Raw genomic sequence first — 69,662 nt, 5'->3', positions numbered from 1 at the left:
TCGTAGTCATCGTAGTCATCTGCTCTCGACATTCTCGTGCAAATATGCGTGAAGCAAAGATTGAAAAGATCTTAAAGAAAAAATAAACTACAAAAAGACCAGCTGCACAAAAGTCAATTTAAATGTGCAAAAGCATCGCACTGACATTAAAAGTCTGATGTTTCTGCTGCACCACAAAACAAACAATTCAAATTGGCGCTCATACATTTCACACGAGTGGCGTGGCATGAGCACTTGAATGAGAGGATGAATTTCTCTCGCAAGCAATAGACTCGAGGAAGACCAGATAGATGGCTGCTGCTGCATGAAGAGGACCTTTAGGGCGGCCACCAGTGTGCACACGGTGTGTTTTTAAAAAGTCACTTAGCCAGGAGGAGAGTCCAAAAAGAAGACAAGAGCAGAAGGAAAAGGAAGGAGGAGGAGGAGGAGGGGAATCAGCCGGTCTCTGGCAAGCCGAGGGAGCCGGGCTGCTCCTCGCTGACCCCGACCCGGCCGGTAGCGCTTTGAGTTTGGACCTGCTCAGAGACCGTCTCTACGGCAGGAGCACCTGTGGCGGCTGGAAGGAAAGGAAACACAGCGAGGAAGAAGGAGAGAGGAGAGGAAGTTTACTTATACGAGAGCAGAACAATTGAAAACCAAGTGCAGCGAGTTTTTGTGAGGTGACAAGAAGAAGGCAATAAAACATGTAAGGAAATGACTCTGCCTTAGGAAGGATGTTATGTAAAAAGACAGCTGTCCTCGTAACCACGACTGACCGGCCATCTGGCGGACCGGGCACTTTCCCAGCATGCCTTGTGGGCCGTAAAACACGTCGGTCGGCCTCTCGCTTTCGACACCGGAGACGATTAAAGAGAAACATATAACCAATATCCGTCTGCATTAGCCCCGCCCCCCACATGCTCTATGAATATGTGCTCTCCCTCAGCGGAGAGGTCGAGTCCTGCCGAGTCGTCGTCTCCAGTGTTTGGCAAATATTAGCATAAATTAGCTTAAATATTAAATAAATATTAGCTTTTTAATGCTCAGTGAGCATTAAAAAGAGCTGCACGCCACACAGATGTTTATTATAGGCTTTATGAATCAATGAGTTATGTTTATTTACACTAACCATCATAGGGGAACCCCCAAAGAATGACTGGGCCCATTTATTTTGTCCCAGTCCAGCCCTGCTGGTATCCTTAATCACATAGTGGGACTACAACAGCAACCGGTCTTGTAAGACCTTGTGTGTAAAGCAATCACAGATGGGGCCTCGAGGGATGTATTGTACGCTATGAGTGGTTTATTGTTGTCACAAGACTTCACATTCCCTCATTCAGAGCTACTGTGAGAAGCTTTAAAAAGTATTAAAAGAAGAAGAAACCTCTGCGTATTACTAGATAAATAATAACTATATCAGAGAGAGGTACTTACATCCCGGGATCTCCGTCAGCTCATTCAGAGGTGGCACCGTCTCTAACGTGTTGGCGTATATTTTGGCGGCCAGTCTCTGCGCGTGCCGTGCCTCTATTTCCTTTTTGGTTCTCGGGATTCGACATTTGAATATACAACATAGGGTGATAACTGAAGGAGAAGGAGCACATGACAGTAATTGCAACATGGTATTAAGGCCTATACGCAATTAGCACACTAATTATCAAGCATGCTAACAGGATAGTGATGTCATGCATTTATTAATAAGGCACCTTAGCGTGGCTGCAGACTTGTTAAGACGCATGCATTGGTGTCGATTAACCAGAAAATTCAACAGATACACACAATCTGCACAAAGTGAAAGTTTGTCTTGTGTCATTTTACAGTTGTATGACTCGCGGATGAGATCTCTGCCTTTCCTGAAATAATATTAGTGTATGTGGCAGTGGGGTGTGGTTAGACTCAGCTGTAGAGTGGGTGGAGCAGGGGTGTGGCTCGGGGAACAGTGCCGGAATGATGTCTAATCAGTCTCAGCTGGGGCTGAGGGTTAATCAGCCTCAGCTGGGGTTAATCGGGTTGTCTTTTCTCAATAAAGAGCAGGAGGGACTGAGAGGCGAGAGAGAGGAGCGAGGAGCGTCACCGAGCGTGCGTGCGTGCGTGCGTGCGTGCGTGCGTGCGTGCGTGCGTGCGTGCGTGCGTGCGTGCGTGCGTGCGTGCGTGCGTGCGTGCGTGCGTGCGTGCGTGCGTGCGTGCGTGCGTGCGTGCGTGCGTGCGTGCGTGCGTGCGTGCGTGCGTGCGTGCGTGCGTGCGTGCGTGCTGGTATTAATAGCATTTTGGAACTACCTCAAGCTGTGTGCTGCCTCTGTGCAAGTCCGAGACTCACCGGGTAACAGGCAAACAGTGTAATTATTGCTAATCACATCGTGCTTCATAATCACACCGTGCATAATTGCACGCTTCGACCTCCTTTGGCCTGCAGTTATTTCTCAAGATTGAAGTCTATTTGAAGAACGGGTTTCGTGAAGGCAGCGCGTCCACACAAAGTGATTTCATACTTACTGATTGCTAAAACAAACATGGAAAAGATGGCGATGACCTGCCATAAGCGCAGCCCCCAGAAGACAACGGACTCGGAGGTGATGGGGTCCGGCTTCTTTGGGGGATCTGTGGGCAAAAGCTGCAGAGGGAGGAAAAAAAAATAATAAGAAGAAGAAACAACGTTGATTGTTTCAGTCTCTCAAATATAAAACCATAAAATCAGAGAGTAAAATATGATCTTGGAGTAACTCGAGCTTCACCCTCAGGCGAAGTAATGTGTCAGAATCTGTGGAAGACTTTTCAGTCACTTCTCCGTCTTAATGACTTTACGAAAACATGTATTAATTATGAACTCTGTTGGAATCTGATATACATATTAAAATATAGATATAATAGAAGCATGTGAAGTCATCTAAAGAGGCACTCATTCCTTTAATTGCTTAATTGCATAGACAATCAATTCTTCTTGATGCTTCATCATCTTACTTTATTGGTACGGTTAACGTATACATTTAACTTACTGTCCATTTAATTATTTAGACGTATGAAAGTTAACTGAACTGACACACATTTTTTATTTTATTTTTTCATGGCATTGGCGAAATGTAAAAAAAAGCGTATTGTTTCTTCCACAAAGAAAACAAAAACAACAACAACGCCATAATCTGTGGGTTTGTGTGCGTCTCTCTCCCCCTGGATCTATAAACATAAATAGAGGGAATCCTCCCTTTCTACTGGGCATCGATTGCTTTTTGGAAACTCTACACTATCGTCCATAAACCAATAAGTGATGCATTAGAAAATGGACCCTTATTACGTCTTGAAATGTAACAGTTTTTTACCCCAGAACGAGCTGAGGAGGTGAATGTAAACACTACAGGCTCTGGAGGAGATGAGACCACGTAAATGAATCAACAACGTTTCTTGAGTTTGTGCGAAAGTCAAAAAATAATCGTCAGATGTTGCGATGAGCTTCGAAACTTTGCGCCTTTTTCCCATCTTTTTTCCCATATTTTTCCATCTTTTTCCCATCTTTTTTCCCATCTTTTTTCCCATATTTGTTCCCATCTTCACGTGCGACGCGTGACCTTAAAGACAAGCTGTCTTCAGAACTCGAACAAGGAAGCTGGCAGCAAAGAAACATGTGTTTTGTGCAAACTCCCACGGACGGATTAGCTATGATGGGGATATTTAGCATCCGCTCTTAAAGAATTGTGTTGCGTTCAAGAGCGATTATGTAACGCTGAGTACTTTCCTCTGGGGCTAATTTCACAGGGGGGCCAGGATTAGTGGCTTTGAGCCTCTGGTTTTCTTTTTGGTTGGAAACAAAACAAGATTACTGACCTCAAGTTACCTCACGTTAATCCTCACGTACCCACATTTATGACATATTTTATGTTTGGTTGGTTTGATATTCAAGTAAGTTTTCTAAGAAGGTCCTTACGGGACTAATCAAGGGAGATTATTACAAGGCGATGGAGGATAAACATCTAAAAATAGGAGAAATCTGCATTGGGATGCAGGTCTTAGTTATGCAACGTGTATTAGCAAAAGACCAATTACAATTCACAAAAGGATATCACGTACAAAGGATATATGCAATTGTATATGCCTAGTATTTAGACATTTTTTAATGTGTAGTTGTAATATACCATCACTACTGATTCATTTTAATATGACAAAATATTGTTTTTATAGGTTGTCCTTTCAGTGTTGTTCTACACAATGTATTGGAGGGGGAACAAAGATTTATTAGAAACATTATTTTAATAGAAAACATGGATTTCAGCTGCTTTTATTTTGTAGTCCGACCCCCTTCTCTTCAGCCAGAGGCATAAAAACAACTCGACGTACCGGGACGTCATCCTCCTCCTGCACCGATGGAAACACGTGTGCTCAGCTATTCACGGAGGACATCATACATCTAGGTCTCTACATAATGTCCTCTCAGCTCCTCGTTATTAAGTAACACAAGAAAAAAACACTTTGGCGTCTAAACAATAACAACGAAGCACATAAAACCCTCATGATATTCATGAGGAGGGAGAGGGGGGGGGGGCCTGTGGAGGACATGGTGGTGGTGGTGGTGTCGGGCTCTTACCTCGGGATCCGGGACCTGGGAGGACGCGTAGGACAAGCACTGGGACAGCAGCAGCGCTCCCCAGCCCTGCAGCAGGAGCCGAGGTGGACATACAGGCTGATGCCCAACCATCCTCTCCTCCTCCTTCTGCCTGCAGCCCCCCTGGCCTCCCCCTTTATCTCCCTCTTCCTCTCTTCCTGCCTGGCGCCGTATATAGAGGACAGGACCACAATGCCCCCCCCCCCCCCCCCCCGGGGTGATTAATGGTGACTGCGTGGCTGTCGGCTTCCTCTCATATTCAGTCGTGTGCTCCTCTGCTGCCGTCGACCCACCAAAGAGCACACCGGCTGTCACCGCTCGCATGCAGCCCGAAGCTGCAGAGAGCCACACCTGCAGTTACAGGGCGCATTAATTAATCAATAGACCTGGTGTGGTTTACAGCCAGCTCATCCTGCTGGGGACAGGCAGTTAACACAGTGTGTGTGTGTGTGTGTGTGTGTGTGTGTGTGTGTGTGTGTGTGTGTGTGCGTGTGTGTGTGTGTGTGTGTGTGCGTGTGTGGTGTGTGCGTGTGTGTGGGGGGGGGGGGGGGCACGAGGTTGTGCGCAGGACCGTTAAGTTAATGGCTGTGAGCGTCATCGAGTTTATGGCCTCAGCATCTGTGAGTGTACAAAATGCTCTCTCTCTCTCTCTCTCTCTCTCTCTCTCTCTCTCTCACACTCCCTCTCTCACTCTCTCTCACTCTCTCTCTCCCTCTCTCTCACTCTCTCTCTCTCTCTCACTCTCACTCTCACCTCTCTCTCATCCCCTCTCTCTCTCTCTCCCTCTCTCCTCTCTCTCGCTCACTCTCACTCTCTCTCCCTCTCTCTCTCCCTCTCTCTCTCTCTCTCTCTCTACTCTCCACTCTCTCTCTCTCACTCTCACTCTCTCTCCCTCTCTCTCTCCCTCTCTCTCTCTCCCTCTCTCTCTCTCCCCCTCTCTCTCTCCCTCTCTCCCTCTCTCACTCTCTCTTTCTCACTCACTCTCTCACTCTCTCACTCTCTCTCTCTCTCTCTCTCTCTCTCTCTCTCTCTCTCTCTCACTTGTGTGTGGCAGAACGTGGAGAGCCGAAAAGGTGTCATGGGATCCAACGTTTTCAATGTGCATCCAACCCCAAGAAGGAAAGAGCAAAAAAAAAAAAACGTAGTAGAGTCAGATTTGATGTTTTAGAATGATTCAGAAATAAAAGTGAATGGTTGAAGGTGTTTTTAGTTTGTTGTCACGTTGGCGGTACGAGGCTGCTTTCACTGGAGAGCTCGGACAAAAACAAGCTAGATAGAAGAAGAACGTTAGTATCACTTAAATGGCATTTACTTCTAGCACTTTGTAGCTTGGCTTTCTTGAATAAATTGTACTTTCTTGTTGTGAGTTTTTATTCTCGTGGTTGAATGCACTTAACTTGTCACTTTGGATAAAATAAAAAAAAACAAGCCTGACGTTCTTTCTGAATGAAGTAGCTAGTAGCTACAAAAGTGGTTAAATCTAGCGAGAAAGGTGGCGAGTAGGCGACACTGACAGCACTTCCCTTCAGGGCCTCCCCCCCCCCCCCTAAGTATCCACACGAAGTTCACAACTAACACAGCCATTGTTTGTACTTACGCTCACAGTTTGTGGAAGATCCCTGTGACATGCAATTACTGCGTGGGGCAGAGTGTGCAATTTAAAAATAATTAGAATAATTAGTCAAAACATCTGATTTACTCATTTCCATTACACAGTTAAATAAATATTACAAAAATCAATGTAAGAAGCCATACCACATTGGATGGATGGCTTCATTGCTAGCTCATGTTTAAACTTGAGGGAAAAGCATTGGACTAAGTCCAGTTTATGTTGTTCATGTCTTTGTTATGTTTAAACTATGCTTTCCTTGTTAAATCTTAATTCATAAACCACCCAGCGGAGCAGCCGTCAGGCACAACATTGCATAATCTTATTTCAAACTACCATTATTCACAACATTGTCAGTAGTTGTTTGTTTTTTGGCCACTTGAGGGCAGTAGAAACAAGCTATGATCCCAACATTTACACATCCAGCGTGTTTGCAAAAACTGGAAACACTAAAGTTTCGGGCTGAAAAACATCAAATATTCAGAATCAGGTTTATTGGCCAGGTACACACACCACAAATCTAAAACAAGGACACCAAAGCTGCACAAGAGTAAACACAAACATTTAGCTATTATGTACAAGTAGATGAAAGTGGTACGCGTATGTTTGCCGACTGAGAGGGTGAAGGACGCATGGACCGAGCCTTTCATGTCCAGCCTCTCAGGTAGACATGAAAGGCTATTCACCTTCAGCTTTTGTTGCCTCCTCCTCCTCCTCCTCCTCCTCCTCCTCCTCCTCCTCCTCCTCCTCCTCCTCCTCCTCCTCAGAAAGCTCCTAATTCCGTGGCTCATCCAAGGTCGATGTTCACAGCCAGCATCATTTCATTTGAGAGATTTGCTCCTGACTTAAATGACACCCTGCGGACCGATGATTTTTTTTCGGGGTACGACGCTTGAACGACACAGTTCCATTTTTGCCCCCAAAACCATTCTTTAAATATTTGCTCTCCAAATAAAAGACAACCACGACTGTCCCCGGTAATAATGACACGTATTGACCGAGGTGAACACACTTTACATGCATTAGCATTCTTGAATCCGACTTCCCTGATGGGTGATTTTTATACAAATGTTCAGGTTTATTTCGGTGGTACTGAGAACCCTTGCCCTCGGCCTTAGTCCGTATTAGCCCCCGGTGATTGGCTTTTGTCAGAGGTGTTGGATGCAATCACGACACCAGCACGACATCGGCGGAATACAAAAGAGCCCGCTGTGTTGCACAAAGCTTCGGGTTTTTGCTTTGTTGTCGTCAAATCTCCTTGAGAAATGCTCTGCTCCTATTTATACCCTGGCTTTCAATTTTTAAGCAATGCAACACGGAGAAGTGTCAGGAAACAACGATTGGTAATAATGTTTTCTCATGACATTTATTTGTAATTTTTAATACAGCAGGGCATCCAATTCACCCCCCCACCCCCCGCCCCTTAATAATAACTATTACTTGTATTTCAGCACGTAGCCGCTGCAGAACGCTGCGCAGGTTAATGCGAGAGCGTAGCGGGTATAGCGCGAGGCGCGTCACAGCCGAGGGTCGTTGCAGACACACCTGACCTGAGATCTGCTCTCTACCGAATGTCTTCTTCGTGGGGTCTGATAAATATATGATTGCTCATCGCCTTATTAATTAGCGCTCTGCATGAAGACGTATATGAGCCCGTGCAGACATAATATACATAGATTAAGTATGAGATTGTGCCGTCAGACAACGTAAATATTCATAAAGCGTGAAACAGACATTTCTCTGTCGGCCTCCTGGGGGGGCGTCGAGGTGGCTTCAGGTGGCATGTGTCATTCCCTTTTCCGTCTCTCCCAATTATTTCCGTCTCTCTGTACTGTGAACTATCAGATTGAGTAAAGACTACAAAGCCCCCCCCCCCCCCCCCCCCCCCCCCCCCAAAAAAAAAAAAAAAACAGCAGCCATCTCTACAAGGAAGGAGATTCCAGAGGCGGTGATCCTATTTGTGTCAGAAGGCATTATGGGACTTCAAAAGACACGGTGTTCTTCGAGGGACCTGCACACAAAAAAAGGATCTCCACAACTAATGATTCAGACATCCAGCTCTGGAATAGTGTTTATTGAATTCAAAATAAAGCATCCTCTTCTTCTTCTCTTTCACTGCAAGGACTGTCATCAGATGTGAGATGGAGGGTTTTCTACAGAAGCTGATGTTGTTTACAACGTCTCTCACAGCGAGAATATTCTAGCAATGTCACCAACCACGATACATCCTTGTATTCTTTTGTCTAGTGTCTGATTCAAATACATGCAGAACACTGCTACTCGGTCATTATTGCATTTGCCACATGCATTTCAGAAGCAGGAAGATCACGTTTTCTTTCGTAGTCAATTGATTTATACACGCAACGTCATCATAATGGCATTTTAAAATGGACTCTGTTGAATAGAGAGATACAGCATCCACAGCATTGCTTTGTACAACATGTTAAGCCTACACTAAAAACACTATTGCGTAACAATAACCGCATTGTTGCAGGACAATAACAGGAAAACACATCAGATGTTGTGGCTCGACTAACCGCACTGCCATCTAGTGACGCCATGTTGCTGAAATAAACAAAAAAAGCATCCAGTATTGACACTGGACCAGGCAAAAAAAAAAAAACTGCAAGCAAAGACGACGTTTGATACCCATTATTGGATATTATTGTCAGCAACAATTTGTGCACTCATTGATCAACATTTCAATTGTAAAAAGAAAAGAAGGCTTCGCAGCTGTCTGAGCGAAGATAACGGCTCATTACTCTATTTCTACTTACTGTAAATGAGCACATTAGGACACCGCTGTTTATTTTCTTTCCATTACATGTAAATGAGAGGCGCTGGGAGATGAATGGACTCATAGAGGCACAAACCGTTTTCTGGCCTGGAGTTTAAGTTCACAGATCCCTCATATACCGATGGCTAACTTTAACCTCTGCGTTCACAGCTCCGCTATTGACTTTAAGTTTTCTGGATGCAGTCAATGGTCTGCAGGAAGCATTGGTCCAGAACGAGGGAATACCTCTGAGGAGAAGGATGGAGAAAGGAGTCATTCAAACCTGGAATGACAAATAGGTGAGGCTGTTTACGTACGCTGTGTTTACATAAGTTTGTGTTTGGTTTGGTGGGTTATTGGGCATTTTGGAATAAATCTACACCTTTTTCTGCGTAATACAGCTACATAAAACCATATTAAAATTGTTTGGTGGAGCGTAATTTACCTGAAAGTGATGACACTCTTTAATGACCGAAGTCAACAAGCAAGGGGGCGACGTTGCTTTTTTTTTCTTCTTCACTGAAACCGCGCAGAAAAATGAGCGCTGGACATGCAGCGGTTGATCTTGAATTAACATCTAATAGCTGGCGATATAACACCCAGAATAAAAGCTTCAGATCGCACTTTATTGTACAAAAAAAACAAGGTTGTGTTATGACAGATATATCTTTTTTAATCAAATAACATGACATTCAATTACATATTTGCACTGGAATTGGATGCCGTTAGGGACCACGACGAGCATTTGCTCCATCATCACCCTTTCTGACGCACATTGCTACATTTTATTCATATATATATATGTATATAGATATACACATATTTATCTATATATCTGGCGGCCGTGCATGTGTGACATATGACATCTCATCTGTTCCTCCAATGACACATCTCACTCTACAACATAAGGGTGCCTCACCTTCTATCCATGGAGGTATTCAACACAGGCTGTTTTTTGTTACTCGGAGCATAAAGGCTTTCTTCATCACTCCCAAACTCTGATATTTTTGTCTTGTGGCACTTTTCTCGCTCGGTCCAATGGGGACCTGCCAATCTCCCACAGGGTACTGGAAGAAATAGTGCGGTATTTTGAAGCAGCACACTAACTCAGCCATGCTTTTTTAAATTAAGCGTGATGTGGAGCGGGAGGAGGGGGAGGGAGAAAATAACTCGGACGTTAGTATGAATGTAGAAGACTGCGTATTATCCAGGAACAACCTTTTTGGATTAAGGAGCTGCGATGGCCGCGCTGTACATACGTGTGTTATAGGGGCGAGAGAGCGTGTGCAGGAGTTTGTGCAGCTTGAGTCAGAAATGATTAGCGGTAATATTTGAAAGGAAGGTTATATTTTTTGGGGGGAACATGACTGTTTGGCTTGGCCTGTCACACATTTGTGTAACCGTCTGGGGTCCAAACACAACTCCAAAACTCCCAAGAAAAGAAGGTCACGGCGGTGAATGTAAACAATACATTACAAACATGTGGTGGAGACGTGGTTTCCCTTTTCATTGATTGAATTGGATGTTCCGTTAGCTTACGAAAACATTTGTTTTCGCTCTCTTTTACCTGTGATGCACGTGAGGTCACCGGCAGAGGGGGGGAAAATACATAGATTTAATCAAACGTGACGCTGACATTTATAAAAACAGCAAGCAAGACAAAAAAAATCAGCGTCGCACATTTCTGTCGTCGGTAGGAACGCTTGTCTGATGCCATCAGGCTGAAGCTGAGGAGCTCCGCGCTCGAAGGGGTTCCACCGAGGAACCGACGCGATCTGTCATTGAAGGTTAAATGGGGGGTGGGGGGGGGGGGGGGGGGGGGGGTGAGATCAGTAAGATGTCTCTGTGTGGAGGAGGAGGAGGACCCGCCTCCTGCAGGCTGCTGTTTGTCACATGTGACAGGAGAAGGTATAGGGCTCAGCTGGATGTGAGGCTGAGCAGGAACCAGCCTGGTTCCCCTGGTTAGTGTCTAGTCCGCGCTGTCAGAGAGCCTGCAGGTCTCATCAGGGGGGGCGGGGTGGGGGGTGGACCGGCCAGGTCCCAGAACATACATGAGCATCATAAACATAAGGCAACACGACGTTGGAATGGGCAAAAGCAGCATTACTTCTGTTCGTCGGCTGAATATTAAATAATGCTTGAGACGTCCGTACAGCGGCAGCGTTTTTTTATTTATTTTAGTTTGTCTATTCCGTTGCTCGGCAACTCCCGGCCACCCTGAGGGACACTGCTCATGCACAGGGGGTCGTGACAGCCAGCAGCGAGCGAGAAAGAGAGAGAGAGAGAGAGAGATGGGTGACATCGAGTCCTTGAATTGCAAAGAAATAATAAAGGTTTGAAACCTGCTCGGCATCGTCACGTCACGCTGTCACTGACCTCGGGAGCCGCAGGTTTCCCCTCCTTTGATACACGTGCACAGTCCTTATACTCTGGGATCAAACGTTGTCTCCTCCAGCTCCGTCACCACTCCTCCCGGTTCTTCTGTTTCCGCCTCCCATAAAACCTCCTGTTCAGTTAGAATTGAGCTGAAGAACAATACGACTCCTCTGGATGCTGACGGCACGACGTGACTACGGAGACAAAGGAAAAGATACTTACTCACTTACATGGAATAACATTTGGTAAAGTGAACGTTTGACGTGACACAATCACATTTTACATAATAATGTGATTGAAATGAAGAAGAGTTTCCGCTCCCAAGTGAGTTTATAACTACCGTACTGAGTTGGCCTGAGGGCTGTCAAAGACACCCTTGGATTCCATGCGCCGGGATTTTAACTTTTTAAATAATGACTGAAAATAACTTTCGTAGAACCAAACCTGCTAATGCTCAGAAAGCAAAAACGCGGCCTTGAACTGAGATTTCACAATGGACTACAAATTAATAGAATATTTGAACGGCGCAGCATTCCCTCAGTCCTAATTAGAAAGGCCATGTGACACACACACACACACACACACACAGACATCTCAAAAATAACCAAATGGAAATAATTGCCACGTGAATCTCAAGAGTTCAGGGTTCAGACCTGCTAACACCGTCCCGGTCTCACGCACGGTGACACTTCCAGGGTTAGGGTTCTGACGGCTGACATCTTTGATGCCAAGACAAGAACCAGCTGCAACACGCGAACTGTTACCTAAGTTAAAGTCTGACGACCTGCATGTCAACGAACCCGCTGTCCCGCGGACGGTTTAATACATGGGAGTGCATATTACTTTGTCTCTTAGGGTCGTGGACCACCTCAAGGAGCCGGTCCTTCTCCACGCCGCCTCACATCCGCTGAAGAGTGTGGACATCCTGGAGAGCTCGGGCCCCTTGGAACCAAACGACGCAACATCTCAACGTCACATTTGCGGTACGTGAAATTGATGTGCGCACCAGGAATAGTACACGTGGAGCAGCTTGATGTGCACTTACTTGAATTCGATGCCGCTTCCCACGGCGGGCAGCACCAGTTTATGGCCAAATTTAGAAATTGAACTGAAACGAGTTGAACAGACAGTCACATCATAGGAAATGCGATCTCGGGGAGGGAAACTGCGAAGGCATCGACCAAATTCAATAACCTAAAATTCACAGAATAGCCAGAGTGGATTTTTAACCCTGATGTTGCCATACAGGATGTATTACTGTAACAGGTAAGCAGAGGAGATACGTTTAAGATGTACACACGATGGCATTGAGTTACATCATATCGATTGACTGAAAAAATTCACTTTTTTGAGAATACAAAAAATAAAATGTGCAGTTTTCTTGCAGAATGCTATTTGTTAAGGATATCCAATACATACTAAAACAATTAAACATTCAAAAAGTGCAGATAGCAGGTTTTTCCCTCCACGTTTCCCGGATCGTTCTGCAGATAAAATGTTTTGCACTTTGATTTGCATTCATACAGAATCGCCATGATATCCCACATACCCTGAAGATGTTATTCCCTTGTTAATGTCTCCCTCTTCTGGCGTGAATCCTGAACTGCACGTAGCCGCCTTGAGGCTGGACTTCCTCTCCGCGCCTTCTTCCTGCAACGGACACTGATGCTGAAAAGTTTGATTGGACAATAAAATATAAACTGTATTATCTCTGAGGTCACCTCCGTGATTGTATTGAACGTGTTCACCTTGACACGGAGCCGCCGGGTCTCCTCCTCCAGCTCCCTGACCCTGGCCTCTCGCTCAGCAACCACGTGCTGCAGCTTCTGGATGGCGGCGGCGTGCGCTGGAGGCTCGCGGCCCAGCTGCTGCTGCTGCTGCTGCTGCTGCTGCTGCTGCTGCTGCTGCTGCCGGGCCTCCTCGCCCGGCGCGTTCTGCTGCCGGCCGAGCCGACTCAGCACCTCCTGCATCCGAGTCTGCTGCTTCTGAGAGGCGGTTATTGCAGAGGGCCTTTTTTTTAAGTCTTCTTATTTGGTCTGCGTAACAAGAACTGAATTATGTCGTTAATATACCATATATCTACCTCACTAAGAAAGCTTCAATATGAAATATACATAAAACCTGTCTGTGGTTGATAAAAATCCATTAATTTTGGCTCCACAAAAAAGGCTGCCAAAGCCTTTTAAAAAGTGCATAATCCCATAATAAGCATGCTCTAGACATCTCTGTATAAATGTACACACAATAGAAGGTGCACCGAGTATATGACGTCTCTCTCTTTACCAGCAGAGCATCCACGAGCTCATCGTCGTGGCGACCCTTCTCCAGGAGGGTAGAGATCTGGGCCTTCAGAGATTTCGTCTCGGCGGACAGAGATTTGCTCCGGGCTCTCGACGCGTCTAGCTTTTTCCTCGCGTCCTCGTGGTCCTTCAGGAGGGCCTCGTAGTCCACCGAGATCCTCTGTTTCGGGGGTCGTGGGAGCGAGCCAAAAAAATTAAATAACAAAAGCAGGGCCTTCGTCAGCAAAATGAATTTCCTTCAATCCATCTACAATCATTTTGTGTACCTCAAACGCCTCCCTCTTCTCCTTCTCGATGGTGCGGATGTAGCTGAGGTTCCGGTCTTGCGGAGGGGTCTTCTGGAGGGCCCCGATGCCCAGGAACTCGTCCTCTCCGCTGGGGACGCTCGGCTGCCTTCGCTGGGTCGACATGTTCAGCTGCTGCTCCAGATCCCGCACCTGTTGCACAATACCCCGGCATCTTACATTAATAACTCGATAACCCTATTTTTGGGAAAGCACTTTGTGACTTTTAAGTTACCGTTTTGAGCTTACCCTCATCTGAAGAGCCAGTATCTGCTGCGCGCGACCTCTGAAGCTCCCCGGGCAGCTCAGTAGTTGCTGAAAGCTGACCTCCTCTCCGAGCTCACAGGTCAAAACCTATACGACCACAATGCAATGCGGCGCGTCATGTTTTGGATTCGCAAATGTCGCGGTGACGATTTCTTGAGGCAGAAGAAGAAGAAGAAGAAGAAGAAAGAAAAGGTCCCGTACCTTTTGAGCCACTTTCAAGTCCTGTTTGACGGACTGAACCTGGTTCCGGTACTCGGACACTTTCAGCTGGGCGGCGGCTAATTTGTCCTGCAGAGATTTCACCGCCGGATTTTCCTGCTTTTTGTGAAACAGGCGGAAATGCAGTCGGCATCCCAAAAAATTATCAAAAGTAATGAATTTTATTCAAAAATAATATATTAAAAAATACATTAAAATATATATTAAAAAATATATTAAAATATATATTAAAAAATATATTAAAATATCTTCAAAAAATATTTAAAGTAATGAATTTTATTTAAAAATATATATATATCAAAAATATATTTAAATATATTTTAAAAAGTAATGAATTTTCACATTGTGTGTTATACCTCGCAATCTTCAGACGACCCCTTAACCTTTGACCCGGGCGGACAGTGCACCGACGCCACCTGCAGCTGCAGAACAACACGCCTCTGGTTATTAAATTGTTACGTGTGCAGTTTTTAAAAAACCAAAGCGTGAACCTCCCGTTACCTCTTTCTCGAGCTCTTTGACTCTGTTGACGTTCTGCTTGGATTTCATCTTTTCTCGCTCGGTTTCGGCCGTTAGCTCTCGGTTCTTCTTGGACAGCTCAACGATCTTGGTGGCAGCGATGTCACCGGCCAGGCCTGACGTGCCTAAGAATGGGAGAGTGGATGGATCTATATATACATATATATATATATATATATATATATATATATATATATATATATATGTATATATACACTGTGGTGCAAAGGTGTGGTGTATACCTGTTAAAACCAGTCGCTCTTCTTCTCTCTTCCTCTTCAGGTGTTTTAATTCAAAGTCCTTCTCGCTCAGAAGTTTGAAGAGACGACCGTTCTCATCCTTCAGCTCCCTCAGCCGGTCCAGCAGATTCTCATTTTCGTCCTGTAGCAGTCTATATATATATATATATATATATATATATATATATATATATATATATATATATATATATATATATATGGAGATGGTACAAAATGAGTGATTCATTACTTAAAAAAAAAAAAAGATTATTAACATCATATCTTAATAAAAAGATGGATTACATGTATATATATTTGAGCCCTTTTCGTGACACTCACCTGTGTTGGAGATCGTCTCCCTGAACACCTTGATGAGAGAGGTCCAAATCATCCGGCCCGCCTGCTTCTTCTTCTTCTTTCTTCTTTTTCCTGCCCGCTCTTCTTTTCTCCTGCTGGTCCTGCAGCGCCTTGAACTGAAGCCGCAGGTCGTTCAGTTCACCGTCGGGCTCCATCGTCTATATATATAGATATATAGATATATATTTATATATATATATATGCATATATATATATGATTCATAAGCACAAATCAACTTGTAAAAGTGGGTGACAATGACAGAGGAAATCCATATTGCGAATACATACACTGTGTCTTATCAATCTTATCTCCATATAACTTATATTTCTTTAAGCAGAAGTCTAAAAACCTGCATGAATATAATATCTTCCTGGATACCATGGCTGTAAAGCAGAAGGGTTAATTAGTCGTGATGCAACATGTTAGTTGTTCCTTATAATTTGATTGACAGCCATACTTCCCAGTGCTCCCACTCCGTCCCCAGTACAGCACACATTAAGGTCGCATTAAGAGAAACCAGCTCACCGGTCACGTGTCCTGTAAACTCGTTCATTAAGAGGTTGTTTGTTTTTTTTTTTTGCACCGGAGGTTGAAAGAGACCGTGCGGCAGCTTTCTCGCTGATTGCGTCGCCACCGTTTCCATAACAACGGCACTTTCGGGACGCTTGGAAAACGAGATCTCGCGAGAGTAGGAATGCAGCCTTTTCGGGAAGTAACGGGGGACACCCGTCAGCTCTCGGGGTAATAAAGTTGTTTATTAATGGTGAGAATAGTTTTTAATAAATTAAATGAGGAGAATATAGGCAATCAATTAAGGTGAAATACGTGGATGATTGGAGAATCATGCTGAATTTAAAGTTACATTTAAATATATATAGAGATATTTAATCAGTAAGATGTCTCTGTGTATATGTGTATATATAATATTAAACTTGTTTCGCCCAAGGAAACCTCAGCAAAGGAGAGATTTGTTTAAAGAAATTCACCTTGAGGCAAAAGAAAATCTTATAAAACTTGAAAGCTTAGACCCATTCGTAGTGTGAGTATAATATGTATAATTTATTATTGAGCAGCGTCCAATATTACAACAACAGAGGTTCTCACTCAAACACAGAACACTCATTTTGTTTTATCAATTTTTCTATCAAAATACCAGACTGCTGGATCCCATCGGTCCAGTTCTGAGGTCTTGGCTCTGGCTTCCTGTCCAACATAAAGCACCCAATGGTTCAGGGCCTAAACACATGTGTGACCCGCTGCGACCTTAAGAACCATCCCGACCCCTCAAGGTCGTCTGGGACTGGTCTACTTCCTGTTCCAACAGCCAGAACTAAACACGGAGTAGCAGCGTTCCGTTTTCCTGCTCCACTTATATCTGGAACGCGGTCCCTGAAAGCTGCAGGTCTGCTGAGACCCCCAAGAGACCCTCAGCTCCTTTAAATCCAGATTGAAGACTTTTCTGATTGTCGCCTTTAATTGAACCAGATTCAAGGATATCAATCAATTATCTGCATCTCACTACTGCATTTTATTTATTTATTGCTTTTTTTTTCTTGTTTTCTTTTGCATTATGTTTTAATGCTTTCATGTGAAGCACTTTGAATTAATTGCCCTGTTGTCCAACTGTGCTCTACAAATAAACTTGCCTTGCCTTTAATTGGTAAAGGTGTGTACGTGCAACACCTAAATATAGATTTGCTGAATATCAGGATGGGAGTGGCCAAGACTCAGAACAATAGAAACAGGCAAACAATAGTGAAATCTGATAAATAGCATTCTGAGCATGAGCCCTCACAGGAAGTCCAAAGTCACAGTGACTCAGCGTTGTGGAGCATCTTCAGTGGATGAGACCTTAGAGCGAGACACCACGCAAAGAAAAGTATTCTAAAGCGTAAAACACAAACATACGCGTAGTTTTGTTTGATGGCAGAGATAAAAAAATGTTTAATAAACCATTAAATGCATGAAACAAATTGCGACGAATTGCTTGACAAGCAATTCTTCCAATATTATAAAATGTGTTATGGTTTTATTGTTTGGAATTTCTGGACATACAAGAAAAATAATTGATAATAAACTCTACACTTAAGTACACTTTAGTATTTAAATAATTTAAAACCGTAATAGAGTAATGTTTTTATGTTTACCCGTTTCAAGTGATTATGGAGGCTTTAGTTTTGGACTGTATTAGTTTTAAGCTATGTGTACAAACACATACACATATATATGTATATATATTTATATACACACATAATAAACTGTCACCATTGCTTCAACAGTCAAAACACATATTTGTAGTGCAATTCGGGGAAGTTTCAAAAAACACACACAACAAAATTCAAAATTACGACACGAAGAAAAAGAAAACAATACAAAGAAATTTTCAAAAATGAACATGTCCTGTATTTTGCACACAACAACAGTAATTTGTGAATAACTTAACAAGGCATATTTTCTTAAGCATTTCATAAAGTAAGCTATATGATATTAAGGTTATTGCACAGTCTACAGGTCTACCTGGGTGCATCTCATACGTGTCATGGAGACTTGTATTGGACCCATGTGTGCCACAAGATAAATTATACAAATATGAGGAGAAAAGAAGAAGTGTAAAGGCTATAAAAAGGAAATCGCAAATGTATTTATTACGTGTTGTCAGAGCCTTTCATATCTTCATCCTCAAACCACTGGGATGCCCTTTGCAAGTCTTTTCCATGTTGGCAAAACATCTTTACATTAAATAATATATCGCTGTGACACAAAATAAAAACCGGCCACTGGTGGATATTTTTAAAAACCTGGTCTTAGGCGAGTCAAACTGTTTTCAAAATGACGTGCTACATGTTCTAGTTTTTGATATCTTACTCAAATAGGCACCAACAAACCAATCAGTCACACCACCTGGCTCACAGCAACACACACACACACACACACACACACACACACACACACACCTCTGGTATAGTACCTAAAGGATAAGAAGTGTAACCAATAAGTTATACCAAGCTGCTTAGGGGACGTGTGCAGACACAAAGTATCTAAAAAAATAGATCCTTTTTAATATTAAGATGCATAAGGGTCCATGTTCACTTGTCTGCCACTGCTTTCTGTTGTTCTCTGGGCTTTAAGATATAGTCGTTGTACATTGAATACAGGACCCCTGAAAACAAATGGGAAAAAAAGGGTTAAGTTACACAATGACGCATCATTGAGAAGTAAAAATGCTCATAATGTATCCAGACAAAATAAAAATTTGAAAGCATCTCACTATAAAATGATGCAACTATAAGATCGAATAAGAAACGTACCAACAGTAATGGCTCCCACCACAAAGCCTTGAGCGCCTACACGCATGTGGATCAGGTGAACGGACATTTTTGTGTCCCCCCGACTTTTCATTTTCATGAGTCTGTACGCCACAATGGCAAAGAAGCCGGCCATTCCTGCAGGGAGCAACAACAACAACAACAACAACAACAACAACAACAACAACGTCAGATCAATTTACATGGATGATTTACTAAAAGTGGAACGGCTTCACACCAGTTACCTAAAATGTGACTTTGTTTTTCCATGAGGTCACAAGGTGTACTCACCTATTGGGACGAATGGATTCTCCTTTGCTTTTTGCATGAACTTGGACTCATTCTCCTCGTACGAAGAAGACGACATCTCGACTAAAGAAAGAAAGAAAAGGAAAGGCAAGTTAGGCAAGTTATAGGTGCGACTTCCCTCGATTGCGAAATCCTAGCTGTACGTTTTAAAAATCACATACTGTATGAATATACTCACTTAGTATTTACTAAATATTAAGTAGATTAATTGAGCAAATCAAGGGGGGGGGGGGGGGGGGGGGGGTTGGGGGGTAATACAGATTTAACAAATAATTAAATTTAAATGTTTTCTCTATGATCAGTCACAAGTGTAACATGTGTGGCCCGACAACATAAAACATTGTTTAAATTCGTGCTCCAAGCTGATTTTGTATTATATTATTATTATTATTATATGTATATATATTTGTATATTTGTTTTATCTAACTACCACGTTAACCGCTCAGAGGTCATGGAGGAGGGGGGGGGGGGGACACACGTCCCATTATGGGCCTAAATAACTCTGAATATTGTGAGGCACATACACTTTTGATCAATGCCGACTCTGCTGATTTCTAAATGATATAAATCCCCCCCCCACACACACACACACACACACACACACACATAGACATTACATAATACAACATCCGCGAGTGAATACTCGTTTCAACAGCCCATAAAAACCTCCATTTCTCCGCATAAGTCTTACTTGTTGAAGTGGAGCGTCGCTGTGTAAATCGCCAGCAGGGAGGTGGTCCAGAGAGGGTTTTTTGGGGGGGTCTTCAGAGCCTCCGGTCGGGTGTAAGTTGGGAGGAAGTAGTGAGCCGGCTTCCTCTGTAACGACCGGCGTACGCAGGTCTTACGTCAGCAGCGGTTATCGCGATTGTGATGTGTTCAGGTGTGCGGAGAAAATCGTAAAAATAGTTATATCCGGCTTTGTAGCTAAATGTTGTCAAATTGTAAACTGGTAAAAAACATATTCCGCACTGTTGACGTCAGCCGGACATCCCATAACATAATGTAACACGGGCACTGTTATCGTTAAGCGCCGGGATTGATTTACAGTGCGACCGGAGAGTTTGGTTGTAATAAATCCGATGTGTCATGAACGCAGCATCCGTTTTAAGATGTGCTTACAAAATCAAAGACGAAAACAAATGTGCGATAAATCGGCCGATCGGACGGGCGCGTCGTCTGTTTCGCAATGAAACAAAGAAATCCTCTCACACCGCTAAGCTAAATATAACAATATTAGGTGTTATAAAGAAACGAACATATCCTCAATGGTCAAGCAACATATTCGTATACTGCCGCGCTGTTTACGTGTTTATATGATCTCTCCTTATGCTACTGTCCGCTTTACTGGTATTTAAACGACGGTGGATGGAGGTGACAGTGAGTCCTCTTGCTTCCTGTGTGGCTCTCTGGGATGACGTGACGGTCCGGATCACGAGTGCTCGTGGAGACGTCTGCGGCTGCACGTTTCAGCAACGTGCAGCATCCGGTTCAGTACATCGTCACAAGAAACGATCCCATTCTGATCATCTGTATTGATGGGACACGTTTTAAAAATTAATGACCCACTTTTAAATTACTTGAAGTAATTCATATGGCATCTGGTTTGCACCCAATGTTTTATTATTTTTTTGTAATACAAAATGCATTGAAATATATATGATAGTAATGATAATATGTCATTGCTTTTATACAATCAAAGAGATAGTATCCATATACAGTTTGAATTATGGTAGCATCAGTCTGCCAGTCTGTATGTAATAACAATCTTAATAATAGCAACTTGCCATGTGTTTTTTTAGAACGTCTGCATTGTGTTCCCTCTTTTGATGCCCTAATGAGCATGTGACATTTCATTTATTCAGTTATGGACTATCAGGTCCCACTGATCATGTCCCAGGCCCCCGATGTGATGCAAACCACCACCACTGATCTTCCAGACGACCTTTTAACAAACGTAATTGAATAAACTCATTTAATATTTCTTTTCCTTTTGTTTGAGAGTGTTTTGTACAGTGTCATACCTCATACTGTATTTTCGACACTGAAATAAGAGAACTGCTCTAAAGGAAAAGGCCCAGAGCCATGCTGTCATTGTTTTAAATAAAGAAAACATCTCCACCCTGTGGTGAATTAGCTCACCAGTAGCGAAGGTGAGAGTGCTCAGTTTTCCATTTACTGCAAGTGCCAAAGTAGAGTGCAAAAAAACAACGAATCACTCAATTATCTTTACACTTAAACAGTAAGCTAATATTTATTTTGCCAACACATATTCATATTTTCATACGAGTGTATTATCATATAATTACCATTATTAGAAACTGGTGGCAGGCTCAGTGCAACAGCATATGTATAATATTACCTGTGTGCAACCTACAACATCACACATATGAAGTTATCAGGCTTTAACATGTGTGAAATAAATGAAAGATTTGTCATAGTTTCAGATCCAACAACTCTTTGTATAATATCCTTTATTCATGCTTTTCATTCACAGACTTTAAAAGTATGTCCATTGCATGTTATTATGGCCTTTATTTATTTATGAGTTTAAAACGAGTCTCCTGACTTTAGAGAAACAGTTATAATGATCAAAGTGATGGTTACTTATCAGCTGAGTAGTTAAAACACACTCAGGGAGTTCCAGCTCAGCGGGTCGGACCTGGTCGTATCAGTTTGTTCTGCTTGGTGATTTATTGACCTTTGCACTGACCTTTTGTTCTCCTTTTGTGGCCCGTGATGAGATTCAGCTCCACTTAACAACAACACCCATTTCTCCACCTTTACCAATGATTTAAGTACATCACGTAGCTTCCATACCGAATAAATGAATGTGGGTAAATATATAAATTGCTATAACACAATAGATAATAATGGTAATAATAATGGATAATAATTCACACTAAATTGGATCCATTGATATATCTTTCAAACCTGACACACATGGACAATTTGTACTCTATAATGTGCAATGCTTATGAATCACGATCAACATCTGTATACGTTTAGCCTCATTACAAACAATAATTTAATATCTCTATGAATCTCATAGGTCATAGGTTTCACACAGTCTGGACGGTATGACACCCCGTTTCTTTTTCTCCTTCTAACAACATACACGTCCCAGCAGGTGGCGCTACGCGTCCACTACATTCTCTGAGCAACACATAACAGACTTTGGAGATCAGACATTATGTTGAAATACAATTTGTGAAGTGGGCATTTTGTCTTCTTTTTTTTAAAAAATGTTCTACTTTTCAAAAAGTGAGTGAATTCGATCTAAAAAGCAATTTATTTCCACAATGTGTGGAAAATCAGAATAAAGAAAATGATGCAGTTGACATTTTATTACGAGGTCATTGTGATGGTGGGACATCTATTCCCCTTTTGTGTAATCAATATATCATTTATAATATGTCAATGGGCAAAGGTCAGATCTGGTTGTGTGTAGATTGTGCATAGATTGTGTTCATATAACTCATGTTATATAATTAATGTTCTTATAGTTCAATAAGTTTCCGATTTTTTTATGACCACATAATATTGTTTTATGAAGCCGGGGTCATTAAGGATCTCATGAGATGGCTTTGAAAGACATGAACTGTTGCCGGGGTCAAGGTTAGTGTGATGTGATCGTTTTACATTACAAAATCCAAAATGAAGGTTAGATAAGATAAACTCTATTTCTTAAAGGTGTGTGTGTGCCATTTCAGGAGATATATTGCCAGAAATTAATGTTTGTTATTGTCATGTCCAGGAAACTGTGATGTTAAATTAATCAGTTTCGTGTCTTGTGTCCATGTTGTCTCGTGATTTCCTGTTTTATTTTGAAAGGCAACTCTCCTCTTGTTTCAGGCAACTTGTTCCTTCCCCTGTGTGTTTCTCCTCTGGTCTGATTGTCTGCCTCCTGATTGTTTCCACCTGTGCCCTCACCCTGTGTATATATTGTCTGTGTCGCTCCTGATTGTTTCCACCTGTGCCCTCACCCTGTGTATATATTGTCTGCCTCCTGATTGTTTCCACCTGTGCCCTCACCCTGTGTATATATTGTCTGTGTCGCTCCTGATTGTTTCCACCTGTGCCCTCACCCTGTGTATATATTGTCTGCGTCGCTCCTGATTGTTTCCACCTGTGCCCTCACCCTGTGTATATATTGTCTGTGTCGCTCCTGATTGTTTCCACCTGTGCCCTCACCCTGTGTATATATTGTCTGTGTCGCTCCTGATTGTTTCCACCTGTGCCCTCACCCTGTGTATATATTGTCTGTGTCGCTCCTGATTGTTTCCACCTGTGCTGTCACCCTGTGTATATATTGTCTGCGTCGCTCCTGATTGTTTCCACCTGTGCCCTCACCCTGTGTATATATTGTCTGTGTCGCTCCTGATTGTTTCCACCTGTGCCCTCACCCTGTGTATATATTGTCTGTGTCGCTCCTGATTGTTTCCAGCTGTGCCCTCACCCTGTGTATATATTGTCTGTGTCGCTCCTGATTGTTTCCAGCTGTGCCCTCACCCTGTGTATATATTGTCTGCGTCGCTCCTGATTGTTTCCACCTGTGCCCTCACCCTGTGTATATATTGTCTGTGTCGCTCCTGATTGTTTCCAGCTGTGCCCTCACCCTGTGTATATATTGTCTGTGTCGCTCCTGATTGTTTCCAGCTGTGCCCTCACCCTGTGTATATATTGTCTGCGTCGCTCCTGATTGTTTCCACCTGTGCCCTCACCCTGTGTATATATTGTCTGTGTCGCTCCTGATTGTTTCCACCTGTGCCGTCACCCTGTGTATATATTGTCTGCGTCGCTCCTGATTGTTTCCACCTGTGCCCTCACCCTGTGTATATATTGTCTGTGTCGCTCCTGATTGTTTCCACCTGTGCCCTCACCCTGTGTATATATTGTCTGTGTCGCTCCTGATTGTTTCCACCTGTGCCCTCACCCTGTGTATATATTGTCTGCGTCGCTCCTGATTGTTTCCACCTGTGCCCTCACCCTGTGTATATATTGTCTGCGTCGCTCCTGATTGTTTCCACCTGTGCCCTCACCCTGTGTATATATTGTCTGCCTCCTGATTGTTTCCACCTGTGCCCTCACCCTGTGTATATATTGTCTGCGTCGCTCCTGATTGTTTCCACCTGTGCCCTCACCCTGTGTCTATATTGTCTGCGTCTCCCTTTGTCCTGGGCCAGTTCGTCTTGTTTCTTGTGCCAGAGAACCAGCCATTTCCATGAAATTCACCACTCACCAGGTTATGACATTTTGTTACTTTGTTCATGTAGATTTTCTGTTTGTTTGTTCCAGTTAATTAATTAAATTTGTTGTTGTTACTTTGCCTTGAGTCGTGCGTATGGGTTCTAGTCTTTGTTCGGTCATGACAGTTATTATAATCAGAATCAGAAACTTTTAATAGCCATGTAGGTTTACACCTACAAGGAACTTAGCGTGGTGGACTGGAGGTGCAGTTGTTGGCATACAGGGAGAAGGGCCTGTTTTTTTGGGGGGACGGGGATGCTGGTGGAGGCCTTGAAGCAGGCTGTTAGCGTCGTTCAAAATCGTCTGCATGGGAAGAGCCTTTGGAAGAATTCAGCCAACAACTTCTCTCGTTCTGGTAGATTTATTTCTCTGATCGCACTCAAAGTACAAGCTGTGATTGCAATCACCATGGAGTCTCGACAACTCCCCTTCTCACCAGGAAGTCCGGCCTTTACATACACAGATTTCATCACAGGTTTGTATGCCATCATCTTGGTTAGACTATTCAATGACATATGGGTGTGTTGCGATAAGGCGCTATCTATTCTCGAGAAGCAGACATTCCCAGACACAAATCTCATCTTCTATTTGTTATTCTGAACTGGAGTAGCCTGACAAAAGCATAACAATATATAAGCATTTATATTATCAAGGCTGGAATGTGGCATGTCTCCAGGGAGGTGTTGAAGATGTCTGTGAACACCGGAGACAGCTGGTAAGCACAATGCCTCAAAGTGGAGGGGGAGACAGAGTCCGGACGGGCTCTGTTTTTGTAGCTTCTCAGAGTACAGGCGTTTAGCATCTCTCACCTAGCTAAGCCTGTACTTGGACTCTTTATACAAGTCCTTGTCCCCACTCCTGAATGCTCCTTTCTCATGCAGTCGTGTGCAATCATCTGAAACTGTGTTCCCATGGATTTGCATTACCCCAGTCTCATCAGGGCTGCAGATGGTTGCAATCTGAAACCACAGTGCCAGATGCCAACAAAAATCCTACACACTGTCCTTTTAACACTGAAATATGGATGTAAGGCCTTTCCAATAATTTGAAACAACACGTGAGGAAACAATGCATTGCTGGCCCCCCTCGAATATGTTTTTAATGCATTTAAAGAAAAAACAGACAAAAAAAAAAAAAAGTTATTTTACTTCTCAATGTCAGTATTATAATTTGGGGGTTTTCAACATTGTACATTAGCACCACAAAAGGAACACGCTGTTTCTTTCTCAGTTAGGGATTTTAGGAACGTTCCACTTCACTCAGCCATGTTCTTTCTTTCTTTTTAAACAAGCTTATTTATATTTGGCAGAGTTATGCATTACTTTTTCCAGGCGTACTGCATCTTCACCTTTCATCTTATATAGAGTTATATTGTTAACGTGGTTTGTAAAATACCTGTAATTCAATTTGGTTTCGTGCAGAAACTTTGTTACTCGTGTTTCCTCCTCTTACTCTCATTTCACTCTTTTCTGCTTCTAATAAAAGGCATTGAGTAAGAGGTTCCGGGAAAGCTGCAACCAATCACACATGCGAAGGGAGGAGCAAAGGTCTGTTTAAGTATCGAGCTGCATCTGAACCTTGACTCAGAATCACTGTGTGGCTTGTCAGAGAAATCAGACATGGGACTGCTGCTCGCGATCATTCTGGGCTTTCTCGCCGCTCTGATTGGAGGACTTTACCTTCTCGGGGTGTTTCGACAGCGGCGACCTGGGGAACCCCCTTTGGACAAGGGGCTCATTCCTTGGATGGGTCACGTCTTGGAGTTTCGCAGAAACACGCTGAAGTTCTTGGAGAGGATGAAGCGAAAGCACGGCGACGTGTTCACGATACAGCTGGGAGGCTTTTACATCACTTTCCTCCAGGACCCGCTATCCTTTGGCTCCATCGTGAAGGAGAGTCGAGAGAGACTGGACTTCAACAAGTTCGCCGTGCAATTGGTGCGCAAGGTGTTCGGTTATGTGGCGATTGAGGGCGAACACAACATTCTCCATGTTGCCAGCAGCAAGCACCTGAAAGGGGATGGCCTGGAGGTGATGACGCAATCCATGATGGGTAATCTGCAGAACCTCATGCTGCACGACATCGGCTCCTCCGGGGACCAAAACTCAGACCGGAGAGCCTGGATCGAGGACGGACTGTTCAAATACAGCTACAACATCGTTTTCAGGGCGGGCTACTTATCTCTGTACGGCAACGAGCCGCACAAGCCAGACGGAAGTGAGGAGAAAGCCAAAGAGAAGGACCGGGCTGAGTCGGAAGCCTTATTTGACGAGTTTCGTAAATATGATCAACTCTTCCCCAACCTGGCTTACGGTGTCCTGACACCGAGGAAAAGGTTGGAAGCGGAGAGGCTCATGGGATTCTTCTGGAACAGTCTGTCGGTGCAGAAGATGAAGACCAAAGACAACATCAGTCGCTGGATTTGGGACATCCAGCAGGCCAAAGAGGAGGTGGGGATCAAGGAGTCGATGATAAACAGGTACATGTTTGTGCTTCTTTGGGCCTCTCAGGGCAACACGGGGCCCTCGTCCTTCTGGCTGCTCCTCTTCCTCATGAAACACCCCGAGGCCATGGAAGCGGTGAAGGAGGAGGTCGTCAAAGTCCTGAATGAGTTCGGACAAGAGGTGCAACCGGGGGGCCCTTTGATCAACCTGACCCGCGACATGCTGTCGAAAACGCCGGTCCTGGACAGCGTCGTCGAGGAGACCCTCCGCCTCACCGCCGCGCCGCTCCTCACCCGGGCGGTGCTTCAGGACATGACGCTGAAGATGGCGGACGGGCGTCAATACCCCATACGCCAGGGCGACAGAATAGCCGTCTTTCCTTACATCGCCGTTCACATCGACCCGGAGATCCACCCCGACCCGCTGTCGTTCAAATACGACCGCTTCCTCAACCCGGACGGGAGCAAGAAAACAGATTTTTACAAAGCGGGGAAGAAGGTGAAGTACTACAACATGCCGTGGGGTGCCGGGGTGTCCATGTGCCCGGGGCGATTCTTTGCCACCAACGAGCTGAAACAATTCGTTTTCCTCATGTTGGTTTATTTCGAGTTCGAGCTGAAGAATCCCGACGAGGAGATACCTGAAATTGACTTCAGGCGGTGGGGGTTCGGATCGATGCAACCCCAGAGAGACGTTCAGTTCCGATACAGACTCAGATATTAAACACCGAATCGGTCGTCGCGGTTTTCAATCGTCACATTAATGATGCGACGAGCATCGACAAAAAAAATGTTTTTTCCAGCATTATATCATTTTCAATGAAACCACTGGTGAGTGTCTAGTTATTAATTAAAGGAAAAACCATAAACAATGTATTAGTCAAAGATGAACAGCTTCAGATGTTAAAATTCATCTCATTACATGAGAACTACACAAATATAAAAATAAAAAGCATAGATGCCATTCCTTTGGTACTATTCAACATGTATTTCTGTTAGATGGTCATCACGTTGCTAGTTGGGTGTCTTTATTTCAATTCCTCTCTGTTTGTGTAACCTTAAAACCAGAGTCACCTAGCTTTGCTTGGGATATTAAATGCGTCAATCAAGTGAGCGAATCTGGTGTTTGGGGAATACAACCCATGGAACGTCACTGGACCGGTTCCACCACAAGGTCATGGTTGGGTACGATGTTTAGCTTGTTAACATGATTGCGCAATAATGCTTGTTTTTAAAGTTTTTTTTTTTTTTTTTTTTTTCAAGCTGCAATAAAACTTTATTCTACCAAAATGAGACCTGGAGTAGAGACAAAGTACATTTTTATCTTTACCGGGGATGAACCGGAACACACTGCGGTCTAGTTATAGGGGGTTCATTTGATAACATTGTTTTGAGAAAGAGGGGGAGGGAGGGAGTTGAGGTGGACGGGGCAGTCAGTCAATGAAAGTCAACCATGACTTTAAAACAAACATACTCTATGTAAAACAAACAATGATGTTTTCAGGTATCTATCCCAATAGAGTTGTTCCCAAAACATAACCAATTAGTTTTGTTGCATTTTTTATTTTTTTGAATATACAAATGTAATTCACGTGTTTAAAAACCACGAACATAATCCGGGAAAAAATAAATTTCCCTCATGACTTAATTGAGAATATACCCGGACAGAGCCGGGTATTGTAGTTCAATTCATCTGGGTCAAACTCCTGTAAACTTAGCGAAGTTTAAATGACGGTTTAGTAAAACATCTAATTATGGAAGTCTGTAACATGTAACATTACCTCTTAATTCTTCTTTCGCTGCAGAGGCCATGTTCTCACACTCACACTCTGTTGTTGTTATATTATTTATTCCTCTTATATTATATAATGGTAGACAGAACTACACGCTTTAAAAGGATACTTTCAAAAACGCACTTAACTTAAAAAAAAAAAAAAAAAGCCCAAAATAATCTTGACTGATTGGAGAAATAAGATTTTCATTAATATGTTAAATAAAGCAACAGCTTTGATGTGGGTGAAAAAAAAAAAAAAAAAAAAAGGGCATTCACCGCCGGGCCATTAATGTGTGTGGCATGCTCACACACACACAGAAACATACGTGCACACACATCTGGTACTCATTCATGTCACGTGCTGTACTAGAGGAAAACTTCAGAAAAACAACATGGTGGGTTAAGTTGTTTACCGGATGTTTAGCAGCTGCCCCAAAACCAGGCTCACACATCTGAATCTGAGAACACGGAACAAGTGGCCTTATAACTTTGTGATAAGCCTGCAGTGAATACAACCTTTAGTCATCCTACGATAATTACTGCCGTTTTTTAAAATGTGCAACGCGAGACTGGGTCAGAGGGGCGTTCTCTAAGCCCTGGTGGTGTTTATGGACTCCTATTAGATTACGTTATTTTTAAAATGTGTGTCACACAGTTTCACCTCCATTCCACCTTTCATGTTCAATACATTGCAACATGGAGACCAGACGAGTTAAAAGCAATAAATAGGCATTTATTTAAAGAACAACCACAATTAATTTAAACAAACGAAGCACATGAGCCGCAGTGTCAGCCACAGGGGAGCAGCCTGCCAGGCAACTGGGGGCGACCGGCCTCCATTGGGGGGTGTTGCGTGTTGCCTACGCACAAGTTAAACAAGGGGGGGTTAAAGGAACCTGTCAATAAGGTGTGTTAAAGGAACCTGCCAATATGGAGGGTGACCGGCCTCCATTGGGGGGTGTTGCGTGTTGCCTACGCACAAGTTAAACTTCAACAAATCAAGGCGAGAGAGGACAGGACATGTGTGGTCGTGCCAAACAAATATAAATAATCAATATCACAAAACTAGGCCTGGTGTGTTAAAGGAACCTGTTAACAAGGGGGGGTTAAAGGAACCTGCCAATATGAGGGGTTAAAGGAACCTGCCAATATGAGGGGTTAAAGGAACCTGTCAACAAGGGGGGGGTTAAAGGAACCTGCCAATATGGAGGGTTAAAGGAACCTGCCAATATGGGGGGTTTAAAGGAACCTGTCAATATGAGGGTTTAAAGGAACCTGCCAATATAGGGGGTTAAAAGAACCTGCCAATATGGAGGGTTAAAGGAACCTGCCAATATGGAGGGTTAAAGGAACCTGTCAATAAGGGGGGGTTAAGAGAACCTGCCAATAAGGTGTGTTAAAGGAACCTGCCAATATGGGGGTTTTAAAGGAACCTGTCAACAAGGGGGGGTTAAAGGAACCTGTCAATAAGGTGTGTTAAAGGAACCTGCCAATATGAAGGGTGACCGGCCTCCATTGGGGGGTGTTGCGTGTTGCCTACACACAAGTTAAACTTCAACAAATCAAGGTGAGAGAGGACAGGACATGTGTGGTCGTGCCAAACAAATATAAATAATCAATATCACAAAACTAGGCCTGGTGTGTTAAAGGAACCTGTCAATATGATGGTTTAAAGGAACCTGTCAACAAGAGGGGGTTAAAGGAACCTGCCAATATGGAGGGTTAAAGGAACCTGCCAATAAGGGGGGGTTAAAGGGACCTGCCAATATGGGGGGTTAAAGGAACCTGCCAATATGGAGGGTTAAAGGAACCTGCCAATAAGGGGGGGTTAAAGGAACCTGTCAATATGGGGGGTTAAAGGAACCTGCAAATATGAGGGGTTAAAGGAACCTGTCAACAAGGGGGGGTTAAAAGAACCTGTCAATATGGGGGGTTAAAGGAACCTGTCAACAAGGGGGGGTTAAAGGAACCTGCCAATATGGGGGGTTAAAGGAACCTGCAAATATGAGGGGTTAAAGGAACCTGTCAACAAGGGGGGGTTAAAAGAACCTGTCAATATGGGGGGTTAAAGGAACCTGTCAACAAGGGGGGGTTAAAGGAACCTGCCAATATGGGGGGTTAAAGGAACCTGCCAATATGAGGGGTTAAAGGAACCTGTCAACAAGGGGGGGTTAAAGGAATCTGTCAACAAGGGGGGGTTAAAGGAACCTGCCAATATGAGAGGTTAAAGGAACCTGCCAATAAGGGGGGGGGGGGGGTTAAAGGAACCTGCCAATATGAGGGGTTAAAGGAACCTGCCAATATGGAGGGTTAAAGGAACCTGCCAATAAGGGGGGGTTAAAGGAACCTGCCAATATGGGGGGTTAAAGGAACCTGCCAATATGGAGGGTTAAAGGGACCTGCCAATAAGGGGGGGTTAAAGGAACCTGCCAATATGGGGGGTTAAAGGAACCTGCCAATATGAGGGGTTAAAGGAACCTGTCAACAAGGGGGGGTTAAAGGAACCTGCCAATATGGGGGGTTAAAGGAACCTGCCAATATGAGGGGTTAAAGGAACCTGTCAACAAGGGGGAGTTAAAGGAACCTGTCAACATGGGGGGGTTAAAGGAACCTGCCAATATGGGGGGTTAAAGGAACCTGCCAATATAAGGGGTTAAAGGAACCTGTCAATAAGGGGGGGTTAAAGGAACCTGTCAACATGGGGGGGTTAAAGGAACCTGTCAACATGGGCAGTATAATCTCACATGTCATGCAGACATGCAGATATCGTGAAAAGCAACGTTTTGGAGGTCCAGAGCTCCACGTCTCGTCATCTCTGGGTGGATGAACAGGGTTCGTCGTATCGGAGCCATCCTGAATTAAATAAACAAACAGTCACTGGTCATGGCAATGGAGGAACAATGGGGGCCTTTGGCAGGATGCTGGTCCCCCGAGTGTCCTCCCTGTACTTGGTGGTGAAGGGTGTTTTTGAAGGAAAATGGCCCATTGTGTCTCTCTCATCCGGTTCCTGAGCCTGAGCAGTGAAACGATGCCTCTGGACGCCTGCCCGAGATGACCCACCGCAAAGCGTAGAATAAGCTCCTGCTTTATCCGCATGGACTGGCAGGTACAGCCTTCATTATTCTTTCTTTTCTTCTTCTCTCTCTCTCGCTGTGGTGCTGTGGATTTTTGGTGTTCATATCATGCAAATGTTTTTACCGAACCATTTGAATTCAACCGGAGTAATAGAAGTTTGTGTGACTCGAAGTGGGCGGAAAATAAGTAGGTTTGCTTGTTACCCTTTTTTTGCCTCAACATCAGCTTCTTTTCCGGTTGCATTCAATCTTAATTTAAGGAGGATACAGTTGGGTTTAACACCATTGCTGAGAGGTTGAATTTTACTGCCATTGTCTCCCGTTTTTGAATTGTTGTCTCCCTTTTGTCATTCGTATTTTACTTAAAAATCCAGAGGACTTCTGAGCAATAGGCTCAAATATTTTTGTTTTAAAACTTGATTTACGACATAAATGTATATAAAATAAAAGCGTGCCAAAAACAGACAAGGGACAATTAAAAAAAGAGCATGTAATAAAACCGACAACGGACGACTGATGAAAAACACTAAATGGTTGATCTCTGCCCGGGTTTAAGCTGCAGCGGTATCCAACCAACAAAAGGAACATATCCCCTTCCAGTAAAACAGGAAAGCGAAGCTGGTAAACACTGAGCCCGGCTCATTAAACAACCCTTCCTGTTTTTGATAAAGCCTCCATGAGAACTGCCGCATAGATGTCGGGTATTTTTACACTCATTTTACGTTCATCATGAAAATGCCCCGTAAACTCGACCCTTAAAAGTATGAGCCGTGATGTATATGTCACGAGGGTCTCGCCCAGGTTTTTTTGTGTTTTTGACTCCGTGTCAACCGGGGTGTCATTGCTCCCAATATAAGAAAATGTCATCGCCATGGCAGCTCAGTGTAATCACTACGGGCAGGTCATTGACACGAGGGAGCGACTTAGAAAGTTGAATTCTTCTCCAAAGATGTTCATGAATATTCTCGCGATTGCCATCTAGTGGACACGAACTTCCACTGACAACATTTTTTTTTTTTCTTCATTAAAATGAACATATAAACTATATTCAGGTGTTCCTTCTTTTATTTAGTGAAAGGATCGATTCCCCGCAACACGTAATCATTAACCTCCAAGGTGAGCGTGCCGGTGCCTTTTGCTCCATAGATTGCCCTTTTTTTTTTTTATTATCGCTGAGTCACATATTCCCTCGTGCATCCATACAGGATGTGCACACACAAAGAGAGAGAGAGAGGGGGAGAGAGAGAGAGAGAGAGAGTTGCCACTGTTATCAGTGGAGTCCTGCAGCGTGGCTACCAGGAGTTCACTGAGTTGGAGAAGGGCAACGGGCACGAAGGCATCTGGAAGGAAGGACTTGCAGTGCACACACACACACACACACACACACACACACACACACACACACACACACACACACATGTATATCTCTGGTAGTCCAAATGACCCTGACTAGGTCTGCTGCTCCTTTGGGCTGGCCCCAGATCAGCCCACATGACATGGCCAGTTAAGACAAGATAATGTCAAAGATTAACCCCCCTCCGGCTCTGCAGGCAAAAAGTGTTTTTTGTTTGTTTGGATGGGTGAGCTGTGTGTACTGTTTGAAATAATAATAACAAGGGGGATAAAAACAATTAATAAATACTCACATCATCTCTTCGGCCTCTAAATCAGCGCTCTGCTCACGATCTTCTTTGATATCAGTGCAAACGTGTAAACATGCAGGATTTTTTGACGTTTGCTCCAATTAATCACTTTTTTTTCCTCTTCTTCAATTAATTCATAACCGAACGTGACGTGGCAGCACCGTCTCGTGTGGCCTGAAGTCAATCTGCGGCTACTGGTTTCTCATATTTCCAGTGTTCCACAAGTTGGTAAAAGAACTGGTGCCCAGTTTGCATTAAACTGGGGAAAAGAAACTCATATCGGATTGTGAATTATTACAAAAAGGTCAAATGGGTGAGGCAACACTTTATCACTTCCCACTATATGAACATGAATGAGACTCTTTTTTTTTTTATAAAGCTTTACTACCAGAATGATTGGACTTTGTCAGGGAAGTAAAAATGAATGTAACCTTCTTCCGTAAGTCCAATTCCACTGGAACATAATCTATACTTCTCATCCAATATAGATAATATTGCAATACATCGTCGTTTTCTCCAGCGCTTTAAATAGTTTGACGGGTTTTTTTTGAGTCCAGATGTGTAGTATATAGAATGAAGATGACACAAATGTTAGCCGAATGAGTTGTTTGTATTTGTATGATTGCGTTGCTGTGCTCATGGGGGGGGGGGGGGACGCAGAGCCCCGGCTGAAGGGAGGTTGTTGGTTGGCATCCACCTCAAGGCTTCTCTTCATCTCCGTCGCTTCAGTGGAGTCCAGCCTTAGTAAAACTGGCACGGGACGCGCTCACCCCGGGGGCAGGATAGGCTCGGCTGAGAAACTGAAAAAGAAAATGAACAAATGAGATGGGACTGCCACCACTCTCAGGCTGCCTATGGGATAGCCCCCCCCCCCCCCCCCCCCCACACACACACACACACACCGCATGGTAAGAGCAGTTTAATGATATAGTTGAGAGGAGAGATGATGCACCAAGTTGCATGTTTTTGCTCTGGTGTCTTGTGTCACTCTTTTTCTCTGAGGGAGGGGGGTGGGGGGTGCATCCAAGTCACATGGTGGAGCTTGATCTGTTACATAAACACAGACCTCCACAGCCCCCCCAGTCTGCTCGCATCAACTTTATTCGGTAAATACGTGCGGGAGGGGGGAAAAAGAACTCTTTTGCGATGACATTGGCGGGCGGCCGAAGGAGGCTCGTCGAGATGTTCACTCCTCCGCGTTGCGTCACTCCAAACCCCTCACAGCTCTCCCCGGTGACCTCTCCCCGAAAGGTGAAACCGTCTGGGAATAACAATCGTTACGCATGATCCCATACGATTCTTATGATTAAGGAATGCAATGAATTTGAGGGATGCGATTCAATTTGATTTATTATTTATTTTTTGTCTTTAAAAGTAAGTTTGCCGCCTTATTTAATTGGCAGCTGTAGCGTTAGATTTTTAAAAATCTTTTTTTTTTTTTTTTAAGTTCTCACAGATGCTACCACATTAAAATAATTCATTAAAAAATAAAAAGCTCTATTTTACATTTAACACTAAATATAAACCACGACCTAATGAATATTTAACATCCTCATGAGGCTGTCACATGATGCCAGACCTTGTGACAAGAGCAATGTCAAACAATGTCTTACAGGGGAATACTTTGATGTATTTTTCCCGGCTCTGGGCGGTCCAATCAATATTTATCAACGTGAACTACAGTTTCCCAAAGCTAGAGTCGCCTGAGCATCAGAGGACGAAAGGGACGTTCACAACCCAGACACGCATCGGGTTGACGACCGCGCGCATGTGTTGCACAATTGTTTTTGGTTGTGAAGTAACTGGGTGCAATTTTAAACCTTTTAATGCAATTTTAAAGACTAATTACAGCTATTCCAAAATTACAGCTATTCCAAGTATCACATAAATGCTGCTCTTACGAAAGAAACAGTGATATGAACTGCCCATGTTTTAATAACATAACAATTAAAATGAAGAATAGATTAAATATGTTGGTTTTCTTTTGTACGCACATTTGAGGTTCTGATAAGAAACAATAGTAAGAGAATAAGGGTTATTTATAGCAATGTTCGATTTTTAGAAGTGTGAGTTATCAGGATGGATAACTATATATATATATATAATTATCCATATATATATATATTTATATATATATATATATTTATTTTGATATATATATATACATATATATATATATATATAAATATATATATATATATATATAAATATGTATATATATGGATAATTATATAAATATATATATATATATATATATATGGATAATTATATATATATATCAATTTGAGATACATCGCCTAACATAACTTTAACTTAATGCTTACATCTGTCTTTAAACACATTTTAAAAAATAATTTCTGACCTATATTAGTACCAGAGAGTGTTACTTGTAAACCCAAGCGCTACCAACTGAGTCTTGAGGAGCATAAACTCTAATTGACTTTTACATGAATTTCCACCTTCTTATGGACCTTATGCAACTTAACGACACGTGCGTATCCGTCCCTTAGGGATAAGCACATGTCCAGAATCCCAAACGCTCTGCTCATTCCAGCAGCATCCCCCCGTCTCCTCATCTTCAGCGCTGCACCAAGGGGGGCGCTCGCTATACGCCACATCTCCTCTCAGTCAGACTCAGAGAGGGGGGGGCCCCTGAAGGCGAAGCAGGGGGGGGGCCCGGGGTCCGGTGGCTCCTGCAGGCCCAGATGGCCGTCTCCCCGAGCTCTCTTTAGCACCACAAACCACTCAAACAGAAACAGAATTTTTTTTTTAAAACGCAAAAAAAAAACTTTTTCATGCGCTCGCACTATACCTCGTCTTTTGTGTTTTTTTGTTGTTGTTTTTTTTTATCCCGTAAACTAATAACAGTCTGACGTCCCTGCGGACTGATGCCGAGCGCGTTGCTCTCGGGCCGCGCGGCTGCACACGGGTCGTAATTAAAGGGGTTATTGAGGGCCTCGTGAAAGCAACATTAGAATAATATGGTCACCGTGACGCCTTTCATTAACGCGAGCCAGACACTAAGCCGTTTATCTGTCCTTTTATTAAAAAGTAGTTGACTCTCCCCCCCCCCCCCCCCCCCCCCCCCCCGGAGAGAATTCCTTTCCGACTTTTACCGCCCCATGAATCAACCTCCTCGTCTGTACTTTGTCGTGTTATTTCCGACTCACACTTCTGTTTCGCATGGAGCCGCTCTTGCTGTCACATGTGAAAGAAGAACTTTTTTTTTTAAATATCCATCTCGTGGCCTTCTCCCTCCCCCCCCCCCACACCGAGCATCTTGCGGGTAGATGCTAACGCGCCGCGCGGTTCGAGGGAGCTTCGAAAAGTATAAACACGGCGTCGGAAAAAGACGCGTAAGCGAGGAGTGTAGAGTGCCGACCTGTCCCGCTGCTTTGTTATCTGGCCGTCTGCCTGGACGCGGGACCCATAAATATTATGACACTCGATATGACTGAGCGTTACCTGCTGGTTAACATTCTGCACACCGAGGGCAAGGTGGCTAATGTCCCCACGGTGACACTTTCTGTCCTCGAAAACTCCCCCGTCTTTGTCTCCCCGTGAGGGACCAGCGCTGTGAACTGTTATGTAATGGACGGACAAAAAATCTCTGCATTTACTGTGTGTGTGTGTGTGCGTGTGTGTGTGTGTGTGTGTGTGTGTGTGTGTGTGTGCGTGTGAATTACCTTTTTTTTTTTTTAACTAAGTGTGCCACGACCCTATCCGTGACCTTCTTTCTCAGAGTGAGCTATACTGCTGTTGGAGGGCAAGGAGGACATTGACCTGCAAGAAGAAGAAGAAGAAGAAGAAGAAGCTGAGACACATGGATGGAGATGTAGAGAGAGAGAGAGAGAGAGAGAGAGAGAGAGAGAGAGAGGGAGGGTTAGCAAAAAGTAAGAGACTCGGAGAGAGAGAGAGAGAGAGAGAGAGAGAGAGAGAGACCATCATCTGTGTTACAGACGTTGCACATGAGCGTTCGGGGGGTTGAGGGGGGGTTTGACTGTGTTGCGATCAACGCGCTCCCTCAGCCGGGGTGTTCTTTTCAATCCGCGGCGCGATATCCTCGAGTCTGAACCCTTTTTGGATGAGGGTCATTTTGCTAGAGGAGGATTTCTTTTTTTTTTTTTGGGTGTTCAGGCCTCTCTTGTTTTTTTTTTTGTTGTTTTTTTTTAAATACTTCCTTCTTGAGCAGAAGGCTGGTGTAATAGAAACCAGACGCAAGTCCACAATGTGAGGCATTCACAGCGGCAAGACCTCACTCACTTCATTCCCGGAGTGGGCTGCAAACGGAATAAATAGAATAGTCTGATAAGTTCTCATCATTGTTTTTATTTTGTCCATTCTGGAAGTTATCAATACAGACGGAGGAAGAAGAAGAAAAAAAAGGGGGGGGGTCCAGGACGTTAGGATGGAAGTGGTGTGCAATGGATCAGACTGTGCAGGGGACATCTAGAGAGGGCGCGGGAGACCTGCAGGATGGGGAATGCATGTGCAACTTTTCAAGGTGGGTTGTTTCGGTCATTTACCTGAAAGAAAGCTGCGTGATGGCCCCGTCACATCAATGTGAATGACTCTGTTGTTACAGTGTGAACTGTAGTAATATATATTCTTCTTAAGCTATTCACCGACACAGAATACAACATAATGCATCATTAATAATGTTAAAATATATTGGGCGTGCATCACGTTTTAAACTATCTAATTTATGAACCCTTATTTCTATATTGTGGAATTGAATTAATGTTTATATTTTCTGTAACCACAACACATCTGAAGGTATAAGATTCGAAGAGCTGTATTTCTGAAATGTTTTAATTCATTAAAAGTATAATTTTAACCGATTATAAAAGTAGAAAAATAAAATAAAAATGTCTACGACTTGGAGAGAGTTCCTTTGAACGACATCCCGGCAAAAAAAATGCAGGAACAGGGTCTTCGTTGCATTTACACGGCATCTCGTCTCTATTTATTAAACAAGTCCCACGTAGGTTAGAAATGTTTTTTTAGGGGAGACCTGGTTAAAAATTTAAAAAAAAAATATTAAAGACAGACGAGGCGTGAGACGGATGCCTCAAAGATCACGCCAGCGTTCGGGGGGGGGGGCGTGACGTCGATGCCGTTGATCCGCTACGCGCACGCCACAGATTCCTTTAAACGTATGGCGTCCTCGGTGTAGCGGCCCTCCTGTCATGCCCTCATGCGACTCGCCCACTTATTAGGTGCCATCTGTCTCTCCAATGCGGGGCTGTGTACCTCTCCCCGGCGTCAGCGGTGCTGGGTATCTGGAGGATGGGGGGGGGGGGGGGGAGGCCTCGTGGCAGCAGAGCCAACAAGCCTTCTCCTGTTCACTCAGATGGCTCGTCCCCACCACGCCAAGGGGGGAACACAGTGACCGCAGTGTCATGAAAACCAACGGGGGGGGGGGGGGGAGTCGTGCGGCTCTGGACAGAAGCGCAACACTGTGTCTCCTGGAGGCCTCCATCGACACCGCGAGGGTCTCATGTCATCCCCCCCCCCCCGGACACGATGCGGTCGCCATGTCGAGTGCAGCGTGTTTCTGAAGTGTCTCTCTTGAGTACCACAATGAGCTTTTTCTTTAAAAGTCGTGTCAGTTTGGTTCTGCGTCTCCAAGCCCGTCGCCCTCTTTTGGTCAGCGCAATATGATCAAATTCCATTTCATAAACTATTTCAATGTGTTAGAAGAGGGATATTAGAAGATCACCCCACTCTCGCTGACATGAATCAACGCGAGCCATTGTCTTGTGTCTTGTGTTTGTTTCCTAGATCACAGCTGGGAATGGTTGGTACATTATAGTCAACGATTAATTGATTAGAACTGTTAATTGGAGCCAAACAGCACATGCATTTGATATAAGGAATACAACTGTAACATCACAATATATAACACAACAACGTGATATTATCTGCGCGACATGACGATCACTCGATAAATCTCTTTATCCTCTCTTCGCAGACTCTAGTTGACAAGCTTGTGAGAGCAACATGAGCTGGAGCTTTCTCACTCGTCTCCTGGAAGAGATCCACAACCACTCCACCTTCGTGGGCAAAGTGTGGCTGACGGTGCTCATCATCTTCCGCATCGTGCTCACGGCGGTCGGAGGCGAGTCCATCTACTCGGACGAGCAGACCAAGTTCACCTGCAACACCAAGCAGCCGGGCTGCGACAACGTGTGCTACGATGCGTTCGCCCCGCTGTCGCACGTCCGCTTCTGGGTCTTCCAGATCATCATGATCTCCACCCCCTCCATCATGTACATGGGCTACGCCATCCACAAGATAGCGCGCACCACGGAGGAGGATCGCAGGAAGCACCGCCGGCTGCGCCAAAAGCCTCGTCCTCACTCCAGGTGGAGGGAGAGCCACCGTCTGGAGGACGTCATGGAGGAGGACGAGGACGACGACGCCGAGCCCATGATCTACGAGGACGCGCTGGAGGCGCGGGAGGCCAAGCCCGAGCCGGCGACGGGCACCGGGAAAGACCCGCCGAAGCACGACGGCCGCCGGAGAATAATGCAAGAAGGCCTGATGAGAATCTACGTTCTGCAGCTCATGTCGCGAGCTATTTTTGAAATCGCTTTCCTGGCGGGACAGTACCTCCTCTACGGCTTCCGGGTCAATCCGTCATACGTGTGCAACAGAGTTCCCTGTCCCCACCGAGTGGACTGTTTCATCTCCAGGCCCACGGAGAAGACTATCTTCCTCCTCATCATGTACGTGGTGAGCTGCCTTTGCCTGGTGCTGAACGTGTGCGAGATGCTCCACTTGGGAATCGGCACTTTTCGGGACACCCTGCGCGCGAAGAGGAACCGGGGCCGCCGGATGTCCTACGGCTACCCGTTTTCTCGAAACATCCCGGCGTCTCCTCCGGGTTACAACCTCGTGATGAAGACGGACAAACCCGGCAGGATCCCCAACAGCCTCATCACCCACGAGCAGAACATGGCCAACGTGGCCCAGGAGGAGCAGCAGTGCACCAGCCCGGATGAGAACATCCCGTCGGATCTGGCGAGCCTCCACCGGCACCTGCGGGTGGCCCAGGAGCAGCTGGACATGGCCTTTCAGACGTACCAAACCAAAACCAACGAGCAGACATCCAGAACCAGCAGTCCGGTGTCCGGAGGCACGATGGCGGAACAAAACCGAGTCAACACGGTCCAAGAGAAGCAAGGAGCGAGGCCGAAATCAGCCACGGAGAAGGCGGCCGCCATTGTGAAAAATGGAAAGACCTCTGTCTGGATCTAGAGAGATGAATTTCATTTTAGTAAATTAACAGTAAAAAAAAAAAAAGGGACTCCAGGACTGCACTGTGACACAGCTGGAGGATGTGTGTGTGTGTGCGTGTGTGTGTGTGTGTGTGTGTGTGTGTGTGTGTGTGTGTGCGGGAGAGAGATGCGACTTAGGACAATAACAATTGAGAATTTCAATCACCCAGCTGAAGGAGTACAATACACAGTTTCTTTTTTTTTTGGGGGGGGGGGGGGATTCAAAAAAGGAAAAAAACACACACATGTGGAACTGATCAAATCCAGTATCACGAATCTTCTTCGGGCCCGTAGTCTTGTCATGTTGTGCTTCCCCCCGTAGCTTCTGGACATGGTTAACATGTGCTTATTTAGTTCTACATCTCTAATTCCAGCTAAAATGTCAAAGTATAAACAGACTGCTTCGAGCTATTTATCTGATCTACCCTTGACTGCCGCTGAACTGGATTAATCTAACTTTTTTTGTAAGTGTGATTGTACCCTCAATCCAAATATGAAAAAAAAATGCAGTGGAAAAAAACACTGTACAAAAATGCACTCACTTCTGAAGAATGAGGATTATTGTCGGAAAGATGCACGTTTTAACATGTCGGGATGTATTTCTTTTTTTGGGGGGGGGGGGGGGTTGGGGGGATGTAGTGTGGTAGGAGTGTTTCTGGAAGCAGATGAAATGTGAAATATTTTTGATTAAAAAAATAAAAGATAATTTAAACATGGGCTGGCTCTTCTGCTCAGCGTGACGATCTTCAACGTCATTTGCGTGTGCAAAGCCTTTTTAATCTATTCTATGTATATATATTTTCCCAAGAGCCTTGCAATGTCACGTTTCAAGGGGGAAGAAGAGGTGAGTGAAATAGAAAATCAGATTTTTCAACTAAAATACCTTTTTTTTTTTTTTACGCAACCAGAAGCAGACGATGCATGCTTTATAACTTGGAACATAAAGTATACGCACATAGCTTACAGTAGAAAAAAAACATCCTTACTAGCTCTATATTTACCTTATGTTTAGACATGTTAGGTCTTGAAGATGATAAGTTTGTTTGTTTCTGAATAATATTTAATCCTGCCTTCACTGTTGTCATACTTCAAAGTGCCTAAAAAAACTTTTAAAGACTGTTCTCGTATATTTCATTCATGAAACAAATAAAGTAATTTGAAACCTCGGCGTTGTTGCTTTGTGACACATTATTACCACACTTTGTAACAATGGTGTGTCTGCAATGTGAAAAGTTGTCATCGTTGAAGTGTAATTCAAAGTTAGAAGCTTGCGATAAGTATGTTGTTCTAACAAGTAAAGGCTTACTGTACATTGTAACAAGAAAAAGAGCCAATCAAATCATAAAGTAAAGTCATTTTTTGGTCGAATACTAAATGAATTAATTTGTACTAACTTGTAAAAAGTGATTTCACGCTTTGAGATTCTTCTGTGACTGACCACAGACAATTTAAAGTATATGTACTTGCTTTTTTAAGAACAATTTTTAAATGTATGGGGCAGTAAACTGTGAATGCAGCAAAGCGTCGGTGCATATCAATCAAATCACTTAAATATGGGAAAAGTAGCTATTTTCCAGAATCAGCTGGAGCAATGAGAAAATAAAACATAGGCCAATAATTTAAACAAGACTGAGGGTGTATGTGTCAAAAGATAGACTTCTGGAGACAAGCACCTATTAAATATTGGATAAGTAGCACCAGGTGTGGACCAAACTAAGAACCCTAAACCTACACACCCCTCAACAATCCATAAAACCCCATAAACATGACTATAGCTTACGTCCATGTTTACACACGATCACTGCATTAGAGTGACAGGCTTGTACGCGCTTGTATCCGAAGACGACATCTTCTTACACATTAAATCGAGGGGCGTTCCACACCTGCTGCAAATCAACAGATCGTAAACAGAGAGAACAATGAGTTTGTTTCTTTTAAAAGATAAAAAGCTGCTTTTTTGTATTTATTTATATCCTAGAAGAAAACCATTTGGTGCACTTTCCCTTCACGTCATAGAGTTTTATTATCTTTTTTCCCCCCCCCCCATCACTTTTTCTTTCAATCTTTTACCTGCTAATGAGTTGCACATTTTGTGCTCAGGTTTTTTATATTTTCCCATCTGTTCAGAAGTTTTACTGAGCAGTGAAGGGTTTTAGAGCCGTGGTGGAGCCACGTTAAATTGCATAAACTGCCTGAGTCGAGTCAATTTAATCCCTGACACTAATACAGCCATTACATAGGCGATTGAATATTTCAGCTCAGACATGGCCCGTAATTTATTCAATGTCACGGCTTGTTATATACAACACTATAGTTATCGATCGTGTCGCTCCCTGAACATAATGATCAGTAGGCAAGTCAAGTTAATTAATAATAAATCATGCAACCTCTGAGGGGTAACATTCTTTATTTCATCTGTATAATCCCAATGTAGTGTAATCTAATATAATCTAAAAAATCATATAGTATACGTACACTAAACACACAACCATAAAAAGCCTGTGTGATGAACCTGTAAAAATAAGATGTACTCAATCTGTCCAGTTAACATATGACATTATGACATCTTGTGCATATCATGCTGCAACCAGAACATATTGGCTGAGAAGATGCCGATGGAATAAACACCTGTTTCCAAACAACAACAAACCCAGCTGGTGTGTTTTTATACAGAGTAAACATTCAATATTGAAATGTATTTAGATATCATGCGTTGTTTGTCATTACCTATTTGTATTTGTTTCAGGGGGTGGAGGGGGGCAACGTGCATATTTTAACAATAATAATAATAATAATACAGCTTTTTATTTATAAGGCACTTTTCATTAAAAAATAATCTCAAGAGTGCTACAGAGACAGTAGATAGTTCAAAACAAACTATAATATAAAAATAAACAAACAAATTATAAAATAAAATAAAACAGAATACAATCCGTCTCGTGCACATTTCTAATGTTTCCTTTGTGTAAACATGTCATAAAGTGTAACTGTACAGCTAAAAGTGAGGTAACACACTCTTCCCTACAAGTAACGTACGTCACACACGCGCACCGGAGGTTGCTATATTTTGGAGCGATGCATTGTGGGGTTTCAAAATGGCCGCCCTTGAGTCCCGTGTTATGTAGCCGTCCACTGTTGTTAACAGGCGCAGCGGCCATTAAATTACCCCACGCGCGCGACATGACGGTCCTGTGTCTCGCTCGCGGTGCGTTCACGTCCGCGTGTCGGTATTCGCGCGTGCCGTTTCTCTCCGCCGTGTCGGCTCCGGCGGGCGTCCCCGTCAGACGGTACATCCGGGACACCGACCGGGGAGACGGCCCCGCTCGGTTCGTGTGCTACCGGCTCCCTCACCGGACTTTACTCGCCATCCAGGGGCCGGACACGAGCCCGTTTCTCCAGGGCATCGTGACCAACGACGTGGGGCTGCTGGAGGAGGAGGAGGAGGAGCAGCAGCCCGGACTCACGGCCATGTACTCGCACATGCTGAACGTGCAAGGGAGAACTTTGTATGACGTCATGCTGTACAGGTAGAGAGAGAGAGAGAGAGAGAACACACCTCCATTGCACCGTCTCGGTCACCACCGGGGCGGGGGCGACGTTTTCTTATCTCCAAGACGCAGTTGCTGGCGTTGGCACCACCGCTGAAACTCCCTTGTTAAATGGAGTCACATTTAAGGTCACTCCAAGTCAGTGTAATAAAATAAAAAAAGAGACACCTTTACAGGTGTTTCCCTTTAAAAATATGCACCTGTTCTACATTAGAAGAAAGACACAGGCCCAATGTCACAGGTGCATTAATAGCTTAATGAACTGATGCCACTTACTGTTTTTAAATATAAAATGAAAGAAATGGAAGGCAGGTTCCCAAAAATAAACTAACTTAAATGAAATTAACTCTGTTATGTCACTGTTTTGTTGTTGTTGTAACTATGTGATTCTTATGTTGCTGCCTGTCTTGGCCAGGTCACCCCTCGAAAAAGAGATTTTTTTTTAAATCTCAATGGGATTCACCTGGTTTAAATAATAAATAGTTTGCAGAACTATATGTCGATATGCACATCTTTTGGTGCTGCTCTGGGGTAGTAGAGTCATTAACTCGAGTTAATCAGCAGATTGAGGAAATGCATGGTTTTCACCATACATGTACGCAGTAACACCGAATTAACAGATTCGTATAGTTTTATGTTTTTATAGTGGATTTTCTGTTTCACGAGGCACTAAATTTGCTCTCATTTCCTTTTTCAGCCTGAAAGAAGCCGATGACGGACGGCGCGTTTTCCTGGAGTGCGACAGCACAATGGAGGACTCGGTCCTGAGACATTTGAAGATGTACAAGCTCCGCAGGAAGGTCGCCGTAAGCCCGTGTCCGGAGCTCTCCGTATGGGCGGTGCTTTGCAAGCAAAAGAACGCGGGTGCAGAGGCCGGTACGCCCGAGCTCTCCTCCCCGGGAAAGGCTCTGGTGTGGCACGCCGATCCTCGAACCCGGGACATGGGCTGGAGGTTGGTGTTGGACGGTCGAGTTGACCCCTCGGATGTCGTTGCGTCGTGTCAGAAAGGTGACACGGGAGAGTATCACAGACATCGCTACACAATAGGTAAGACCAGTTGGTGTGCACAGTTTGTTAGAGAGGAGGAAAAAGAAGAAGAGGACATTAGTGTGCCCTTGTGTTTGTAAATGCGCTTTTGACACTTTTTTGACATGTTTTTGTTTATTTCCTTTCCTGTCATTGTTGTCTAGGACTTCCTGAGGGAGTGAGGGACCTTCCCCCTGGGCTGGCACTACCGCTAGAGTCAAATCTTGTCTACATGCAGGGCATCAGCTTCAGCAAGGGCTGTTACATCGGCCAGGAGCTCACGGCCAGGACTCATCACACCGGGGTGGTTCGGAAGCGCCTGATGCCAGTGCGGTTGTCAGCCCCGGTCCGAGACCTCGAGGAAGGCGCCGCGCTGCAAACGCAGTCGGGCAAGCCAGCTGGGAAGCACCGGGCAGGCGTTGGCGAGCTGGGCCTGGGCCTGATTCGCTTGGCGCATGCCAAAGAAACGTTGACGCTCAAAACTTCTGACGACGCCGCCGTGTCACTCGAGGCTTCTGTGCCAGACTGGTGGCCTAAAGACGCGAACGTCGACTGAAGAGGAGGATGTTTTATCGCTCCCTGAAATGTGACATGCATCCCATCTGACAGACTTCTTACGGACAGAACCCTGAAGTACAGTACGTTACACTGTCATTGCTTCACAGCTGTGTGGCACTAGTCTGTTTGTGTGAGTATATATTTTTTTGTTTGCAAACAAATCTTTTTGGGGTGTTTTATTATTATTTTTTTGCAAAACTGGAAAGTATTATTTACCATATAATTATATTATTTAACAAATCTATTTGCACTGTACAACAGGATATGCCATCAGTGGTATTGGTGTTTTTTGAATAAACATGCAATACAAAAACTCAATGCCTATTTCTTTTTAATTTATCCATATTTCAGTGCAAAAGAAAATTCCAAACATTCAATAAGCGACATTTGAGATTGCCATTCATCTCAATCCAAAGGTGTGGTAACGCCTTTTATCGTCATCTTAATCGCACTGTACAAATTGGCACTTTTTTTCATTCAAGCCATTTCCAGGCGATGATCTTATTCCTGATAAAGGAGACGCTGCCCCCTGGTGGACTGTATGGGGAGCATCTTATTCCTGATTAAAGGAGACGCTGCCCCCTGGTGGACTGTATGGGGAGCATCTTATTCCTGATAAAGGAGATGCTGCCCCCTGGTGGACTGTATGGGGAGCATCTTATTCCTGATAAAGGAGATGCTGCCCCCTGGTGGACTGTATGGTGGCCCGAATTTGCTGCAACATGGTCTCCGGCTGCAAAGTCAAAGTCGAATGATCGAGCCTCTTAAAGTCTTCGTTGCAGAGTAGGCATTCGATAACGTGCGCCACTCTTTGGAGGTCGAAGGCAGCGTGGTAAGGTCCAAGCGTGGCGAGGGTCTCCGAGAGGTGCCGCGGGTAATCGGAGGAGTCCCCGGAGGAACGGGCGTTCAGCACAGCCATTCGGTTGTCGGCGACGATTTTCAAGAACGATGCAAATTCTGCGTAGTTGATACCCGAGCAGGCCTTCATGATAACCTGAAAAGTAAAATGACGACGACTTTAAATAGGACGCTGCAAACATCGGCGGTAGCAGCGCGTGTCTGGGAAGCATGCGGGCCGAACGGCCTCATCTCTGGAGGTACCTGGCAGTGCTGATGCCACGAGTCCATGGTGTTTCTCCACTCGTCTATTTCTTTTTGAACAGACGACAGCTCGTTCTGAAGGAACTGCCACATGATGTCTACGTTGCAGCCGTTCAACCAGTTGTGATTAATAGAGATGGTGTCCTCCTGTAACAAGAACATTTAAAGAGTTTACAATAACATAACAGGCCTTAATGTATGTCATTGGGTATAAAACTCTAGCTCTTACCAGATTATAAACTTGATGGTGCCAGCCGCTGGGCACGAAGATGATTTCGCCCGCCTCTTGGATGATCTCAAGAGGTTGACAGGCTTCCTCGGAGCGCGGGAAAAGACCCCCGTCTCGAACCTCGGCCGACGTCACGTCGTAAGGGAGGTTGCCGTGAGTGTCGCGCAGAAACTCCTCCTGACCCGGAGGGTACAGGAGCCACTTCTTCCTGCCGCAGATGTTCGCAGACCAACTGTAGGAGCGGAACACGTCGGCGTGGAAAGGGGTCCTGGAGACGAGGAAGCGCACCTGATTGAGCGATGACCCGTATGTGTTCAGACATTTATTTTTAATACGTAACAATAAAAAAAAAAGAAGAAGATTTGCCAACATTATGTTGAATGTTTCATACCACGAGCCCTTCGGTCCCATGTAGACAAATCGGTAGTCATCCACTTCAATCGTATCCCAGTATTCATTAAGCCAGTCGGAAGAAAAGAAGACCGGTGTGGTGTAAACATTATGCTCTGGAAAGTCCCTGTAGAACCATAACATTACATGCATCATGGTGGTAGTTACATATAATGCACACAGTGCTATATGAAGCAAAGTTCAGATAAACACATATGGATCGATACCTTGCCATGTGCCAGTCTTTAAGATAAAGACATCCTTTAGGTGACGAGTGGCCATTCTGGATGTATTCCTTCCAGTATTGTATAAATTCTTTGAAAGGCATGACTTGTTTAGGGTTTGCATTGTACTCCTTTGCGTTGCAGTTAGCCACAGGCACAGGAGTCTCTTCTGCGATGAAGAAGAACAACAACAACAACATCAACATTATCTTGCAAGCAACATTGACACCGGTAATAAACGAGCAGCTGCACGATGACGTGCACGTGGGGGTTAATGGTGCCACTAGTAATTGGACCTATTTACCGAACTCTTGCAGCAGTTTCTGGAAATTGGGCTTCCCTTCCTCGGACACCCACTGTTTCCTACACTTCCAGTCCTGCGTGAACCTCCTCGAAAACATACAGGGGTGATTGGGGAGCAGGTACTTCTTGAAGAACTTGAAATAGCTCAGCTCCTTGTCGATGTAGTCGACGAAATGTGAAGACCAGAACTGTTCGTACGGCTGCCTCGGCATTTTGACCAGGCTGCAGCAGTTGCGGTACGCCTCCCTGTCCATAGCTGTTAGCTAAAAAAAACCTAGCTGTCACCCAGGCTCGGACGGCAAGAAACTAGCAGAATGAGCTAGCTAGCTGTTAGCTGGGTTGACATTACAGCAGCGCACGTCTTCTCACTAACGCTGTCGGACGTAGACTAGATGAAGGTTAGACGTCTTACATTATTGTAATACGTATATATATATATTTTCCTCTTATGACCACAGGTCGCTGCGTTTGACTCCATAGCCGTAGGGAGGTTACGGTTCCTGAACGACGGACATAGCTTACCGTTGGTGTGTATTTACTGTCACCAGTTAACGTTACTTGCTATGTTACCGTTTCAATGTATTTAATACTAACACTGTAAGATATATATATATATATATATATATATAATATATATAATATATTTTTAAAAATATTGTTGCTATATAAAAAACCGCCGTCAACAATTATGCCGCGATAGCCTTTCTCTGGAAATCATCATTCTTGTTTCAAGTCGGACAGTAAACACGGCCGCGCTCTTGCGTGACGTCACTTCCGTAATAAACACCAGCGATACTGATGGGGCAACGCTGAGCCCAACGAGGGGGATGTTGATTTATCTGTGACGTTTGGACGGATACAATTGCAATTTATTATCATATCGCAAGATTATTATTATTATCATATCATATATAACGTTATAACGACGCATGCGCAATGCGGTCCAGTTGGACAGAGAGGAAGGTCGCTCTTCCAAAACTGAAGCTGCCGATTTGAGCTCATCTGCTGCCTGGATCCCTGAATACATCCTGAAGGAAAGTATGTTAAATCTCCTGAGCAACATGTGTCTGAACTTGTCTTGTACACAATGTGTTGCCTAATATTGAAGCGTATTTATTATCCTTCTAGGTGAATTGGTGTATCTCCTTTCCAAAATGAGCCGGGACGTTCCCATCCACAGCTGGTCTGGCTCCTATTACATCAACAGTGACAAGCGGTGGGAAAATGGCACGCTGTCTCTCACCCGGACCACGGTGCACTTTGTCTCCAACCAGAGTAAAGAGAGCCTGGCCAGCTTCCGCCTCTCCGGGATCATGGAGATCAAGATGGAGTCGTCCAGTTTCATCTTCAGCACTCTCACGGTGCTTGAAGAGGGCAACGTGAAACACTGGTTTGGTTCCCTTAAGCCCAACAGGGTGGTGGTTTATAATGTGTTGGAGCATTTCTGGAGGGAACGCCTTCTGTCCCCTTCCTCAGAGGCCCGGGGGGCCGAATGTCACCCCTCGAAGGGCGGGGAGCTCATCAAGCTGGTGGCAGGGTCCCAGAAGAGACTGGAGGACACCGGCAGGGTCCTCAGCCACCAAGGAGAGCAGTTTGACAATATGATGCAGGGGCTGGAGACCATTGACTCTGATCTGGGCGTGGCTGATAAGTAATTATCTGAATATTTTCCTGATGTTATGCACTTGCTGTTGACTGCCATAACTAAGTAGTTAAAATACAAAAACAGACCCAATATAATGGTGAAACGAGTCACACACCCATGAATTCCTCCTTTCCCCTTTTAACTCTGTTGCAGGCTTTTGTTGCAGCTGGAGTCTCCCTCCTGGTGGCCTTTTGGTAAACTCCCCTGGAAGGGTCAGCAGGAGGCCAAGGCCGAGGACGCCGCCAGAGCCGCCGCAGCTTCTGTGGCCGGCAAAGGGTCCGCTAGAAATAAGGTGATCGCGAGCATCCCGGCTGTGGTGACCCAAGGCGGGAGCTCCGACTTAAAACCCGGATGCTTGTTGGTGCTTGTCTCCTCGCTGGAGGCGCGAGACACGAACTGCCAACTCCTCCACCGCTTCGAACGGAACGACGTCGACGAGATCCGGGTGCACAGTCCGTACGAGATCACCGTCAGGCAGCGGTTCATCGGCAAGCCCGATATATGCTACAGGTTCCTGTCCGCCAAGATGCCGGAGGCCATGTCGGTGTTGGACATGCAGTACAAGAAGAAAGTGGACTTCACGAGTGGATACGCTGCGTTCAGAGCGACTCCGGCTTCATCGCCGTGTGACGCAGAGAGACCGAACTGGAACGAAGGTAAGGCGTGGGTAATATACATAAAAAAGGGCTCCTTCACTGTTTCCATGTCTAGTATGAAACTGACCACTAAGTGGCAGTAAAGGTCTATGTTCCCACCTCCTGTGTGTTTATAGGTGTGCAGCCACATGTAAAAACATCTCGTCCCTCTTTTTGGGCACGGGTTACGGGTGTTTCTCCTTCACAGATATATTTTGTTTTGATGAGTCACTTCATCCTGATTGCCTCAGTTACTTTGCCTCATAAACAACATATGTACTTTCTTTTTTTTTTTTTTTGCACCATCTCCACCCCATGGAGTCAGGTTTGAGCCAAGTGACGGAGCTCCCGCTGCAGCTCCCAGCAGGAGAGCTGTCCCAGCTGCAGGTGCACGTCCCCCAGCCGACTGTCAGTCAGGCCGAGGCCCAAGAACTCAAGCAGGTGAGAGGCCCCCGTTTGCGAAAAAAAAACGTGACCCGCGAAATCTAGATCCTTCACATATTCTTCGGAATTATATTTATTATAGTAAACAAGCCATGTGGTTTTCAGCGACGTGTATTTTGAAAGTTCCGTTCCCAAACCCACACAATTCACCAGAGTGATTTTTATTTTTCTTATCCTGTGTGATTAAAAAGTTATCCAGCGAGACCACGAAAACCAACGTCCATCCTGGTTTTAAGAGAAGGAAAGAAAACATGTCCAGTCGTCTGGTCGGACTTTACAACGTCTTTCCATGCGGAACCTCGTCTGTGGTGGAAAGACCTTCACACGGATGCAAATTCAGACTTATGATGAAGGCAACTTTTATATTCCAAGTCTTTTATTCTCAGTTTTATTTTTAGAATCAAATTTAATGTCGAACCGTTTTTTTTTTTTTTTTTTCCACACATACAGATAATTTAGATGATTTAATGAGCGTTGACTTCACGAGATCACCGTGATTGTACTAAACTCCGACGAGAAATAATGTAACACACGCGTGACAAAACCATCTTTTGAGTCCCGTACCGATACATATTTGGAAGTTGGATGGATATATTCGCCCATTTTAATTTTTCATGCATAAACACATAACATAAAGAAGATAATACAGAATATTGGGGTTGACGAGTACTTGCAGCCTTGTGTGACCCAGTCCCTTTTTCCACGATGCAGACCCACTGCCTACATCTTATCTCGACGGAGGCATTGTTAAGACTTTATACACGAATATGTAGTTAATAATTGTTCATAATAACGACGTACAACGTTTCACTGTTGTCCTATAATCTTTTTTTTCGAACACATTTATCACAGCGGCGACAGCGTCGGGCCGGGTCGGCCCCGTCTATTGTGTTCGCAAAATAAACTTCAAAGGCCGCCAATTTGGACTTAATGCCGCGCTCCTGCACACGCCCTCCTCTTAATGCGACTCGTGCACAGATTAGAATCTATAGACGGTCACTCCGTTTCATATCCTGCAGTAAGTGCTGTGAGCAAATATTCCCCTTTGTCCCAACATTTTATACCAGTATTATTGCTCGCGGGCACGAAACTGGTTTACTCATTCGTAGATTTCATGTTCTGGTATTTCTGCTGATAATTTCGCGGTCCTGAAAATTTTCCCAGTCGTGCGCGAGACTAGCATTTTAAGCACGTGTGTTTCTAGCCTAAATGTTTAATTTAGGGGCTTTCTACATGACTAAAGCCCTCGAACCATTGAATAAGCAACGGCTAAAAATATTCACTTTTTTTTCTTCTTTCTATGACGCACTAAAAATCTGCGAATGTGTGCTTCAGTCACGTTCTCCCAGCTGACTCTCGAGTGAGCAAATGCAGTCGTTTTCCTCGGTGTGTGTGTGTGTGTGTGTTGACACACTATCTGTTTTTCAAACTGCCGTCTGGAACGGTTTCAGTGGTTCGGGGTCCGATGTTCGGCCCGGGTGAAAGAAAACTGACATAATGTCAGTAGGCGTGTGAGAGCATGTGTAGCATAGCACAATATTATTTTAGAAGCCGGTGGGGGTTTGGGGGGGGGGGAGGGGAGTGTTTATTAGATTTTGCTTGGCACGTCCCTCTTGTATTTAAGTTGTTCCATCAACCATAACATACACGGTTGCCGGACCATAGAGATGTTAGTCGCATGTGTTCCTTACAACCGCCGAGAGACGAAAACAAATAGTATCGTACGAGTTCAACGATCCCATCGGGAGATGAGCCAAAGATTTCTCTCTGAATATCTTCTCAAGCTTCATATGCTGCACGACGTCTGGAACATCATCATATTAAGACATTCAGCAGCAGGCAGGTTGTCAAAAAAAAAAAAAAACGTTGAATTTAATTACCTTTTCATTCTCACCTGCTCCTCTTTCTCTGTTTTCAACACACACACTCACACACACACACTCACTCACTTTCGAACTCCCTGACCCCATCTGTACACGTCTTCACATATGGTCCACATGTTCCACCCGGCAACTGCTTTTTTCCTTTTTCTTGTCAGTTTCAGTATTCAATCTTCTTTTTATTTGTGTCATGCTCCTCGGTTCAGTCCATGTTCACTGGGGGGGGGGAGGGGGGGGGGGGCTAGTGTGTAATTCAAACGAGGAGTGTGTGTGTGTGTGTGTGTGTGTGCAGATGCTGATGCAGCTGAAGAACCTTGCCCTGGAGGCAGACACGGAGCTGGAGCGGCAGGATGACGTTCTGGACGACCTGACCAGCTCCACCGACAGAGCCACCATGCACATAGAGAAGCACACCTGCCGCATGAAGAGGCTGCTGTAGCTCTCTGACAGTCCGGCAAAGACGCACACGAGGTCAACATGCAGGAAATGCACTGTGGACCAATCCTGTGAGGGCGATGAGGACATCGCCCTCACAGGATTGGTCCACAGTGCATTTCTCAATTCTCAATTTCCCAATGTGAGAACAGCGGAAAACAGCAGCAGGGACTTGCGTATCAAAAATACTCCTTAAGATGTTTGTTCCTTACAAATCACATGGGTCCAAGCATTAGTGATTTTCATTTTGCGCAACACTAAAGATGTTTACCAATATCCCTTTTCATATACGGGATGCTGGTAAGACTTTGCGCTTTGTGAATATATATATTTTTGTATTTAATACGTTCATTTGAGACATATGTGACTGTGATAAACGAGCCGTCTTTATGACGGGTGGCGTCTGCGCTCCGCCCTCTGAGCCGCTTCGCTTGCGTCGTCAGCGTAACATTTGTCTTGATTGGCTGCACCGCCGTCCTTTTTTGAAAACGGTTCGCCATGTGGAACTCGCATACTTGATCTCCACTCGGTTCAGATTCCATGGAAAGAAAAGGTGTGCTCTGAAATATACCAGTAGGAGAATAACCAAATTGATGGCCCCCGCCAGCACTAGATGCAGTGCCTGGGAGTGGGCGTGGCTTTGGCTATGCTTCGTGGGAATCGAATGAGGGATCACTCCTGACTCCGCCTCCTTGCTGAGTCACCGCTGTTGGATTTTTTGGGGGGGGGGGGGGGGGGGTAGCTGACAGTGACAGGCAAAATGGACATTTGAAAAATAACGAGCCCATTTATTCATGTTTTCATAATAAACTGCATGTTGGTTCATGACAATTGTGAGACTGGAGGATGACCCTGATTCGATCCTCTTGATGCAAGTTGGGTTAACATACTTCCCAAATGACACGATTTAATAATAATAATAGTAATCGACCGGCAGGTCCAGTGTTTTCACAGTAATGTCTGCGTTTCTGAAAATGTACCGGCTTTCTTCCTGTTGAGAACCTCGACTGTCTTTTCTCAGGTCCTAGAGCAGGTGTCACTTATCCTCTCTGGACACGGCGTCCCTGTGGCTCAATGTTGCATGTCTCAATACTGCTGCCTTGTATCGCATCGAGTGAAAAACACCAATATTTAGCAGACGGCTGCAAATGTGCAACTTAAGTTCTGGGAAAACGGAACAGAAACACTATTATACACAAGATACTCCATATTAATGTCCTCATCTACTGTATATGTCTTGCTAAAGATGGATACTATTCTGACTCTTCACAGACACATGTATTGTAATTCTGTGATTTTATTGTGGTCTCTTATCACTGTTAACTGGAAGTTAAAAATTGTCTGTACCATGTTTTTAAAATAACAATTTCATAGAGGTAAATCTATAAAAAATAAACCATCAGCTCTAAATAATAAGGGGAAAAGTACACCTGCAACTTTCTCAGAGCAAATAAATGAAATCGATCAAGGAATTAATTCCTTTTTCACGGCTCGGAAGTCGCCCCTATTGAAAGTCTGTAATAGCATAATTTGCAATAAAGTACTCTCAGATTCTAAGTAAAATCGTTGGTTTATTTGAATTCTTTTGTTGGTTAAAAGAGGTTGTGTGCATTATTTTCATGTAAACAATGGATCAGATTATGTGCATCAGGCCATTAAGTACATGAGTATGTGTCCCATTTAACAGCCGACTCCAGTTCCTCTCAGGTCTGGGTTTTAGTGCCATCAGCATGTTGAGCTGCAGCTGGTTTGAGCGGCAGCGCTCTAATAAATCCATGTAATCCACTTTAAAACTTAAGATATTCCATGTACGCCACCGTAAAACTAAGATAACTGAGCTATAACAACGTTAAATGTTACTCATGGGACGCTGTATACGACAACACAATACTGAGTTTCATTGCTACGCAGATGATGCCAAGTTGTACATCCCGATTAAGCCTAACACCATCGTGTTACGCTACACGTATCATGTTACGTGTAACATGATACGTGTAGCGTAACACATATCATGTTATGCTAGAATAACATGCTACACGTAACATGTAGAATAACATGCTACACGTAGCTTGATATGCTACACATATCATGATACGCGCTACACATACCATGATACGTGTAGCATAACAAGGGTGATACGTGTAGTGTAACACGTATCATGATACGTGTAACGCTGCACATATCATGTTACGTTTATCTTGTTACGCTACACGTATCATGTTACGTGTATCTTGTTACGCTACACGTATCATGTTACGTGTATCTTGTTACGCTACACGTATCATGTTACGTGTATCTTGTTACGCTACACATATCATGTTACGTGTATCTTGTTACGCTACACGTATCATGTTACGTGTATCTTGTTACACTACACGTATCATGTTAGGTGTATCTTGTTACGCTACACGTATCATGTTACGTGTATCTTGTTACACTACACGTATCATGTTAGGTGTATCTTGTTACGCTACACGTATCATGTTACGTGTATCTTGTTACGCTACACGTATCATGACACGTGTAGTGTAACACGTTTAAGCTTAAGGACGACTCTGAGTGTGAGATTTGAGAGCTCCTTGGAAATATTTGGAAGGTTTTGAGCAACCAATTGTCCATTAAATAACCATTAAAGCCAAGGAAGCAACACCATTTAGTAACTGAAAAGCAAATTAGGTTTAGTTTTGTTGGAAGAAATGAGTCTTTTGAATTCCAGGCTTTATTCCTTTAAAAAAAAGTAAACAGGCAACGCCCCTCATAGTCGACTCCTTATGTGACACATTTCAACAGAGAATATCAGAATGCATGCAGACTAGAAACGGATGTTAAGTACTTTTTCAGATGCTTTTTATACACTCTACTACTATTATAACATCCTGTTGGCATCAGCTGACCACCCTTGGAGCGCTTTGTGTGTGTGTGTGTGTGTGTGTGGGGTGGGGGGGGGGGCTACTTCATGTCAACAGTGGATCAGATTTGATTTGGCAAGAGGTCGAGCACTCAATTATGAATCAGGAAGACGTCTTGACACAAAGGGGTTTGAAAGAAGGCCGACAGCCTCACTCAACAGTCTGGTCCCGGTTAGCATGAACTTCTCACTTCTATTAAACAAAGCTCGCCATGAAAGATGTGAGACTGAAAGCACAAGCACATGGTCGCACTGAAGGGATGCCTGGAGCTTTCACATTAAGAAAAGTCCTTCCAGCATGGTGGAAAAAGATGTTTTCAGCGAGGGCTGTTTATTTTTGGTCGATTCGAGTGATAAACAAGTGAGATTCTGGAAGGTCCCGAACTCCAGAAGCACACCGCACGGTTACGCGAATTCCAACCCTTTAAATAAGGTTAAGGAAATAAGAGCACTCACTGGCGAAGGGGTTTCGAAGCAGCCTTGCAATACGAGGAAGTGGTGGCGGTCGTGTCTGACCACAGATACATGAGATCCGGCTTTGCCTTCCTCACGGATGGTATGGAGGCACGAGGGATTTTTGCTGGCCTTGACTTGCAAGACTGTTTACTCGATAGTTCTGCGGCGGGGAGAGCGCTCATTCGAGGAGCATGTCTCCATTGATGGCCAATCAATCAACTCTTTGCTGGGGAAAAAAAAAAAAGAAGAAAGTTTGTGGACTACGAGGGCACATTGCGGGTTGCACCGAGCTTCCACGATATGGAGCCGCGTTGACCGCGATGCAAATGGTAACGTCGATGTTTTTCAATTATCTCTCTGCAACGTATTTGTCAAATTAAAGCCCTCCACTCCCGTTTCTTGCATTCACTGCGAGTCTTGTGCTTTTCATTGAGATAGTGTGTGTTTTTGGCGATGCATATTTATCACGAATTACAACACGAGTGATCGTCGACATTGAACAGACCTACAAGATATTAGAAAAATTCCATTGTCCATGTGCACGACCAGACTACGTCTCAGTCCATAAGCCTGATTTCTGTCTCTGGACGGCCTCTCGCTACTGCAGGTGTTGCTGGGTTTTCTTTTTTTTGCTGAGGGAGTTTCTGGTTTCAGAAAATAAGGCCTGTTGGTTAATGTTAGAACTGGGAGAAAATGTTCCTGGAAGGAAGGTGCTTGTGTCCAACCAAGGGGGGGTGGGGGGGTATATGTAGTCTGCAATAGAAAGTGATATGATGCTCAACGTCAACACCATTGTCTTGTTCCTGGCTATCAGTCTACTAGCTTTTTTCCTTTTCTGCTTTGGTCTAGATACAGACATCCACCCTGTGGATTTACATTTGAATGTATTTTCTTGCGAATATACATTCTTTTGCACATACATTTGTTTGGATTCGGGATCTTTTTTTTGTGGTTCTAGTCAGACCGCAAATGTGCTATATACGCATGGCTGGTGATATGGTACTTTCCCAGATGCCGAGCTGCACGATGATATCACACGCTCTCGCGCTTTTGTTTTGTTATGTTTTCCTTGGGTCTTTCGAGGGCGCTACTTTGGTTTTCTGGCTTTTGTGTCCACAAAACCTTTTTTTTCCTCATTCCTCGTGCGACATTAACACGCGAAGGCAGCCAAAACAAACCGGACTGTGGTGTTTTTTTTCACGGTAGTATCAGTCTCAAATCCACTCCGCAGGTGAAATCCCACACTTCAACCTACCTGAACTTTGCTGAGAGTGCTTCACGTTCTCGCCTACGCACACACTGCGCTACTCGAGGGTCATTACTTTAAGTGATGTGTGAACGGCGCAGTTCAGCAACCATATTGACATTGTACCGTTGGTAACAACTCAATGATAGCCCATCACCCCACCCACCAAAACACAAGGGTGTCAAACCTGACCGTTTAATACTCTTTTAATATCCCATAAATAATAGTCTTTGTGGTCATTGGGTTCAGTAGAGGGCAGCAGTGAGTTGCCGGTGAGTTTTAACTCATCAACTACATAAAGTTGGAGCATTATGACTTTTGCACTTTGTGTGAGGACAGTATTATTGTATTTGGGTATTGAGTAGGCATGTTAATACTTGCAAACGTCTCTATGTATATGCACACATGACATTAATCTTTATTTCCTCCCATTCATTGTATGCAGGGTCATATTTTAGTCGTGCATTTTAATCTTTGCATATGCACAATAGCTTTAACCAACGATAGACATTCCTTTGCAGGTTGTGTTTATTTTCTTTTGGGAAACCTCTTCTTCAATGCATAAGGTGTAATAAAAACACAACAGTCCAAAGTTGCAACTTTGGTGTGAGGAGACCTTTTTTTTTTTTTTTTGTAAAGACTGGATTATGTTTTCATTAAAACTTCATATATACAGCTCCCCAAACAGGTTGTCAGGCCGCGAGCCAGCTCACGCTGCATCAGTACTTTTACAAGCGGGCCCCCCAGAAACCTTTAGTGAGTCTGTTTTTAGTGGCTCTCGCTCCAAATGGAAACACTTAGCTCCCACACTAAATTACCCACCCGACTGATGCCGCACTGCACAGACCCCCAGACTTCATGTTTTAACATTAAATCCTATTGGAATCTGCAATGTTGCAGTGACTTTGGCTCGTATGAGCTGGACGAGAGGACAGGGAGAAAAAAAAAAATGAATCATGCAAAAGGTTGTTGCACTAGCGTTCAGCCTGCAGGGCCGGCAATTTCATTAAAGTTAAGGATGTGTCCCCCCCCCCCACCTCTTAAGGGGTTGACACTGGGGTCATTTCCGGCTAAAAATAGACTTTCTCGGTTACTTATTTTCACTTGAAAGTAAATAGCCATTAGTGCAGCAGGCCAGTGATCTCAAGGGCAACGCTGGTGTTCAGTCTAAACCACTGTTTATACTGAAGCTGGATGATTAAAAGAGACAACGGGGGTAGAAGCAGGCCCTGCTGTGAAATAGAGCAATCCCCGCCCCCCCCCCCCCCAAGCAAAAAAAACAAGTAATGATGGTGCTCCACTGGGGTCAAGTTCAGACACTGTAAAAACACACTTAAAAGCACTTGACTTTAAAATTTCTGCATTAAATGTCGCGGCGCGTTAGGAAACGAGAGTGGCGTCTATAAAGCGCCCTCCTCGCTGTCGACCGCCAGTGAAACAAATCCCAATTATCATTCCAGCCAACTGATGTGTTTGACCACCTTGGTGATGTAATTGCAGCTGACCAAATAGATTGTTGTTGAAATATATCCCCCCCCCCCCCCCCCCCCCCCCCCCCCCCCGCCGCTGTTATAGCTAGGTTTGTGACAGCGTAGTGTGTTCGCCGAGGGCCCCGGTGCAACCATAACAAACACAGCTGAATCTAGGGGGTGGAGGGAGGGGGGGGGTTACATTTCAGCTGGATGACGGCGCATCATGGCAGCGTCTGGGTGGAACTTTGGGGGAAAAAAAGGAGTCCGGGAGGCCAGCGGCGGCCTCGTCTGGCTCCCTGCCAGCAGGGTAAGAACAGCCTCGGGGTGGGACACCCGTGAAAATCGTTGTCCAGATGCACCAGGTTTATGGGTGTGAATGTATGAATGGGACAGCCGCAGTATATATATATATACTGTATATATATATATATATATATATATATATATATATATATATATATATATATGTCACACGGGAGGAAAAAAAAGAAGCATGTTTGACAAAGTAGCTAAAGCCACGCCAGGACAATAGATTGTCTGTAATGAGGCCGTGGATCATCCGAGTTCTTTGAAGAACTCCCAAAAAGGAAGCCGCCAGCCTAATACCACGGGCTGGGAAGTCAATACAACCTCAAAAAGAGAGAATAATTGTAACCATCTCTGGTCTAAGAATGGGTTTAATTCACAAGTCCTTCTTATGCTCCGTGTCCAGCAATTCATACGTATCCTCTCTTCTTTACCAACGCGCCCGCAAAGAATTTCTGTTTTCACTAGACCGTCTGTTGAAAGATTTTGCCACTTAAATTCTTTCACTTCATTGCCTATTTTTTGGGGGGGATGAAAAGTCAAAAACAACAAAAAAGGGGGGAAAAAAGGATCCCGAAGGCACGTCCATAAACTCACGCTCTCCACTCCCCGTCGCCATATCGCTTTCTCTCTTTTTGTGGGTTTATTTCCATAACTGCGAGGAATTTTTGGACAACACCTATTTTTTTGGAAACTCCTTCCGCGATCCCAAATGGGTTTTGTCCCACGTAAACCTCAGGGGAGCAGCCCGCAAAAAAATAAAACGGTGTAATTGGAGAAGATTGAGTACACACACACACAGGGAGAGAGAGAGAGTGAGACCGTGAGGCCCGGTGAGCGATTGAGAAGCTGAAAACAAAGATTACCAGATGTTTACCGAGCCCCCGCCGCCATATGCGAGGGCGCTTACTGGACTTGTGTGCAAAGTGTGTCAGCGGCAGACAGAAGGAGTGTGAACCTTTGACCCCCAGTGTCCATTACAGGTACAGAAAGAAAAGAAAAAAAGCAGTAATACCAATTGACCATGAAGCCGGTGCAAAAAACAATGACGTGTTATACCCGTTTGGTTTTTCCTCTAAAAAGGAAATCTAGTGTTCCTCAGGATACCGCTCAGGAATCCCCTTCTTTTTTCTTTTTTTGTTACTGATGGAAACCATGGAGCCGTCAAAGCAGGGGCTCGGCGATTCTGCTCGGCTCTGGTTCCAATTAAAGCTCCGGAATATCAAAGACAAATCGCGCCCATTTCGATGTGCATTCTTTTTACGTGTTCCCCGTTTATTTTTTGATGGAAATAAAATTTGTGGGTGGAGCACCGGCTAATTGGTATGGAAAACTTGCACCTGTGGTAGACCCAATGTTTGGAGAGTCAGAAACATTGAATATTTGAGTTTTTTTTTTCTCTTTCTTTTCTTCTTGAGAAGGAGCTCGGCTTTATCCCCCCCCCCCCCCCCCCCCAAAAAAACAAAACAATTCCAGACTGGATCTGATGTTTAGGATTGTTGGAACCATACAGTCACACAATGGTTGAGATTCATTCCAGCTTTGCACTTCATAATACAGTCAATCAATCACGGGGCAATGAGGGCCCGTCACTCATCGTGAGCGCTTACAAAACCGTTCAACTATTCACTTAGTGGGAGATGCTGGCAAAGGCAGGACAACAACAATTGGGACCCAACTCTTTAAGATTTCAGACTCTTCAGATCAGTAGATGGTTACACTGGTGGTACTGCTGGTTAATAGTGATGCCATGTACACGATTAAACCCTTTATTATGTCATTGTTTTTCCACCCTTCTTTTGACATCCTGTATTATGTCATGGCGTTAATGGAGGGAAGGCTGTATACTCGATCCTCACAATAAACTGGACTATTTGCAGCTTCACGATGGCTCTGTGATGGAAATCATTGTGTGTCTTGGTGGCTTTTTTCTTGTGTGTTTCTTGTTGGCACTATAAAAAGGGGGAACTTGGTATTATTGTCACTGTATCTCTGCAATGCTGAAGTTGCTTTATGCTTGCAGGGAGTGACACGTATAACTGTATCGTGACTGTGATTTAAAGCACATTTCATAAGCATTGTTTTTTTTAACAAGAACGACGGCTGCACATTAATTCCAGGTTCTTGTGTTGAAAGTTATACGTTTACGTGTGTGTGTGTGTGTGTGTGGGGTGGATATTTCAAGACATTCCTTCCATTCTGGGGAGAGAGAGAGGTGGACTCACCGTGTCTATATATATATATATATATGACAAAGTGCGTCACTCCCCGCTCTCCTCTCTTCCTCTGTGGTTTTTTCGAGACTCCGGGGAGATCCATAAGTTACTGCGGTGTTCTGTCATTAGTGGTGAGCTTCAATCTCCAAATTAGGGGGGGGTCAACATTGTAAATATTGCTCAAATCTGCAAACGGGAACACATGTGATGAGAGTTTCCCTCTCAATCAAAAAGCTGGCTGACTTATTGCCACTCTGATATGAGCACATATTACTTTTGTGATGCCACTGCATCATTATCGATATCAATAAAGGTATCTGCTCTTTGATGATACCCACATGTTCAAAGTGTACCGCCTCTGGGTGTGACCTTACGTTATGTCGCGGTGCATGACCTCTTATATAATAAATAAATAACATAAAAGTCTGTTCTCATCGGCATTTACCAAGCATTAACATTCATCTGTGCTGTATCGTATGCTACAGCAATGGAGCATGATGCATGTAGGAGGAGTAATAAGCAAGTGAAGAAATGTCATTATTTCATTCACGATTTCATAACTCTTAACTATTTGTTTGTTTGTTTTTTTCAGAAAGTACATAAAATAGCAGAAGATAGTGCTGTGCTTTAATTCATTCTTGAGTGGAAGAGTTTTCGGTGGGTCACCAACACCCATCGTTGTCAAGTTCCTTAACTTGATTCATAGAGGTCCAATGGGTATTGGGAGATAGGATTTTATTACTTTGGTGCTCGCGATTTTATTTCCAGAGACATGTGACAAGACCTTTTTTGAGAGCTGAAAAAGTACATTTCGTTTTTTGGGTCGGGGCCATCGGGGGTCTTCAACACTCGGAGCGGAGACCACACTTTACTCAACGACAACATGAGAACATCGATACCAAGGCGATACCAAAACCAATCACCTAGTCGGACTTACATCATGCCCCCCTTCCCCCCAACGAGCGGGGCCAACGTAGACGTCAGTTTTGCGTTATACCCACCGTGCAGTGTCATTACCATTTTTTTCGTTTCCAGGTGTCGAATAAAGTTATTTAATCCCCTATTTTGCAACGTCATATCCCGTGATTTTGTTATTTTTTTATATGCGCACACCTGCCTCCTGACGCATTCTCCTCGGGGGTCTTGGGGGAGAAACCGACATCGATTCAGTGAGTTCATGTGCACACATCCTGCATTTTTTACAGTCCATTTAAAAAAAAAAAAAAGGTTTTGAGAACCAGAGAAGCAGTAAATGACTGTTCAACTATGACACCATGTCTGGTTTTATTATTAATCAAATAAAGTCAGTTCACACATTACTCCCTCATAACAAGTGCCATTGTCTTTGCACATCATTTCGATGGAGGGATTCTCTCCATTCTGTGCTTTTAAGGAGCGACCCCTCCGTCCTCCGTAGAGTGTTTGGGGTGATCAAGTATCTTTTCTCTCCGCCTCACCCCTCAAACTGAAGCTACATCTGGGAATATTTCTCTACAGTGACCGAGTCGTAATTTAAGACTTGCAGACTGACTGTTGGAGATGGTGACCTCTTGTGATTTGGGCTTACGCTGCAGCTTACACAAGGCCGCCACACCAGAGGGTGGGGGTGTAGGGGGGGGGGACATGGGTTTTACAGGCCCACCCGCAAGGAGAACGCAACTATTTCCTCTCCATAAATCAAAATGGACACGCTCTGTCTGGGGGCTTTCAATAGGAACGTGTAGGAGTATGTTCATTTTTAAAATAAAAAAGAGACTGAAATTAACTTATTTTTGTGCTGCAGGGAATTTGACCGTACCTATAGTGTATGTACTTATTTTTATACAAAATAGTTGTCAAGATATTTAACTGAAGTACGCTAAAGAAAACAACGAGGGCTTCCTTGAAATACGTGCAGCAACAAGAATAAGAGCTAGAAAGTGTACGTGATTACAAAATCTATTTAGAAAGTAATAATAGGATCTTTAACACAATATGTGCTTTTTAAACCTGCACAGCAGTTATGTTGTCCAGCAAAACAACTCCTTATACACACCTTTTAGCTCTGTTTTTGGTCTCCACCACCCTCTGGAGGAAATCTCCGCCTCTTTATCTCGTTAGCTAGCTAGTTTCTAACTTTGTCTGCTTTTTTTTTGGTGCTAGGCAAGAAATGTATTGTACGTTTAATAAACAGTATAAATGCTGAAGAGACGGCTGAGAGTGAAACAAGATAGTACATTTAGGGGTCTGTGAAACCAAAACAACGCGTTAAAAGACATTAAAACAACGAGTTAAAAGTGATGCTAAATTCCGAGGGGACGAGTAATGTGTGGGTTTCTCTCTCCGAGCGTCCCCTTTGACATTAGATACGGTCAATTGAGCTGTTGTTAATATAATAACATTGATTATAGTAGCTTTTGAGATGTTTTCAGGATCTCAGGAAATGCGTTTCATGCACAGCGGTTTCAAATGTCTTGTGGCGATCAATGCTCTTCACCACTTAATAGACTACAGATGTCTCCTAATTAGATTATTATAATTTTTTACATGTAAACGATGACCGTGTAGTTCAGTAACTGTCTACCTTACCGATTAAAGGTTTATTTGAAAGAAATTCGAAAACACACCTTTGATAGCTGAGCTGGATTGACGTCACCACTAACACAGTCTTTTTGGTTATGTCTGGTCACTTATTATTAATTCCCCTCCACAAACTTTCCCGACGCAGCGCTCGTCTGTGCTTTTGACATATCAAGATTCCTCCTCCCATCGGAAAAAAACCCCCAATCACCACCATTTTCCTTGCAACGGGATTCTCTGCGGGGACCAGAGGTTACGGAGCACGCACATGCAGGACGAGTCATGACGGGACTCAACCCACCAAACGGCGTCTGCAAATATGTGCTATGATGTCGATGACGCTATGTCTCGGAAATCTAAAAAGCAGTCACGATCCCTGAGAAAAATATCGGTGGAACAATTCGACATTTCCTTTTGGAGAGACACGGCAATGATTAAAACGTGCGTTTTTTTGGACACGATGTGTTACCGAATGCCCCTTTAAGTGACTGGAATAGAAAATAAATGAACTAAACAAATTCTTGCCACGGTGCTACAGACAATTAATGCAAAAATCAACCTCCCGAGTTCTGTGTGCGTTGGTTAGCTGATGAAAAAATTTCAGTTTCCAACGTAAACCCACAGGAGGATGTCCTGGAACAGTTCAGCGTCTGGCTGAGACTCCGCAGAGCTGCGTGCGGGGGTAATTGGTCGAGCAGCAGAGGAATGACCTTAAGTTTAGATTCAGGCAGTTAGGAGGCCTTGGAGACGGGGCCTTGATCCCCCCCAGGCTGTCCCTCATATGCTTATACTTTTTGAGGCTCTGCTTATACTTTGCCACTGGGGAAGTGCGCGCAGACATTATAGTGCCTGTGCAATGACAGCGCAAGGCCTATGTGATATAAGTGCTGTAATAATTCCTTCATTAATGAAAGCGGAGCACTTACCGGATGGCAGTGGAAAAATACAGTTTTTTATTTCTCAATACTACGGGGGCAGGGACCGACTTTACTGGCTCCCCCTGGTGTGTCTTGAGAAACGGCCATCATAGGAGGAGGGACGCCCAGTCCTCCCACCATAATAATGTTCATATCTGTGTCGAGGAAACATCGGCGCGCACAGACGAGGAAAACTCCATATATATTCCCCACTCGGCGAAGAGCGCGACGGGAGATCAAATCCTAACCTTTGCGCCCCTCCCATTCTATTCGGTTCAATTCAATATACAGCGCCACTGGTGGGCTTTGCGGGGAGCTCCCCATCGATCGGTAGTGGAACAGAGTCCCAGATCCAGCCAGCTGGGGCTGTTAGCTGGGGGAAGCCGTGTTCTTTACAGTGAGGTAATACCTCAGACATCTGCAAGCGGGTTCTAATTATGCCAGAACAACTCAGCGTCTGGCTGCGTTTGGCGAGAGTGATAGCCAACACAAGCCATTCCACTCCTCTCTGTGCGTAAGACGTAAAGGCCAAGGGGGGATGCCCTCATACCGCCCAGCTTCGTCATTGGCTGTGTATGAAATTCTCTGGGGTAAAAAAGCCTTATGCTAATAAGCGATCAGGAGATTATGTTCAAATATTTCCAGTCTGAGTTTTTAAGCTTTAATGTTCTAGTCTGTTAAATGTTGAGTTTGAAGGAAGATTAAAAGACGTGGGGGGGGGGACACCTTTGAACCTTTGACTGTGCCACAACACAAGGTGGTGCTACTGTGTCTTCTGGTCCTGTTGCTATGTGGTAGCATCCCTGCAACAAGGCACACGTGTTTAAGGTCAGGACTGTTTCATAAAACTAATTGACTTTCCCGTTAGTGGGGAATGATGAAGAACATCATCATCCTGTACCCTGGATTACAGTGCCCGAGGGGTGATGCATTCTTAGTAGTTACGGCTACATCATTTCATTTTTTTCTTTTGGCGTAGTTTCACTCAATTATCTTTGATCCCCACCCACCTCGAAGGGTTCTCTCATAAAAAAAACTTAGCACGGAAAAATGTTACACAATTAAAACGATATTTCCTTCCACGAGACAAAATGAAAGGTTTGTCGACAACATCCCGCTTTTAAAATAACACGGTAATAAGAGCAAAACTGCACTTTGCAGCGAAACCCTTGATTTAAGTGTGCCGTAAACTGTGAGTTGCCGGTGATTAACACACGCGAAAAACATCTGCTGCCATGGCGACCAATCAGCACACTGAGTAACCGAGATGCCGGTGTTATGTGGTGCGGACATACCTGGCAATTATAGTTAATCTGTTTTAATTGTTTTTGGTGAATTACTATAATTGTGCTTTATTAAAGAGTTGTAGATTTACAATCAAGTCAGTCTGGTGACATTACCGTATGCCCTCTTTGACCTCATCCAGCAGGAAGAAGCAGCAGCATGAACAACATGTGCCCGCAACAACACCGCCGCCACATGCGTCACTTGCATGCAGCTCAACGGTAGCTGCAAATGCAATCTTGGGGGAGTTTTGATTACACACGAGGCAAAAAGTGGCGGACGTACCTTCAAATCGCATCATTACCAGTTGCTGCAGGGGGACGAGAGAAATCCCTCTGTAGTCCCACCACAGAAATGGAGTGGTGACAGTTTAATGGTCTCCCGAGCTCAGAGCACCACACCCTTTGCCACTCTTGTATTAAAAGACCCCGTTCCCACCCCCCAAAGCACGTGACGTCAGGTGCTTGAATCCACTCTGCAAAGCTTTCTGGGATTGTTAATCTACGGGGGGAGAGGGGTCAAATTCCCTTTAAGCGATGACATTATTGTGCGTGACTGCAAATGGAAATTGTGCAGCCGTCACTGTCAAGGCTCCTAATGTTAACATTTACTTCTCGTTTATTTATGCTGATCAGTAAGAACTGGATTCTTTCCCCTAAGAAAAAAAAGGATTTGCACTTTGATATGTCGAAATTATTAAAAAAGCTGGAAAGACATGTACAAGTTTATCATGCTTTTGGAATTATTATTTCTCTGCTGAGATGAGAAGCTCATTCCACTGTAATGACTTCTCTGCGCCTGCCTCTACACACATGCTGATTATTCATTGATTTTCCCCTTCAAGGCTTTTCCAAATAATATATATATGTTATATATATTCCGCATCGCAGGGACGAGGTTGAGACAACTGTTGAAAGTTTGCTGGACCCTTCGCCGCCCCTGTGGCCTCCTGACAAGCCTTTTTTTTGTCTGAGACACTCCAGATGGGATCCCACACTTTGAGCTGTCCTAATGACCGGGGAGTATCACCAGAACCATAAGTGAAAACCTCTGATGTGACACGGGAGGGAAGGAACATCATTAATAAAGATAATGAAGCAGATGGGTTGCTCTAATGGGGGTGGGCTGAGAGTAAAAGCCGAGAAGTCGGTCAAGGGGTGACAGGCAATGGGGTTGTTTGCTTGTTGAAAACACACTCGGGGATATGAAACCGGATGCTTACAGCTGCATGTTTCTTGACCTTGAATAACCACAGTAAACACATGTCGGCCAGCTTCACCAAAGATGGGTCGATTAATATCAATGCGATTGGCTTGACGGTTTCATATCTCGAATATGAAATGCAGTGAAGAGTTGTTAGCTTGGCTTTTGGTTGGGTATCCCATTACACGACAAAGGTTCAGGACTCAAAGAGGTCGGGGGGGGGGGGGGGGGGGGGCCCAAAGACAGAACATCTGTATGACACGACTATAACATGTATTGCTGGAGAGTCAAAGCATTTCATCAAGTCCTTCTGAAAATGTAAATCTTCACTTTTAAGATGTCACATCAAAGAAAGGAGAGGGGTCCGTGGAGGATGAGGGGCCTTTTCTTTTTGGGGCATCTGTCCCCAGGGGCCTAATCCACTTGGGATCCATCCAATGCTAGCGTCCTTGTTCACCAATATCAAAGCTATGGAGCCATGTTTGTACACTTGGGTCACCTTTTGTTTGCACGAGGACATACATCCATGTGCACATGCAATTTACATTCTTGCCATATCCCATTTATAAACAGGTGGTGCCAGCGAAGGGCCTCTACGGGATTAAACATGAACGTAAACAATGCAGGTTTTCCCCAAAAATGAGCTTTGCAGATGTTTTATGAGGAAGGAAATGCACTGGACACATTTATTAAACCTCAAGGATACGCGCACAGTGTGTGCTTTTGGTGAACACTGGGAACAAGTAAGAAAACAAAACACGAGGGTGCCGTTTAAAAGTCTTTCAAAATGAATTTTCTTTTCATACGCACTTCGCATCGAGGCTCGACTCCATTTACACGTTCTACGAAAGGTATATTGGCGTATATTGCACTGTTTGGACAAATTGGAAGAAGCTGAAACATGAAATGTAAACGATCGCAGTGGAGCGTAGTAGTGTTTGCAGTTAGATGATTGACACCAGCTGTGTAATTGCTGCCTCATTAACAGCTGTGTGGTTATCAGCGGACTAGTTAAGTCCTATCATATTTATTCAGGTATACATCATGGCCATAAAAAAACAACCAGATTCTACATTACTCTACTGACACGCTCGTGCCAATAAAGCGTTATTTTTCTGCCAAAATTTGCTCTAAATGATCCATTTGCTCACAATGTGAATATACAAATTTAGATGACAAGAGATAAAAGATGTGTTTTGAGCCTCGCATACAGTTTGCCTCCACATTTTGTATCCCGGAGGCCAAGGAGATAGAGCCCTCTGAGAAAAGGGGAAGCAGTGTGTTGATACGCCCAGGGGCAGTGGAAAAAAAGGCCTGTGTGAACTGTCAGCACCAGATAGACACAGGAGTGGCTAATCTGCTCCCGGGGCCGCCATTCAACTACCATGTGCCACTTGCACTCTCACTGACCGACTTCCTCCCGTGTGCGCTCACAGACGGAAGGTGGAGAGGCTCTGGGTGTACCCAGCGGATGGAAATCCTGAGTGCATGCATCAAGAGAGACGGTGACCAAAAAGAATCAGATTCAATTGAACCGTGGGTGGGGGACACACTTCCTGGCGAGGGACCCCACTTTGAATGCAGACGTAAGTGTGTGTGTGTGTGTCGCCTGCAGATTAAAGACGCCGATGGCATGTGAACGCGCACGACTGCACTATCTTAGTCCGTACGCTGGGGGAGGTGTTGACGTGCAGCTTGTGCTTTAATGAAATATATAACATTTTCCAGACAACGGAACATGTATGATTTAATCAGCCCCCTCTCGGTTGAATGAGAACAGCAAATAAAAAGAATTGTTTGCTCAGTGACTAAGACATGGAGATGGATTGAAGATGGATCGCCGCGAAAAGAGGGACCAAACCCCATGATATCATCTCCTTTACTGTAAATCTCCTCCATGAAACGTTTCTTCTTGAGTCATTAGTGCTGAGCGGAGTCTGTATTGCCAATAACACTGAATAAATCCTTTGATCAATAAAGAATAATACATTTGGATGACGTAGGGAAGTTGTCATAACACTGAATAACATAATATCGTGTGGAGGTATTTTTTTGGGCTGACCCCATCGATCAACTACATG

The 69,662-nt window shown here is 44.2% G+C and overlaps 8 protein-coding genes across 12 annotated transcripts in view; 4 read left to right on the top strand and 4 right to left on the bottom strand.

The window, feature by feature from the left end:
- The window catches only part of tmie (transmembrane inner ear), an 8,079-nt gene extending 3,416 nt beyond the window's left edge, over positions 1-4,663 (bottom strand). The window contains exons 1-3 of the mRNA XM_034555488.1: positions 4,553-4,663; positions 2,473-2,590; positions 1,414-1,563 (exon numbers count right to left, since the gene is read on the bottom strand). Coding sequence (XP_034411379.1) covers positions 1,414-1,563; positions 2,473-2,590; positions 4,553-4,663 — 379 coding nt within the window. The remainder of the gene's footprint in view (positions 1-1,413; positions 1,564-2,472; positions 2,591-4,552) is intronic.
- Positions 4,664-12,849: 8,186 nt separating this feature from the next.
- On the bottom strand, positions 12,850-15,671 carry ccdc13 (coiled-coil domain containing 13). Its single transcript, XM_034555485.1, has 10 exons — positions 15,499-15,671; positions 15,163-15,311; positions 14,903-15,045; positions 14,758-14,823; positions 14,384-14,500; positions 14,165-14,269; positions 13,898-14,068; positions 13,615-13,791; positions 13,080-13,316; positions 12,850-12,981 (listed from the first exon to the last, which is right to left on the bottom strand). Exons 1-10 carry the CDS (start codon positions 15,669-15,671, stop codon positions 12,850-12,852), a joined length of 1,470 nt encoding a protein of 489 aa, XP_034411376.1.
- A 1,860-nt stretch (positions 15,672-17,531) lies between these two features.
- On the bottom strand, positions 17,532-20,013 carry higd1a (HIG1 hypoxia inducible domain family, member 1A). Its single transcript, XM_034556406.1, has 4 exons — positions 19,824-20,013; positions 19,114-19,194; positions 18,826-18,960; positions 17,532-18,677 (listed from the first exon to the last, which is right to left on the bottom strand). Exons 2-4 carry the CDS (start codon positions 19,187-19,189, stop codon positions 18,604-18,606), a joined length of 285 nt encoding a protein of 94 aa, XP_034412297.1. The 5' UTR covers positions 19,190-19,194; positions 19,824-20,013; the 3' UTR covers positions 17,532-18,603.
- A 5,952-nt stretch (positions 20,014-25,965) lies between these two features.
- LOC117746545 (5-beta-cholestane-3-alpha,7-alpha-diol 12-alpha-hydroxylase-like) lies at positions 25,966-28,116 on the top strand. The gene has a single exon (XM_034555749.1). The coding sequence runs from the start codon at positions 25,999-26,001 to the stop codon at positions 27,544-27,546; it is 1,548 nt and encodes a 515-aa protein (XP_034411640.1). The 5' UTR covers positions 25,966-25,998; the 3' UTR covers positions 27,547-28,116.
- Positions 28,117-31,664: 3,548 nt separating this feature from the next.
- On the top strand, positions 31,665-40,576 carry cx47.1 (connexin 47.1). Its single transcript, XM_034555739.1, has 2 exons — positions 31,665-31,702; positions 39,288-40,576. The coding sequence occupies exon 2, from the start codon at positions 39,317-39,319 to the stop codon at positions 40,574-40,576; it is 1,260 nt and encodes a 419-aa protein (XP_034411630.1). The 5' UTR covers positions 31,665-31,702; positions 39,288-39,316.
- A 3,078-nt stretch (positions 40,577-43,654) lies between these two features.
- On the top strand, positions 43,655-46,041 carry iba57 (iron-sulfur cluster assembly factor IBA57). Its single transcript, XM_034555079.1, has 3 exons — positions 43,655-44,123; positions 44,842-45,191; positions 45,335-46,041. The coding sequence occupies exons 1-3, from the start codon at positions 43,672-43,674 to the stop codon at positions 45,724-45,726; spliced, it is 1,194 nt and encodes a 397-aa protein (XP_034410970.1). The 5' UTR covers positions 43,655-43,671; the 3' UTR covers positions 45,727-46,041.
- Position 46,042: 1 nt separating this feature from the next.
- Positions 46,043-48,717, bottom strand: jmjd4 (jumonji domain containing 4). Of its 2 annotated transcripts, XM_034555078.1 has the most exons (7): positions 47,977-48,717; positions 47,676-47,841; positions 47,450-47,575; positions 47,059-47,326; positions 46,830-46,976; positions 46,386-46,722; positions 46,043-46,333 (listed from the first exon to the last, which is right to left on the bottom strand). In XM_034555078.1, exons 1-6 carry the CDS (start codon positions 48,227-48,229, stop codon positions 46,387-46,389), a joined length of 1,296 nt encoding a protein of 431 aa, XP_034410969.1. In that variant the 5' UTR covers positions 48,230-48,717; the 3' UTR covers positions 46,043-46,333; position 46,386. The 2 variants fall into 2 exon arrangements, with proteins under 2 accessions (XP_034410969.1, XP_034410968.1); XM_034555077.1 differs by having other exon boundaries at positions 46,043-46,722.
- On the top strand, positions 48,663-53,552 carry snap47 (synaptosome associated protein 47). 4 transcript variants are annotated; one of them, XM_034555074.1, is made up of 6 exons: positions 48,663-49,013; positions 49,104-49,626; positions 49,774-50,276; positions 50,581-50,696; positions 52,872-53,050; positions 53,121-53,552. In XM_034555074.1, exons 1-5 carry the CDS (start codon positions 48,905-48,907, stop codon positions 53,016-53,018), a joined length of 1,398 nt encoding a protein of 465 aa, XP_034410965.1. In that variant the 5' UTR covers positions 48,663-48,904; the 3' UTR covers positions 53,019-53,050; positions 53,121-53,552. The 4 variants fall into 4 exon arrangements, with proteins under 4 accessions (XP_034410965.1, XP_034410966.1, XP_034410964.1 ...); XM_034555075.1 differs by lacking the exon at positions 53,121-53,552 and having other exon boundaries at positions 50,577-50,696; positions 52,872-53,041; XM_034555073.1 differs by lacking the exon at positions 53,121-53,552 and having other exon boundaries at positions 50,577-52,990.
- Positions 53,553-69,662: the final 16,110 nt, after the last annotated feature.

The sequence above is a fragment of the Cyclopterus lumpus genome, chromosome 17 (genome assembly GCF_009769545.1).
Source record: "Cyclopterus lumpus isolate fCycLum1 chromosome 17, fCycLum1.pri, whole genome shotgun sequence".
Classification (NCBI taxonomy): domain Eukaryota; kingdom Metazoa; phylum Chordata; class Actinopteri; order Perciformes; family Cyclopteridae; genus Cyclopterus; species Cyclopterus lumpus.
Note: the sequence above shows the minus strand (reverse complement) of the source record. Positions and strands in the feature narration are given on the sequence as shown.

Bases quoted from the DNA above. Each gene is read 5' to 3' on its own strand.
- ccdc13 (XM_034555485.1), bottom strand. From the start codon at position 15,671: ATGGAGCCCGACGGTGAACTGAACGACCTGCGGCTTCAGTTCAAGGCG. The intron at 15,046-15,162 runs GTATACACCACA...TCCCATTCTTAG, and splicing joins AGAGCGACTGGTTTTAACAG to GCACGTCAGGCCTGGCCGGT. The intron at 14,069-14,164 runs GTAAGCTCAAAA...ATTGTGCAACAG, and splicing joins TACTGGCTCTTCAGATGAGG to GTGCGGGATCTGGAGCAGCA.
- higd1a (XM_034556406.1), bottom strand. From the start codon at position 19,189: ATGTCGTCTTCTTCGTACGAGGAGAATGAGTCCAAGTTCATGCAAAAA. The intron at 18,961-19,113 runs GTGAGTACACCT...TGCTCCCTGCAG, and splicing joins GAATCCATTCGTCCCAATAG to GAATGGCCGGCTTCTTTGCC. The intron at 18,678-18,825 runs GTACGTTTCTTA...ATTTGTTTTCAG, and splicing joins GGTGGGAGCCATTACTGTTG to GGGTCCTGTATTCAATGTAC.
- LOC117746545 (XM_034555749.1), top strand. From the start codon at position 25,999: ATGGGACTGCTGCTCGCGATCATTCTGGGCTTTCTCGCCGCTCTGATT.
- cx47.1 (XM_034555739.1), top strand. From the start codon at position 39,317: ATGAGCTGGAGCTTTCTCACTCGTCTCCTGGAAGAGATCCACAACCAC.
- iba57 (XM_034555079.1), top strand. From the start codon at position 43,672: ATGCATTGTGGGGTTTCAAAATGGCCGCCCTTGAGTCCCGTGTTATGT. The intron at 44,124-44,841 runs GTAGAGAGAGAG...TTCCTTTTTCAG, and splicing joins TATGACGTCATGCTGTACAG to CCTGAAAGAAGCCGATGACG. The intron at 45,192-45,334 runs GTAAGACCAGTT...ATTGTTGTCTAG, and splicing joins CAGACATCGCTACACAATAG to GACTTCCTGAGGGAGTGAGG.
- jmjd4 (XM_034555077.1), bottom strand. From the start codon at position 48,229: ATGGACAGGGAGGCGTACCGCAACTGCTGCAGCCTGGTCAAAATGCCG. The intron at 47,327-47,449 runs GTATGAAACATT...CCTCGTCTCCAG, and splicing joins ATGGGACCGAAGGGCTCGTG to GACCCCTTTCCACGCCGACG. The intron at 46,977-47,058 runs GTAAGAGCTAGA...TTCTTGTTACAG, and splicing joins ACCATCAAGTTTATAATCTG to GAGGACACCATCTCTATTAA.
- snap47 (XM_034555073.1), top strand. From the start codon at position 48,905: ATGCGCAATGCGGTCCAGTTGGACAGAGAGGAAGGTCGCTCTTCCAAA. The intron at 49,014-49,103 runs GTATGTTAAATC...TTATCCTTCTAG, and splicing joins TGAATACATCCTGAAGGAAA to GTGAATTGGTGTATCTCCTT. The intron at 50,277-50,576 runs GTAAGGCGTGGG...CACCCCATGGAG, and splicing joins GAGACCGAACTGGAACGAAG to TCAGGTTTGAGCCAAGTGAC.